This window comes from Humulus lupulus, chromosome 5 (assembly GCF_963169125.1).
Source record: "Humulus lupulus chromosome 5, drHumLupu1.1, whole genome shotgun sequence".
Classification (NCBI taxonomy): domain Eukaryota; kingdom Viridiplantae; phylum Streptophyta; class Magnoliopsida; order Rosales; family Cannabaceae; genus Humulus; species Humulus lupulus.
In genome coordinates this window covers 163,246,573-163,318,661 of record NC_084797.1, presented here as the reverse complement: position 1 = coordinate 163,318,661, position 72,089 = coordinate 163,246,573, and the positions used below count along the sequence as shown (strand labels likewise).

The following is a 72,089-nucleotide window of genomic DNA, read 5'->3' as shown; positions in this document are numbered from 1 at the left end:
AAGTTTATTATCTTAATCTCAATCCTCCCATACCAATATGAGATTAAGATCACATAGATAGACTTTGGAATAGTATGATATTCACTTAATATTATCATATAATATCAGACGTAGTATATATATAATAATTAAATTCAATTATTTATTTCATTTAAAATATTAGTCAACAACAATTGCTTTAAGGACATTATTCCCAACACTTGAACTCCCTTCAATGGTCAGCGAGTGCTTGCATCCTCCTGACGCAAGGCTTGTAAAAATATTTTCCCGAAGACTATAAGAATTGTGTTCAAATTACAACATATATTCACTCATGAATGTGGTATAGACTCACCACAAAACTAAACACTCATTTTACTACAAGAACACATGAATATAATGATCTTGAATACAAACTATGAACCCCACAAATATTACAATTCACTCGCATAACTATACACCGAGGAGTTCACTTTTTCTCAAGGCCCTAGTTGCCTATTTATAAAGACCATTTCGTGCTCAGAAAGGCTAAGAAAGAATCTCCTAATAAAAGCAAGAATATTTGAAGATATTCTTGATTAATGAAGATTTTCCATTTTTAGATTATTCTGATCCGAAAGACACAGATTTTGCGGGGCAACTAATACCTGCGTTAGATCAAATTTCTCAAGATAGAAGTAACAATTAATTCATTCAAAGATTGTATTTCCTGAAGTTTATTATCTGGAGCAGTACGAAAATCAAAAGACAAATATTCCAGAAATGAATTTGAGTAAGCACATAATATTTTCTTTATAAAACCAAGATACAAATTCCTTTTATAAACATATTGTGATAATATCAAACTAAATAATAAATTATTTGTAAACCTTACAAATTAATTCAAGATATTTACTTCCGAAAATCACAATAAAAGGCATTTAAAATCATCTTTTAAATACAAAGATATTTCTATAAAATTTTCTTTATTACACAAAGTTTCCTTTTTCAAAAAAGGAAACTACATTTTTTGAATTTTTATTTTCACAACCAGCCATTACCACGAAATTTTTCAATAAAAAATATCACAAAATATTCTTTAATCAGTTGACAAAAAATCTCAAAGTCTAGAAAATGAAAAGTATATTTTATTTAAAGAAAAATCTTCTTATAAATAAAATAATTTTTCCTCAGTAAATATCAACATATTCGGATGAAATATCAACATATATGGACGAAATTTCTTGTCAAAAAATTGCCATAAACATATATAATGATTTATAGAATATTAAGACTTAAGAAAACAGATTTGGAAAAACACAAGTTGTAGCGACCCGAAATTGCTAATAGGGCTTAGTGCTTTGATTAGCGTGCCAGGAGGGCATAATTGGTTATATATGTGTTTGATTGGTTAAATGTGTGACTACATGGCATGTATGATTAATATGATTATTTGAATATATTATATGCATGTTTATGAGTATTATATATGCATGTACGCCCTATATAGCTCATAATGGCATAATTGTAATTTTGGCCCGTTAAGGGCATAAATGTGATTTTATGTGATATATAGTTGAGACCACATTATTACGTAGTTATAGTTGTGGCATATGGCTCGAGATGGTCCTAGTGAGCGGATTAGCGAAATAGTCACAACGGGGTATAAAATACCCGGCTTGGGGGAGCCTGGGGGTATTTTCGGGAATTTAAAGGATATTCTGGGCACTTATTAGATATTGAATAAGTATTTGGTAATTAATTGGACACGATGCGATTAATTGGTTAATAGTAGAAACACTTAAGGAATTGGCGGGAACCGGGAGCGGAATGACCATTTTACCCCTAGAGATAATTAGAGGACTAATAGGCTTAAATGGGCAAATCAGTCTTTTGTTGGGTTAGGATATACTCAGAAGAACTTAGGAAATAAACTATAATTCTCTCCCCCACCTCCTACCCGTTCTCTCTCTCACTCTCTCTAGAACTTGGATGAAACTTGGAGAATTGAAGGACACTAAGCTGGGAAATTGAGCTGGGATTTTGGAGGAAACTAAGCTGGAATTGGTCAGAGTATTGCTGAGGGTCTAAGCTGCAATTGAGGTAAGAAATTCGTAACGAGCATGTTGAAATTCTGTTGAACCATGTTAAGATTTGAGTTTGAATGAGGCTTAGTTTTGTTGGCTGGTTTTGGGTTGAATTCGAGTGTTGAATAAGAGTAAGAATTGGTTATGAGTTGGGTATAATGTTTAGACCAAAGGGATGGGAATTCTGGGCTTAAATTCTGGTTTGGCTGCTAGATTGAGATGAAAAATTGGGGTTGGACTCGTGGGAAAATGCTAAGAAAAGGTAATTTTTATGGGTTTAGGGGCTTGGGTCACGGCCCTGTTTTTTAGGCGTTGCGACCCGCATGAATTTTGAGGCTGGGAGCCTCTGTTTCGCCAGGCGCACCGCGACTTGGAGGAGGGCAAGTCGCAGCCCGTGTCCCCCCATCAGTGATGACTGAGCCTCTGTCTAAGGGGCGGGCCACGACCCTCAAGGGAAAGTTGCGGCCCTAAATGGGGAATTAAGGGGAAATGGGGTTTAAGGCTCGGGGAGGCCCAGGGATTCGAACGTAAGTGATCAAGACGATTTCTACTACCCGGTTTAGTAAAAATCGAGGTCCCGGAGGCTAGCTATTATTTACTAAGTATTTATTTGGATTTAGAATTGATGATTCCCATTGATGTTGTGACTAGGTTTATCGCCAAAGCTCGGGGCTGAGGATCGTGCTCGAGACCGTTCTGTATTCTTCACTCAGGTTTCGAGGTAAGAAGACAGGATTGTGGTTCCCAATAATTGAATACATGTGCTATGTGATTGTACTATTGATATGACATCTAAGAATGAACAGCCTAAAGGTGTCGGGGCTAATGATAAGCGTACTGAACGCAGCTCGGCCTAAGCGAGCCGGGGTCAGCCAGATAAACAAAGGGCTCGACCTAGGCGTGCCAACCCTAAGCGTTTGCATAATTGACTTTGATATGTATTTGAGATGAAATGTTTACCAATGTTTGGTTTTATATTTGAATTATGTTAATTGATTGAACTGTTTGAGTTAAAATTGATTATATTTAACTGTTGCTTTATGTGCTTGTTGTATGGTTTTCTTGCTGGGCGTTGGCTCATGGGTGCTACGTGGTGCAAGTAAAGACAAAGGGAAGCTGGACCAGCCATGAGTTGGAGAGCTCTAGGGGCGAGGTGTACATTGTCAGCTGCTCGTCTGTCACGGTCGAGGGAAAGTACAGGGACAGAGCCTTAAAGTTTGTATTTTGCCATTAGAGTGGCTTTTGGATGTATAAAACTTTTGAGAGTTGTAAATTATCACTTATACCATGTTTTTGGGATCCCATGTATTAAACATCCGTTCTGATGAAAATTAACCGTTTATGTTAAAAATATTTTAACCCTAACCTAATGGTTGACCTTAGGATCACATTTTTATTCAAATAACTTGATTAGCAAGTCTTGCACTATTTCAAATACACAGTATAACGGTCTTGGTTATCTAGGGTGTTACACAAGTTGTCGTGACAAATCATAAACCTGTCAGGACAATTGCTTCAACCTTGTCAAAAAATACTTTTGAGTTATAAAATACATTGTATATTTAAGATAGCCAATTTAGGGTTTTACATATAAAATAATTATTTAGAAAAACAATCAACATGAATACCCAAAATAATTCGAAACAAAAACAAATCCTACAAATCGGTGAAATCTCACCAATTATGGGAACATGTGAGCTCTTCACTTTAAAAAGAAATAACAAAAGTAGGAGCTTTGTATTTTCCATTAAGATTTTTAAGTTGTTTTTGGTTAACTTTTAAACTACTTTGGACATGACTTATTGTTTAGATTACGTTATGTTAATTTTTTTTAATTATAGTTACTACTGTGTCATGATTATTTCAGTTCTATTTTAAAACGTGACTTAATATATATAGGGAGTGAGTGCATCCATATTTTTGGTAATACTGATGCATTATTTTCTATTTTCAATACATGAATAATTATAAATGATATATTTTTTTATATGACAATGTATATTATAGTTATTTAGAAATTTATGCAAATTTAAAAAAAAAAAATTCAAATAATTTATAAGGTTAAAAATAGGTTCAAACATGTGTGTGTATATATATATATATTTATGAGTTAATAATCAATGGTTACATCAAATATATACTAATTGATGGTTACATTAAAAATATTGAATAATTGTGATTAATTCAATAGTTGACTAAAAGTATTTAATTAGTATTAATTAGTGACCTACCTGATCCTAATATAGTCATATAATATTTATTTAAATGTTTTATTTTTTTAGAAAAACATTAATCAAGATTTATTTTATTTAAAAATAAATTTTATTACAATCACAAATTAGTTTCTTAAAATTAAGTTTTTTAATCAAAATTTTGGATAGGGGAAGCAATTAAAATTCATAATTGGTTCTATTCTTTCTACTTAAGTCCCTAATCCAAAAATTTTAGCATTTAAATTCTTGTGCAAGATTTTATTTATAATAAGAGAAGAAAAAAAATCAGTGATAAAATATGCATACCATTTCTTTTTTAAAATAATCTTTTATTAACTTTTATTAACTTTTTTTTTTTAGAAAAAAAGAATTCTTTTATTAACTTAAGTAGAATTATTTATATTTGGGAATGTTCATAATTTCCCATTCATTTAGTTTTTTTTTTAAAATATTTGAATATCCATATTTTAATTAGTAGAAATCAACATTAATTAATTTAATCATTTCATTTTTTATTTAAATTGTGTATACAAGTTCTTAAAAAGAAAAAGCACTAGACAAATATTCTATGTTCTTAGAGACACGTATTCATCTTAAGTTTTTTTTTTCTTTTTATCAAGGGCACTTCTTTAGTCCCTCACTTCATTTTGAGGGACTAAGTTCATCACAAATTATTAACTCTTGGATAATTGGAGATTCTCTTTTAATGGTGAGATGAATATTTTTGTATGAAAGAGCATCAATATGTTTTTTTACCCTTAGCAACTTGTTACCTGTTACTTTTATTTCCAAAATGTAACTTTCTCTTCAAAAGTTGTTATACCTCCCTCTCTCTCTCTCTCTCTATATTAGACTTACCCAAATATTTAACCAACTTATTTTTTTCTATCTAAAGTTGGGTACTAAAGAATTATAGAAACACTTAAAAGTAGTGTAGTTACATGTAAATATATAACATATTTTTGTATAAATCTGTAAAAAATAAATTTGATATGTTTCTTCTTGATTTGCTTATGCTATGTATTTGGAGTTCAAGAAAAAAAATATTTTTTATTTTTCATAAATGTATATCTTGTTTTATTTTGTTTATTTTTGGTATGACAAATTTGTATTTAATAACTTTGTTTATATTTTTTAATTGAATATGTTAAGATATAATATAATTTTACTATATTTCTATAGTACTTAAATTCATGATTTTGTAATTATTTGAAATACATAAATTTATTTAATATAAGTTAGGAGTGTGTGCACTGAATTAGATAATTAGGAAAGAAAAACAATTTCTTACGTTTAAATATTTAATAAATATATTTTGCTAATGATTTCTAAATATAAGGTTTACATCCAAAAATAATCTTGAATAAAAATAAATAATGTATGTATTTAATAATCATACCACTAATTTAAATAACACTAAAATAAATAAATAAATTTATTTTATCTTTTGTTGATCAAGATTATTAATCATAGTACTAAAATATTAAATAGTTTATTTTTATGGTCCAACAGTAACTTTATCACTACTCGAACACCAATTTTATAGTTCATCACGATCTTGCATAAAATGCCTATATTAGAGACAAAAATAATTGTACCAATAAAATCTCGAAAATGCTAACTTTTAAGGGTCAAGAGGTGAAATTTGTGACTTTAGTCACTAATCGAATATCAATTTGCTATTTTTTCATGATACCAAATAAAATAGACACATTACATTACTACAAAATAGACGTGGGATGACAATTGTTCAAAACTTGACAATTGGAAAATTAATTGGGTGCTACCATAATTTTGTAAGTTCAAAGCTTAGATTACACAACTGTGATTGGGGATGTTCTACTATAACACATATTCGTACAATCGACACATCCCAATTACTTGACCCCATCTTCCATGCAATCAATAACAAATTATTAATTTCCTCGTCAACTAAGCTGCTAATGTGGTTTGCAATTTAAACCTATGTACTTCACCGTACAAGTCAAATGAAGTTACAAAAGTATAGTATGAATGATTCATCAATTGATCATCTTTTTATATTGTATGAGATTAAATTTTTAGTCTCCATTTATGATAGAAATATTTTAATCACACTTTTTTTAACGAAGTAGTGACTCCTAATCGAGCAACCATACAAATATTATAACTTAAATATGGTACGTTTAGTGGTATTATTATTATTATACTCTAATTGTGTTACACATCAGGAGATTATAAAATAACTTATGCAAAGGGAAAGTCTTACATACCAAATACCATATAATGGCCAAAATTCATTCTAAATTAACTATACAACCTAAAGCTACATAATCAATGGTAATTCATTCTTCTAACCATTAAACAAGTCAAACAAAACTGAGATATTCACTAAGACAATTCATTTGTTACTCACAAAAAAACAAACAATAATTACTTTCGGTTTTTTTACTTTCAACTATTATGTTATTACTAACCACTCTATTTAATATTACTTACTGACATCAAAATGTTACTTATATGCAGATGAGTTACTGGAAATTCATTACTTTTACATGCAACATTATTCCTGACTACTCCTTTAAAAATTACTAAGTGACTCTTAAACATTACTTTCTCAATTTCGTAAATATGTTTGAACACAATACTAATTTTACCTTATTGCCCTCCACTGTAGACTTTTTTTACCTGTACATTACTATTTTGCCCATACTTTTCAGACCATGATTCAATTTTTTTTTACAACCGGTTTACATCACCGGCTCATCAAGTAAAATCATGTAATAATAAAAACATCAAATAATTCAATAGCTTGACACTTGGCAATTTTTTGGGTCCCACTTGTTGGACTAAGTCTGGTGAGGGACTTAAGAACTTGCCTTTTATCAAAAGAAGATGTTATTTATTTTTTAAAATTTTTACAAAAAAAAACTTTCTAAATTTGGTTGAGTTTTGTCAGATTTCAAAGTTTGGAAATACAATTATTGTTTTAGAAAATTATTAAAAATATTTTCTTCAAATATTTTATTAGGACTTTTTTCCGATTATTAGGACTTTTTCTAGTTACTCGTATTAATTATTATTCAATCATTATTAAAATGTCCCATATTTTTTATTTTAGTGTTTATATAAAACAAAGTAATACTCCAGTAAAAAATTCTTATAAAAATCAAGCACACTAAATTTTAAAATCTTTTACATTTTTTTTGTCCAAGTAAACAAATAATTTCTTAAAGAGCATCTAGAATTCTTTCATTTATGATTCATAGATAGTAGAGACCCATCATTCTTCTAGTGATTTTTCAACGTATGATATATCATAAGAAACAGGAATCAAGTGAAGACAAGGCCAAATGGTTCATCCATATAATGAGCTAAAAAAAACCAAGCGGCTCGTAGAATGGCGTAAATAGCAAGAACTCAATGGCATAAGAGCACTTTTAGTGGATGTTCTACTCCATCTTTTAAAATACTTCTCCAAAACATATTTTTTTCTATTTTACCTTTAAGTTGTACATTATATCATACATCTCTATATATTTCTCTACATCATTTAAATATTATATCTTTAAATATATTTTATTAATTAAAGTAAAATAAAATAATTAAAAAAGAAAAATAATAATAAATATATATACTAAATGAAAGAGAGAGTTTATAAAGAAAAATAATAATATTAAAATATTATATAAATGATATGTAAATGTAAATATGGATTAATTGGAGTTTGTACATAGCTATTAGAAATATATGTATAAATGAGTTGATGGAAGATGTTTTATGAGTTTTAACTAAATATTATAGAGAAAGTGTATTATAAAATACACCACCATACACATATTTTTTTTTATAATTTACCTCAAACTTTTACTTTATACCATATATCAACTTCTCTATTTTTTTTCTATATCATTTAAATATTATATTTTAAAATTTTTTATTTATTTATTTTAAGAAATAAAATAATTAAATATAATAGTATCACACTCATATATATATATATATACAAAAGTTTATAAAAAAATAATAAAATATTTATAGCTTGACGAATAGTATTTCACTATATATAGAGAAATACTATTCATTTAGGTAAAAAAACATAACTTTACATCACTCATTGGAAGATAATTTAACAAATTTTTTCTCTATATTATAAAGAATTAGATATTTTTTCTCCTCCATAGAGATTGCTCTGAAAATCAAATGCAGCCCAAAAATCACAAAATACCCCCATCAAACCAGCTCTATTACTCTTCCATACGGAGCTCTCTTCTTCCATCTTGACGAGAAAGTGTTTGATAGTTCGACCATTCTCCAAGGTTCAGTTGTTTCACGATTGATCTTCTTCCAAATTTCCACTTCAAAGGAGAAAGTGAAACCAAAATATAAGTAATAATAAGAATAGTGAGAAAACATATAATAGTTAAAGAATAGATTAAGCTGAATTTGGTCACAAATATAATTAAAAATAAGTTAGTATTTAGTTTAAGTGTAAGAATTAATTATCTTAAAATTAAATATTAAAAATTTAAATAAAGTTAAAATATTAAATATAAAACCATTTAAAGATCTTACAAATCAACAATTATTAATTGTCTAAATTATAATTATATAATTATTATATTTATAAATAATTAATTCAATTCTTAAAATAGAAATTTTTATATGATGACTTGTTAAACCTACTATAGCATGTGATTAAAAATATAACCATCATGGTTATATAACCATTTAAAACACTTCCATATTTATATATATATATATATATATAGACAGACACTTGTGTAATAAAAAAATGATGCACCAGTATTAAAAAAAAAAATTGAATGCACTATAATAGTCCTATATATATATCTTCTTACTTATATAAGAAGGATTGATATTTCAGAGTGACATCTGTCTTTTTGTGTCTATTTTGTCTTTTTTTTTTTAATTCAATTTTTTTTTTTTTTTGGATATATGTATGAACCAACATATATATATGGAGTTGTAGAAATAATTTAAATTATTAGTTAGTGTTTTACAACTCATTAGTTAGTGTTTTATAACTAAGGTATAATTAATGTAAATTAGTTTATTCCTAGAATATTCATTTTGTACTCAGCCTATTTAAAGACTATTCTTTTAGAAATGAAAATAACAATTAAGAGCTCAAAAAATTAGGATTTTTTTCATTTTTTTTCTCAACCCTTTCTTAAAAAAGATTAGGGTTTGGTACTCTTGAAGTTCAAATCTTATAAAACTATTTTGGAGTAGTTTTCTATTCTCACCTTCGACCTAGGGAGTTTGCCCAGCCTTCGATCGTCGCAACCCCAAAATCCGGTGCCCAATAGAGCTGCGCATGAGCTCCACGTGCCGACGCGTGTTGGCGCGTGCAGCCTCCGAAGGCCATTTTTTCGGCGTCCTCTTCCTTGGCTTCCTTCATTTGTGGTTCTCCTACTCACCTCAGCATGTTTTTGTCCTTGCTGTCCTTTTATGGTTTGTTCAGTTTTTTTTTTATTTGGACCATTGAAAATCAACTGTGGTCACTTCTTGAGCTGATCCTAGCACCATTTGGTATGCTATGATGGGTGCTCAACGTGACACATTCCCTTTCACCACAGATCAGATTGCTCAACTCCATAGGTTGCTCAAGTCGACCTTCGCACCAGATCTGCACTCTCCAGAATTTTTCTCCACTCCAAACACTTTTGCTGCATTTAATGCTCAAACTTCGCCATGCATCACTGACTCCGGCGCAACTGACCACATGACTGGTCAATCTCATTAGTTCATTACTTATAGTCCTTGTCCATGTACTAATAAAATAAAAATTGCTGATTGCTCTCTATCAACTGTGGCTGGTAAGTGTTCCATTTATCCATCCCCTCTGCTTACTCTTAAAGATGTCCTCCATGTGCCAAATCTATCTTGTAACCTCCTTTCCATTAGAAAACTTACCCTTGATCAAGGTTGTATTGCAAAATTCTCACCTTTACATTGTGATTTCCAAGAATTGTCCTCGAGGAAGATGATTGGAAGTGTGAGAGAATGTAGCGGACTGTACTACTTCGATGTTGACCCTTCATTTGCTCAAGGTAATAAAAGGTTGCATTCTGGTTGTACTGCTTCTAATATTGATATTATGAGATGGCATTACCAATTAGGACATCCTAGTTTTTCCTATCTGAAACACCTGTTTCCTAGTCTGTATAAAAACAAACACTTGAACATGTTCAAATGTGAAGTGTGTCAATTTGCAAAACACACTCGAAGTGTTTTTTGTTATCGCCCCTATAAGGCATCTGATCCTTTCACTCTCATTCATAGTGACATGTGGGGGCCATTCCGCGTTACAAATATCTCTAATGCCCACTGGTTTATATCCTTTATAAATGATCATACTCGTTTAACTTGGGTATTTCTTTTAAAAGACAAATCTGATTTCGCTGCCACCTTCAAAAAATTTCATTCAATGATTAAAAATCGATTTCAAGCTAATCTCCAAGTTCTGCACACTGATAATGGTACATAATGTTTTAATTCAATCTTAGGTGATTATCTTATCTTCAATGGCATTGTCCATCAGAGTTCATGTGTTCATACTCCCTAACAAAATGGGATTGCTGAAAGGAAAAATCGACATCAGTTAGAAGTTGCTAGGGCTCTCAAGTTTACTACTTTTGTTCCTAAGATTTTTTGGGGAGAAGTTGTTTTGATAGCAGCTTATTTAATCAATAAAATACATTCTCGTGTCTTACAATATCAAACTCCAATTTCTTATCTTCTTAAGATTTATCCTCAGACACACCTACTCTCAGATATTCCACTAAAAACGTTTGGTTGTACAACCTATGTTCATGTTTTAGGACCTAATCATTGTTGGTAATAGTGCCCTTAAAGATATTGTAGGTGACAAATGTTTTAAATGAAATAAATAATTGAATTGAATTATTATATATATAGACTATGCTCGATATTATATTGACAATATTAAGTGAATATTAGACAATTCTAAAGTTTATCTATGTGGTCTTAATCTTATATTGGTATGAGAGAATCGAGATTAAGATAGTAAACTTAAAACAATTCGCAGTCAAATAAAGTTATGAAATCTTTAGATTAATTACTGCTAGTACGATTCACTAGTATTAAGAATACATCCGGGTCACTAGTGTAGTACACTTTAGTGAATGTGCTTTATATATAGTGATATATAGAACTAGACCAGATGTGATTTGTTAATACTTGTTTAAACACCGTTTCGTAATATTAATCAAACACATCAAACAATGATCATATACACAATGATCTTAATCCTGAGGTTGCTATGAACTCCTATATATTTCATCTGATCCTTTGGTTCATGCATTAAGGTTTGTCAAAATGATCAGGCTAAGAACAATTATTTTGGGGACTCAATGATATATATGGTTGGGGACGTAGTTTAACAGATATGGAATCTATACATTCTTATAGATTGAATAATGGTTCCCTATAGGGTTGACATTTGGAACTGAAAAGGTTATGAGCGTTCACGTCGCAAACTTGTTGTGACACAACCTTCACTAGTAAAGTCAATGGTACTCTAGGAACAAGATATAGCTAAAAGGGTAAAACAATAATTTTATTCCCTTTTAATTGTGAACCATTAATAGAGGATTAACACTGTATGTAATGATTATATCAATGGACACCTTATTCTTTAAGAAAGTACTCAGTAAATATATGTCTATAATTATCAAGAGTTCAATCTCATATTTATAGTGGAGTAATCATGAGATTAATAAATATGATTATTTAATAAAAGAGCTTTGATTAATAATCTAATATTTATTGCAGCTTGATATTATAGGTCCATAGGTCCCTAGGATGGCTCTATTAACTCCATATCAAGGTAAGAGTTGATTCAAGGGTAAAACTGTAATTTGGAAATTTGAGAAGAATTTTATTCTTCGGGTCAAGTATACAATTATATGATAACTGAGGTTGATTAATTAATTTAGAATTAATTATTAATTTTTGAAAATATATTTATTAATTTAAATAAGTAAATTTCGAATTTCATATATATAAATAAATGAATTAATTTTTGAAATTAATTATTTTATTTGAGTGGGAGAAAATAAAATTGGTAAGTCAAAAATAGTTTTTTGATTTATTGAATTTTAATAGAAGATGATAATGATGATCATCAATTTGAATTTTGAAATATTGTTGTCATTTTTTCCTTAAAAAGATTAACACCTTATTTTGTGGGAGATTGCTTTTAATTAAATAAACAAATAAAAGAAAAATACAATATTCCTAAAAAAGGATATAGAGTACACGCATGACACAGTCCAAGGACTGTGCCATGCATGTATCAATATACTGATATTTTATGAGTATTATTTTTATTTTATTTATTTAATTAATTAATAATTTGAATATAGTTTTTTCAAATTTGGTAAGTTAGATATTTACCAAAATAGTGAGTGTGAGAGAGAGTTATGACAATAAGTCCCATGGTCTCCATTATTGGTTGAACACCGAGAGGCATAGGAAGAGCCTCGCGTCGCTTCCTTTCGCTGCCTCCTTAAGGAAAGGCTTCCGAATATGTTTATTTTATCTCAAGGTTGACTTCTCTTATGAGAATATAATTAGTGATGTATTTCAATTTTGACTAACCCTAAGGCACACTCTTGAGTTAAGTCATTGATTGAAAATAATGGGTAACACTCCAAATGTGTATCTAGGCTTTCGAGCACGACTAGTGCATCTTGCCCAAACTAGCAGTAGTTCATAAGTCAAAAGAGAAAAATGCGTTTTTAAGTTTTCATATATGAAATTGAGATTTGTCTCAAATTAATTTGGGGTTAGTCTGACCTACCCTAAGGCGGTTCATTAACTTTTCAAATTAATTTATTGTGGATTAGTATATTTTTTATGTGTTTTTATATGTGCATTCGTGCATCATATTTACTTTTCTAAATAAAATCTGATATTTATTATATGTTTTAATTCATTTTATTTTATTTTATTTATTTATTTCCAGCAACAATAGTTAATTCTCTTAATCTTGATCAAGAACCTCAAAATGAGAAAGAACCAGTTAATCCTCGTGATGGCTTCCTAAGTATTTTTCATTTAGACTTCAACAATCTAGATGTTTGGTACATAAACATACACATAATTATAGATGAACTAAATGTGTATGATGCAATCATTGATGTGCCTCCAGATGAGCCTTCAACTTTATCTGATTATGATAGTCATAAAAAATATGTGAATTGGATGAGATCTGATTATTTGGCACGTCATTGCATACTAAAGACTATGCCAGACGATCTTAAATTGAGATACGTGAACCTCAGATCTACATATGAGATATGAGAAATGATCAAAAGAGATTCTTTTGATCACTTAAGAAGTGTGCAAGAAGAAAGGATAAATATGATTTGCTCATCTCTTTTTTAATATATTTGAATAGTTGATTCAAATTTTTATGCCACCATATTTTTGTCTTGTTTTCAGGAACGCATTATTCAAGGAAAGAAAAGAATGAGAAAGAAAAACAAGAAAAAGATTGCAGATTGGTAGACCAAGAGATAACTGACATGGAAATTAGTTTTTCATTTTCAACTTTGTATTAAGTTCCTTTTTCTTTAAAGTAGTTCAAGAATTCTTTCTAGAAACTATGTTTTTAGATTCCTTATTTGATGAATGAACAAGTTTAGTATTTCTTTTGAATAATAAATTCAGTTGTTATTTTTTTTTTTGAAATATACTTGTTCCACCTATTTCATCAATGAGTATAAATGATAATTATGAATTATTCATTATTGTGCAAATCATAGATTTAATAAGATATTTTTATTCCAACCCCAATTAAGTGAAACATATATGTAAATTATTTTTGAACTTGTAATTAATTTGACACATAAAACACATAAAAGAAAATATTTTATTGCAACCATTCAATGGTTCTGTCCCTGTTTTTATAGTCTATTAATGAAAGTTATGTTGGAAAAACTTATACAAGATCTTTATTTATTTTCATGTAGATCTAATATTAAACAAGTTAATATGAGATAACCTAGAACATGTTTCTAAAATTAAATTCAAAGAGAAACAAAGATAAGAATACTTACAGTATACGCAACAGAATGAAAGAGTCATTCCTTCAGTTTCTCTAACTCTTGTATCCTTTCTGTCGCAGAGTATTATCAAGAAACTGAACTGTTCTTCTAATTTCTTCACAGCCTTCCAATGTATCCTTAGAATCACCTAGACTAGAGTGGGCAATTCTCAACACATGAGATAGATACAAAGAGATGAAGAGAAAATAATCGAAGAGGCTTAGAAGAGGACTTGTGTTTAGAGAGAATCTAAAACCTATCAGAAAATCTGACTTGTGACTTGTCAAACTTGTGTTTTGATTTATCTCTAAGCACTCCTTTTATAGACTCAATTAGGCCATTTAATTTAATTAAAAAATCAATAAAATAATAACCAATTTGAAGCCCTAGGTCGAAATTATCATGGGCTTTAGGCCTGTGGAATTTCCCATTTGATTATAAGCCCATTGGACTTAAAATCAAGGCCTGCATTATTTTCTATTGATTTAATTAATTAAATAATTATTTAAATCCTTTATCAAATTAATTATTTATAATTTGAACCTTGATTTAAATTTATTTATTAAATTAGATACCAGTTTATCTTAATTAATAAATCTGCCATAATTTCTCTTTTCTTCTCAAAATTACATAACTCTGTGAAACTATCCGAAATTGACATGGTAAACTTTGATAATTCTAATTGATAATTAAATCAATTAATTGAGACTATCTAGATGGTTTTATCCAAGGTACAATGGGGCATATGAAATCAAGCTCCAATAAGTAATCATAAATCTAAGAAATAAATTTAGTAACTTATTAATTCCTCGCGACTCCACTATAGACTCGTAATTGCACTCTTGAATTCATAGAACGCTCTATAACAAATATAGATACGCTATTAATTATTCATTGTTACAACCACAATTGTCACTCAATCCTCTATAGATGGTCTACAATGAGATATGACTAAAATACCGTTTTACCCCTCATTGTATTTTATCTTTAAAACACTTAGTTCCTTGTAAATGATATTTCAGTAAACTAATTTAATTACTGAAATGAGATCTCTATCATTTAACACCTCGAACCAAACTAAAAGGAAACCATCGTTTCACTTTTTCATCAGAAGATATAGATGTTCATATCTATGATTAACACTCCCACTCAATTATACTACCAAGTTCCCAAGATGTAAGTATGGGCTAGTCCGTAGGGTAAGCTAGTAACGAACAAGTCAAAGAACTCAAATAATACAATTAGTTAGAATACTAACCACTTAGAATTGAGATTGAGTTGACCTATGGTCATCTATATGATATGACTAGAATAGATAATCACAGTATGTTTAATTATCTTATCAACTATCAATATCGGTCCAGTCCGATGTAACAAATACATCTGATCTTATCTACTTTGCTAATGTTCTGGAAAGAACATAACACTATGATGTGTAAGTAGATCATATCGTAGATTAGTAAGTCAGTGTAAATCCTGTGCACTGACTAATCTTAGGACTAGCTTATTTTGAATATATAATCATATTTATATTCCACTGTGATTACATCACTATAAATACGATTAGCTATATGTTCGGGATTTAATAGAAGTTTATATTAAACAAATAATCATGAAAATAAAACATTTGAGCAAAGTGATTGACCAAGTAAAAAAATGATTTTTATTATTTTATTGATAATAAATGAGATTACAAAGAATTTGAGTTTTAATTAAGGCATAAAACCCCAACAAGTTAACCAAAAGATCTTTCTCTAATAAAGGCTCAAAAATCATATAACCATTTCGCTAATACATAGAGATGTATGTTGAACTTTTTAATGTTCAAAGCTAAAGGAAATAATAAATAGTAAGTCAATATTGATTGACATCTATTTTAGATATGTTTAACTTTGATCAAATGCAAAGAAAGTTTCTAGAATTTTTTTATGCAACATTCAAAGTAAAGTCACTTAGAGACTTGTTTGATTTGATCATAAGGAAGTCTAAACTCGAATTTGGAATTCAAGTAATTTGCATGTGAACTTGGAATTCAAACCCAACTCACATATAACTAGAATGTCAATCAGAATTAGTATTTTAGAAATGGAATATAATCATATTAGATAAGATTAAATAGATAATGAGTAGTCATCACTGTCTTTATTATTTCTATAATTTTAACACTTGTTATACTTTGTACATGGTTGATTGTACAACATCAAAGACTTAGAAGTTGAGATTCACAATTGGTTATGTGAATAAATTGAAATTTTTCCATGAAGTCATTTAGTGAAGCAGTTTAATAGTCATAAAAGATTACAAAATAGTTTGTATCTTTTTAAATGATACTTTAATGAAGCATGATTATTATAATCACTATATTTTCTAGTTAAGTTGTAATAGAAATAATGACTACAAGTCAAGTAAGCGAGTTACTGATAACTAACAATGATAAAACCAGAGAATATCACAAATTCTGTAAAACATAGTTGTAATGGGAGTGTTAGTTAGTAACTACTCCATTACAAATGTAAAGATAGTTAAATTGTGTTTAACACAATCTAACTATACTTCATTCACATACTAGTATATGAAATGAACAAGTTTTACAGAAAATAATGGTTGAAACACCATGAATCAAGAAATAGAATTTGGAATTCTATGACATGTGGACTCTTGAACATCCAGCTAAAGTTCATTGAACTTCAATTTGAAACAGGATATTCAAGGTGAAGAGGAGAACAATGGAAAATACAAACTTTTCAAAGTTAGGTTAATAGCCAAATGCTATGAACAGAAAGAATAATTTATTATTTGAATAAATGTCTTCTACTGTAACCAAACTTGAATCTTTTTACATAATCTTATCCACACCTTTATGCATGGATTATGAGATTAATTTAAATGAATGTCTAAATAGTATTTACTAGAATGGCTGGCATGACAAAATCATTTGAAGATTTTTACCAGAAAGATTCTGTTGTGATTCTTATTCTTAATATTGACAATGTTCTAATCAATAGGAATGATGTAGAGAAATCGTCAATAGAAAAGAAATGGTTTGCTGAACATTTCTAAATATTGGATTTAGAAAAGCCAAGAATGTTCTGTACATTCAATTCTATAGAGATTGAAAGAACAATCCTTAAGGTCTGTCTCAAGAAACATATATAGATAAGAAGCTTAAATACTTTAGTTTACAAAATCCAAGAAAGACTTTTTGCCTTCTCAGTAAGGAGGATATATTATCTAAATAATAAATGTCCATTTATTCTTTTACTAAAAAAGAGAACATGAGACAACATTCCTACAACTTAGGGATAGACTGTTTAATGTGTTGAATGTTATATTTTTGAATTGACATTTTTAAACGGTGGGAATAGTCAGCAATTATCAATCCATTATGAATTGGGTCATTGAATAATTATAAGAACTTAGTTTTGAGTATCTTAAATATAATAGAGATTATATGTATGTGCATTTAGGCAGAGACCTAAAATCCCAATGGATGATCTGATATTAAGTCTTCAAGATTGATATCAGAACTAGATTCCATAATTGTGGAGGAAACACTAATCTAGAAATGTGTTAGGCATTTCAAATTTATGTGTTTCACCACAAAAGCCGATATACAACAACTACGAGCAGTTAAATAGTCTATTTGATTTAGTTAAGTTCTTTGACATTCTAGAAAGGTTTTCAGACTAGAATAAACAGTTAGCATCTCATTACGAAAGCAATGGAGATACAACTATTCTAGAAGAACTAAAATCACGAGAGGGTAAAGCACATGGAATGAAGTATCATTGAATACAAGACAATTTTACATAATTGATGTAATAATCTTGAAGATAACTTCAAAACAGTTTTTTTATAAAACTGTTACAAAGACTTTGTTAGACAAAATCGGTCAGGAGAATATGATTGACATATTAAAAGAGATGCCTCAATTTGCTTTAGGGCAAGTGGGAGATTGTGGGGGAATAATGCCTTTAAAGTAATTTTAGTTGACAAATATTTTACATGAAATAACTAATTGAATTGAATTATTATATATATAGACTATGTCAAATATTATATGATAATATTAAGTGAATATCAGAAAATTCCAAAGTTTATCTATGTGGTCTTAATCTCATATTGGTATGGGAGGATCGATATTAAAATAATAAACTTAAATAGTTCGCAGTAAAATAAAGTTATGGAATGTTTAGATTAATTACTGCAAGTACGGTCCACTAGTATTATGAATACATGTGACCTAAATCCGGGTTACTAGTGTAGTAGGACACTTTAGCAGAGGTACTTTGCATGCTGAGAGTATGTAAAATTGGACCAGATGTGATTTGTTAATACTTGTTTAAACACAGTTTCATAGTATTAATCAAACACATCAAACAATAATCATATACACGATGATCTTAATCCCGAGGTTACTATGAACTCCTATATATGTCATCTGATCCTTTGATTCAGGCGTTAAGGTTTGTCAGAATAGTCGGGCTAAGAACAATTGTTTTGGGGACTCAATGATGTATATGGCTCGGGACGTAGTTCAACAGATATGGTATGTATACCTTCTTATAGATTGAATAATGATTCACTATTGGGTTGACTTTTGGAATTGAAAATGTTTTGAGTGCTCACGTCACAAACTTGTTGTGACACAACCTTCACTAGTAAAGTCAATGGCACTCTAGGAACAAGATATTGCTAAAAGGGTAAAACAGTAATTTTATTCCCTTTTAATTATGAACCATTAATAGAGGATTAACATTGTATGTAATGATTATAACAATGGACACTTTATTCTTAATAACTTACTCAGTAAATATGTCTATAATTATCAAGAGTTCATTCTCATATTTTTAGTGGAGTAATCATGAGATTAATAAATATGATTAGTTAATCAAAGATCTTTGATTGATAATGTAATATTTATTGGAGCTTGACATTATAGGTCCATAGGTCCCCAGGCTAGCTCTATCAACACCATATCAAGGTAAGAATTTATACAAGGGTATAACTATAATTTGGGAATTTGAGAAGAATTTTATTCTTCGGGTCAAGTGTGCAATTATATGATAATTGAGGTTGAATAATTAATTGAAAATTAATTATTAATTTCAAAAATATATTTATTAATTTAAATATATAAAATTTCAAATTTCATATATATAAATAAATAAATTAATTTTTGAAATTAATTATTTTATTTGAGTGGGAGAAAATAAAATTGGTAAGTAAAAAAATAGTTTCTAATTTATTGAATTATAAAAGCTAATGATAATGATATCATGAAATTTGAATTTTGAAATTTTGAATTTAAATTTTGAAATATGGTTGTCATCTTTTCCTTAAAAAGATTAACACCTTATTTTGTGGGCGATTGATTTTAATTAATTAATTAAATAAAAAAATGCAAAATTCCTGAAAAGGGAATAACAGTACACGCCTGACACAGTCCAAGAACTGTGCCATGTGTGTACCACTATAAATGTATTGTATTTGTGTAGTTTTTTTATTTTTTTTATTTAATAATTTGAAAATGGTTTTGTCAAATATGGTAAGTTAGACATTTACCTAAAATCTAATCTCATCATCATTATTATAATATATTTATATTACTATTATTATTGAGAATAATAAAGTAACATAAATATCTATATATGATATAGAAGAAGAAGAGAAAAATATATCAGATACAACAATATACAATTTAGAATAGTTCTCAGAGGTTTTTGTTAGACAAAAACTCTGTATATTTCTTCTTCTTTATTATAGCCATTCCCAGACCATAATCAAAGTTCTCATGTGTTGAGAAATACTTGTGATTCCTAAAATACAAACCCATGTTCTTTATGTGCCCACACACATCTTGAGGTGTAGAGAATACTCTGGAAGATCGTGGTTTGAGTGCTTAAAGCTTTGGATAGGAAGATCGTTAAAATACAAAAAGACTCAAGGACACTTGATAGGCTTCAAGAGGTAAAAGTTTATGTTCATGATTTTTTTTGTGTTTATATATTCTATACAAATATATTGTATATTTGTATACATATTTGTTGCATGATTAATAGTATTGTATGATGTTTCTGGATTGTTTTCTTAGTCATATAAATTGTTTATATGATCATTAATTTTTTTTGATTGTTGTTCATAAAAAAGAACAGTGGGCCCACCACTCCAATTTCGCTGCGTGCTCTGAATGGTTTTTCCAACACTTTTTATCTCAACACTTCGCTTCAGGGAGAAATTGTTAGAGATACTCACTACTGGGATACTTGTTTACCAATGATAGGATCTGAATTCAGTCCACCCATTGAGTCTAATCTGCCATCTGAGTCTAGTCTGCCAACTGAGTCTAATCCGCCAATTGAGTCTAACTCTGTGCTAAATTCTAAACAAAACACTTCTGAAATGGAAAAAACAACGAATAAATGCAGAAAAAGAGTTGTTGGTTTAAACTGGACGACATGACAAACATCAAGTTATACCGCCAGCTACGGATCTCGTCTCCCATGAGTTAACCAGTGACAAATCCCAATGTAAGTGATTCTTTGAGTCCAATTTCATTTGATTCTAATCATTGTTCGAGTGTGATAGAATCTGATTTGCCCATTGCAAAAAGGAAGGGAGTGAGGAATTGTACTTTACACCCTATATCTAAGTATGTGTGCTACAACAGACTCACACCAAAATTCAGAGCCTTTGTTGCCAAAATTGAGGAGAAAATTATTCCAAAGAATATTGATGAAGCCTTAACCATTCATGAGTGGAAGAAAGCGGTTAAAGAGGAAATAGGGTGTTGAAAAAAATGCTACCTGGAAAATAGTTGCTGAGCCAAAAGACAAGCATGTGGTAGGATGCAAGTGGGTATTCACAGGGAAATACAAAGCTAATGGTACTATAGAAAGATACAAGGCGAGGTTGGTTGCAAAGTGGTTCACTCAAACTTATGGGATGGACTACATAGAGACATTTGCACCAGTGGGAAAACTAAACACAATAAGAATTCTCCTATCAATAGTTGCTAATCTTGATTGGCCATTGCAGCAACATGATATTAAGAACACTTTTCTAAACAAAAATTTAGAGGAAGAGGTCTATATGAAGATTCCTCCTGGTCTCGAAGGAAAATATGGAAAAGAAACAACATCTCACTTAAAGAAATCTCTCTATGGCTTGAAGCAGTCACCACGAGCATGGTTTGAGAGGTTCAATCAAGTGATCAAGAAGTGTAATGACCCAACTATTTCTAAGACCTTGGACCATTAAAACTACTAGACATGGCTACTATTTTGGGAAACATACATAAGAAAGAACATAACTTTATACCCAAAATATTGTACCAATACAAAATAAGGTAAAAATATAAAATAAAATGTGATATGGTATGAGATCCCATTGTTTATAAAACATAAAACATAACTTTAAATATTAATTGCGGAATTACATCAAAAACATAATTTAAAAGACTAAAAATTAACGTCATCCTCGATCAACACGCAGTCTATTGAATCCATTCATCTTAACACACAAGCCAAGTTGCCATGAATCCTTCCGCCTTCCATATTCATTTTCCTGCATCAAGCTAAAAATATAAAGGAGTGAGCCTAATGCCCAGCAAGGAAAATCTACTAAAATATAAATCATAAATCATAAGACTAAATCTTAAACATATACTACAAAATATATGACTATAAAAACATATATCATATAGGACTAAAATATTAATGGTCATTAACTCATTAACATGGCAAGTGATAAACCATCTAGGTCCTCTTTCTACTAATCGAGGTAGGTTAGATCACATGGTAGTATATGATAACCCATCTAGGTCATCTACTAGTTGAGGTATGGTAAATCATAACTCTAAACCATGAAAATGATAAATAATCTTGGGGTTTGCTATCTAAGCAACTATAAGCCCCAGGCGACATAAAATATTGGGGTTTGCTATCTAAGCAACTATAAGCCCCAAATGACTACAAGACATATTCATACATATATATACATATCGTAACATAAAACATATAATAACATAAACATATAAGCACATAAACTCTATCCTATTTTCCTTACCAAAAGCTAGGATATTTGGGAACAAGAACGGGATTAGAACACTCCTATAAACCAACAGTAAAAAAAAAATGGTGAGTATCTCTAAAGAATAAAGATGGAAAGAAAACTAAACCATCAAGAAGAAACTTACCAAGAAGAACCTTAAGTTTCAAGAAACTTAAATACCTAAACAAAAATCATAAACAAGAGTTAGGATATGAGAGAAAGAAAACCAAAGAAAACTATAGAATCATAAAGAACTGAACTTAGGGATAAGAATACCTTGAATGATCTTATGAATTTATCTAAAACTCAATACCAAAATCTCACTATATCTCACTTCCCAAGTGTTTAGAAAAACTTAGAATAATAAAGCTTTAACCCAAAACCCAAGTGTTTCTCTCTATAGTAACACTAGCAACTTGGAGGCTCTGAAGACTGCTTGAAGAATGAAGAAAATGACTGAGTACTAGGTCTTATTTATAGAGTTCAAGGAGTGAAACTAACCCCTTTTAATTTGAATATATAAATGAATATAAAATGAAAAAGATTTAAATTTTTGTTCAATAGACGCCCAAAACTCGGTCAAAATTATTCAAAGGCAGGTCCAAGTGGTTAAGGGTATTTTTAAATTTAAAAATCATCAACATTCAAAAATACATTACCAGGGGCGATATATCGCCTACCCTGGGTGATATATCAGCTCCACCCTAATCCCAAGCCCCGTTCGTGTGTTCGTGCAAAGTCGACGTGTTTTTTGTATCTTCCGTAGGCGATATATTGACCTCTCTAACTGCGATATATCGACATAAGTTGATATATCAAACTGTTATTTGCACTTTTTCATCATATTTTGAATTGATAAAACAACTTTGACTGAGTCATAATACGATCCTAACAATTTTTGGAAGGTTCTAGAGCTTCTAGATCTTTCTTTTATTAAAACTATCCATCAAAAATACTTAATTCCTTAATAATCATGATTATGACAAGTGTCATGCTCTTAATGGTTCTATCTAAACCTTAGGTTATAATAAACAATATATCTAGGACCAACAATATTAATAAAACCTTATGTTATAATTAATATTCTTAAACTATAGTTTAAACTTATAAAATTCATAACTGTTGCTATGAGTTTCCAACTAAGTCCCGGCTTGAACCAAAATCCACAGAATCTATCATACTACAAACTACTACTAACTACTACTACTACTACTACTACTACTACTACTACTACTACTACTACTACTACTACTACTACTACTACTACTACTACTACTACTACTACTACTACTACTACTACTACTACTACTACTACTACTACTACTACTACTACTACTAACTAGTACTACTACTGCTGCTGCTGCTTCTTCTGCTACTGCTGCTGCTGCTGCTGCTACTGCTAACTGCTACTACTGCTACTACTACTACTATTACTGCTACTGCTACTGCTACTGCTGCTGCTAGTGCTGCTGCTAGTGCTAGTGCTACTGCTACTGCTACTACTACTGCTACTACTACTACTACTACTACTAGCTAGCACAGTAAATATTCTGGGATTATACAAGAAGCATGGGTACAAATAAGGTCAGTTGGATCATACTCTATTATTCAAACATTCAAAAGATGGTAAGATTGTAATTCTTATTATCTATGTTGATGATATGATTCGAACTGGAAATGACCTTAATGAAATGGAGGAGCATAAAAGACTACAACCAAGCAGGAGATTTCAGTCTCTCAACATAAGTATGTTATTGATCTACTCAAAGAGACTGGTATGCTTGGATGTAAACTAGTAGCAACACTAGTGGTACCCAAGGGGAAGTACAAGAAGAAAGAAAAGGAGAAACCTGTAGACAAAGGGATGTATCAACGACTAGTGGGAAAATTGATCTATTTGTCTCACACTAGACTTGACATTGCCTTTGTAGTTAGCTTGATTAGTCAGTATATGCGTAACCCTTTAGAAGAACACTTGGAGGAAGTTTACAAGATATTACGGTATCTAAAGAATAGACTTGGAAAAGGTTTGTTGTTCAGAAAAAAATGGAGAAAGAGGGATAGAAGCTTTCACTGATGCAGATTGGGCAAGTTCAATTGAGGATAGAAGATACCAAGGTATGGGGAAACCTTGTAACTTGGAGAAGCAAGAAACAACATGTTGTCGCAAGAAGCAGTGCTAAGCTAAGCTTAAAGCTCTTGCTCAAGGATTATGTGAATTGATCTGGATCAAACGAGTTCTTGAAGAACTACAACTTCAAAGAGCGAATCCTTTGAAACTATACAACGACAATAAATCAGCTATTAATATAGCACACAATATGATTGATCATGATAGAACCAAACATGTGGAGGTGGACCGTCATTTCATAAAAGAAAAAATTGAAGAAAAAGAACTTTGTGTCGTTTATGTGTCAAGAAAACAACAAGCTGCTAATTTTCTAACAAAAGGATTATCACAAGAAAGCTTTGATAAGAAAGTTTGCAAGTTAGGCATGCGTGACTTGTATGCACCAGCTTGAGGGAGGGTGTAGAAATAATCTAAATTATTAGTTAGTGTTTTACAGCTAAGGTGTAAATAATGTAAATTAGTTTATACCTAGAATGTTCCTTTTGTACTCAGCCTAATTAAAGGCTATTCCTTTAGATATGAAAATAACAATCAAGAGTATATTTTTCTACAACAGTCTATTTGTTATTCCTATCATTCTCAAAAACTGACAAATTGATAGCAAAAATATCATGCGCAAGTATACACAATCAATTCAAGTAATATAGATAGTAAATAAGAATCGTTCCCATGGAGACTATCAATCAAGTACCAATAACCAATTCTATTTTTCTATTTAGCTGTCGAAAATAGAGTGATTTTTAACCTAAAACTGAAAATTGAAATAAACTATGCAATTATAAAAATTGGTTTAATAATTAAAAACCTAGGGTATTAACTTCATCAACTTTTCAACTTGTTATTCTTACTAATCAGCGCATACAATTCTTCAATTTCTATCCTAATAGCGGGTTAACTAAAAAAATCCTAATTATTTTTCAAAATAAAAAGATCTCAACCTATATGCAAAATTTCTACATATCTGTGATAAGTTTTAACATATAGCAGACATGATGCATACAAACCCTAAACGTTGCACAAACCCTATAGGCACTATCATCCTATATGAAATTTATGTCTATATGATTATAGAATATTCAACTCTCCCATCTCAGATCAAAATCATAGATCATGTAAATCCACATGCATTAAGCACAAATCATATTGAGAAAGGATAGAAGAAGAAGAAATTATATAAACTTCATAGAAAATTAACAAATATCCAAGTGACTACATTAAACCCTAGAACATATGTTTAGTTCATAACAAATATACCTAAAACAATCAAATAAATATTCAGAAACATTGAATTAAACTACTAAAAATTGAGAGAAAACTGAAGAAAAATAGATCAATAGAGTTAAACAACTGCTAATCCCGTAATCCTAGAACCTCCTCTACAAATGGCCTAAAAATTGTACTTAAACACACAATTTTTTCTTTTTGGTGAGGTGGGTCATGACTTGCCCATTCCTGAGTTGTGACACATGTCTTTTTATGTCAATCCCTTCCTTCTCTGGAAGTTTAGAAGTCGTGACTTGATAAACCAAGTCGCGAACCGCCTCTTTTTGGTCCCCTTTGCTGATTCGTCTCTGTCTTCATGCGCGTCGCGACTTGATAGACCAAGTCGTGACCTTTGAGATCCTTTGTCCTTTCATAGCCTTTTCAACCTTCGTTTAGCACCAGATTCATCCTGAATGTTCCCGGCTCTCCCGAACTCACACAAAATGGCCAAAAGCTCCCCAAAATTCCTGATTTCATCTCTAAATCCGCACCTTTCCTCTCCATTCTCAAATTCATAGCAAAAACCTAAAAACAAAAAAAACACAAGCATAATATCGAACAAAACCCACAATTTGACTTGAAACTAAGACTAAAACACACTCTAAAAATACCCTTAACTAGACTTATCAAATTCCCTCAAACTCAATTTTTACTGGCCATCGAGCAAAGAACACAACAATAAACAGACAAAACTCGGAACCTAAACAACCAACACAACTGAATCAAGATGACTAAAATAATTCAAGCATCAAGCTATGATGACTAACACACTTATATAATCTTCAAGAAAATAAACTTATAATCCAGAATTTCAGTCAAAACATTCTTCCAATTCATTTAAGTCCAAACAAAAATTAAAGCTCATAAAAATCACGATTCATAAATAAAATGCATTCGAATCAATTTATACTCACCAAATTGTTTCATTACAATCAATTAATATCATTATCCCATAAGCTTGCTGTTGACGGTGAAATCTCGTCAACGAAATTAGGTCGGAAAACTTAAAGGTAAATGTGGCGAAGTTTAGATAAGAACTTAGAATTAACTTATGAAAGGATAAACACAGATGAACAATGGAGTGAAAAATGTATATTGCTTAATAGCCTCTGCATACAATGAATTTTCCAACCCCCTTCTCTGTGGAAGTGGGGTTCATTTTATAGTAGGCTCTAATGGCCCTGGGTACATGGTGGTCCAGGGGACCAGATGGTACACGAGTACACTAACAGGAGAGTGGTCCAAGGGGTAGTGGTGTCGGCTCTGGTACAAGGTCAGAGATCATGGGAGCACCTCACCTTCTGTACCTGGTCATGCCTCCACTACCTGCCTGGTACGGGTGTCAGAGGAGTGGCTGGTGAGGACAACAGATGGTACTTTGTTCGTACCTCCATTACTTATCTAACGTGGGTACTATGTCCGTACTCTAACTCCTTTCAGTTCGTCAGTGGACTCCGTACCTCATGAGATCAATGCCATGTGACCCTCATTTGCAAGGCATAGATGCGAGGCGGTAATGACCCATGCACTGGCTGTGCCTTGCAAGGCTCCTAGTGGCGAGGGGCCTAGCTATACTTTTCTCCTTGCGGCATGGATCTAGACTAGTGACGCGATGGTGCAACAGCCTCCTGAGAAGATGGTGGCCCACGGGCCTCGCAGGGGTGCGTGCGCATGAGCGCCTTGCTGGGGGTGCGCGCTTGACGACCTTGTTGGGGGCGTGCGCGCATGAGGGCCTCGCTGGGGGCGTGTCCCTGATGGCCTCGCTAGGAGGCTTGTGTGCCTGATGGCCTTGCTGGGGGCGTGTGCCTGATGGCCTCACTGGGGGCGTGTGCTTGATGGCCTCGCTAGGAGGCTTGTGTGCCTGATGGCCTCACTGGGGGCGTGTGCCTGATGGCCTCGCTAGGAGGCGTGCGTGCCTGATGGCCTCGCTGGGGGCGTGTGCCTGATGGCCTCGCTAGGAGGTGTGCGTGCCTGATGGCCTCACTGGGGGCGTGTGCCTGATGGCCTCACTGGGGGCGTGTGCCTGATGGCCTCGCTAGGAGGCGTGCGTGCCTGATGGCCTCACTGGGGGCGTCTTTGGCAGCATTCACGCATATGAGTGCATCTTGACCCATGAGCATGTCAGCCTTGCGCGGGCACGTCGGACCTCACTATGTGAGGGCCTTGTGCACCTATCCTCTTGCAGTATTCATTGTGGCCCCTTAGCTTAGCAGGGCCAAACCTTGTGGCTCATAATGTGTTGTTTCTCATGAGATGATCTCCTGTATTCAACAAGGCCTACAGGCTCGAGCCCAATAGCATGAATAAGCGACCCTTATCCCTATGTTCCAACTAGGGACTAAAGAGTTTCTTTTTTGTGGATTTTTGGCATCCACACTTGCTATACTTACTAATGTCCACTAATGTAGACAACACATGCTCATAAATCAATAAGACTTTCTCAAAAATGCTGGAGCCAAATACCAAAGATTGGTAAATAGGATGTTCGCTGAGTAGATAGGGAATAACATGAAAGTTTATGTGGATGATATGTTAGTCAAGTCCAAACATAACAATAACCATGTAGACGATCTCGCTGAATGCTTTACTGTGCTTCAAAAATATAATATGAGACTCAACCCACAAAAATGCTCATTTAGAGTATCCTTGGGTAAGTTTCTTGGATTCATAGTGAATGCTCGGGGTATAGAGGCTAATCCCGATAAGATCAAAGCATTAATTGACATGCCATCACCTCAAAAACATAAAGATGTTCAGAGCTTAACAGGACGAATGACGACCTTAAGTAGGTTTATCTCGAAATCTACAGACCGATGTCTTCCATTCATTAATCTTTTGAGAGGGGGAAAGAAGTTTGAATGGTCGGATGAGTGTGAACGCACATTCCAGAACCTTAAGAAACACCTTGCCAAGCCACCGTTCTTGTCTAAACCAATCGCATGGGAAGTCTTATACTTATACCTCTCCACAACTAAGCATGCCATTAGTGCAGCTTATTCGGGATGAAAAGAAAGTACAAAAGATCGTATACTACGCCAATAAGAGGTTATTGGGGGCAGAATCGAGATACCCATTAATGGAGAAACTGGCTTTGAGCCTAACACACACATCTCGAAAGCTTCGACCCTATTTCCAAGCACATCCTATTCGTGTGTTAATTGATCAGCCATTAACACAAGTATTATCCAAGCCCGAAGCATCCCGGAGATTGTTGAAATCGACTGTCAAGCTCGGACAGTTCGAGATCACCTATCATTCTAGAACAACGATCAAAGGACATGCTTTAGCAGATTTCATTATTAAGTGTACAAAGATCTCTAATGAGGAAGTCATAACCCCAACCCGCGAGCTGTGGAGACTTTACGTCGATGGGTCCTCCAATGAAAATGGATCAGGGGTAGGAATCATTCTAATCACCCCGATGGGAAATCGCTCCCACTTGTCGCTAAGGTTTGGCTATGAAGCATTGAACAGCGAGGCTGAGTATGAGGTGTTGTTAGCGGGTCTTCGAATAGCCGCCGAGCTCAAAGCAAAATCCATTCATTGCTATAGCGACTCACAATTGGTTGTTAACCAAGTCTTGGGTGAATATCAGGCTCATAGCATAAAAATTGCAGCGTATCTAGAGAAAGTTAAAGAAAAATTTGGGGGGTTTGAGTTCCATGCTATAAAAAAAGTCCCTCGAGAACAAAATTAGAATGTAGATGCATTGGCCAAGCTCACCATGACCAATGAAGCTGACACACTCAATGTGGTCCCAGTAGAATTTCTAAAGACCCCGAGCATAACCGAGCCTGAGGAAGAGGATGTAAACATGATTGACTCACAATCCACTTGGATGACCTCGATAGTTGACTACCTCGAAAGCGGAAGTCTGCCAGCAGACTGGAACGAGTTTAGAAAGCTTATGTACAAAATACCAAGATACACCATTTTGGAAGGAAAACTGTACAGAAGGGGATACTCTATGCCACTACTTAGCTGTGTAACTCCCCCCGAGGCAAAGAAGATTTTAGAATAAATCCATGAAGGATTTTGCGGAGACCACACTGAGGGGCATAGCTTGTCAAAAAAGGTGATTAGGCAAGGATACTTCTGGCCAACAATGAAGGCAGACTCATTCGAGTACGTCAAACGCTGTGATAAGTGTCAACGATTTTCCTTGATACCGCGAGCTCCACCCACTGAGCTTACCATGATGAGATTTTCATGGCCATTCGTGATATGGGGAATCGACCTCATAGGCTCCTTGCAAACTGGAAAGGGTGGAGTAAAATATGTTGTAGTCGTCGTCGACTATTTCACAAAATGAATCAAAGCTGAATTCTTAGCAACCATCATCTCGAAGAAAGTCCTAGATTTCATAGTGAAAAACATCATCTATAGATATGGGATGCCCAGGAAGATTGTGTTGGATAATGGGACCTATTTCGACAGTGATTTGTTTACACACTTTTACGAAAAGAATGGGATGATAAAAGTTTTTCCTCTGTGGCCCATCCCCAGGAAAATGGCCAGGTTGAAGTAGTGAATAAAACTTTAAAAAGTTCTATGAAGAAAAGGCTAGAAGAAGCAAAGAGGAGATGGCAAGAGGAGCTGCCTCAAGTCCTGTGGGCATATAGAACAACGATGAGAACCTCAATGGGGCATACCCCTTCCTCCCTGACTTATGGGTGTGAGGCCATGTTGCCCATCGAGGTCGAAATCCCAACCATAAGGCGTGACGCATATGACCAAACCTTGAACCAATCCTAGCTCAAATAAAGATTGGACCTCATTGAAGAAAGACGAGACGAAGCCTAGTTGAAAAACAATGCATACCAGCAGAGGGCTATGAGATATTTTTACAAGAAGGTCTGAGATAGGAAATTTGGATTGGGAGACTTGGTGTTAAGGTGCGTATTTCTAGCCACACGAGACCCATCTACTGGGGTCCTTGGGCCTAATTGGGAGGGACCCTATCAGATAAAGTCCGTTATTCAACCTGAAGTTTATAAGCGGCGAGGCTGAATGGAGGACTTGTTTCGCGAGCTTGGAATGGTGAACATCTACGACCTTATTATCAATAATATATGAATGATATTTATTCGTTTTAACCAAGTGTGTATTTGATTTTTACTTTTTGGTTAATAAAGTACTGAATTACATTCAAAAGTTGTATTTTATTGTTATACTTTTTTGCAAACCCTCAAAATTCAATAACCTAAGATCACAATCATATGATATTAAGGGGGCATAAGTGGTATACAATCATACCATAGGCTCAAAAAAATATAACAGACATAAAAATTAGCTCTAATAGCAATGTTTGGATTATTAACCCGACACGAAGAAAACAATAAGTGTATGGATCATTAACCAAACACGAGAACTAAACAAGTCTAGAACAAACCAACAAGACCTAATCGATAGTCAAAAGTTGGGATTCTAGATAAACCAACTAAAAAATATCAGTCGAAACTAGGGCTGAAATTTTTTAGAAATAAGTTTCGACCTTGCAACCTCGAAGCCATACTCAAGGAAGAGGAAAAAGTAACTGGAAAAAAAAAATATAACTAGACTAAGTCGAACCTAGGCATTTCGAATAAACTATGCATGAATGTATTCAAATTCGAACGTAAACCCAACGTATATTTGTATGAATAAACAAGTATAAAAGCTGGTCCTTAATCATAACATGATCGAAATATTTCGACCCAGAAATATGATGCATAGTATTGAGGCAAAAATCTAAAGGTAGACAATGTGCAAAAAGGCTTTCGAGCTAAAAAGTTGAAAGCATAAAAACTACTATTAAAATATAAAGTTATAGGACAATTAAAATAACTCAAAATCGAGCTGTAAATTGTCTTTTCCACAAGGGCACAAAAAATATAATTACAAAAATTATAATGGGTCGCAGCCCACGATTTTGATTTCAAGGTTTAAATGTCTCATCAACTGAAGCCCCGGAAGCCTTTGCCGTCTCCTCAGCCTCGAGCATGGCCTCTTCCTCCTCAAGTCAAGCCTGCCATTTAGCAATGAATTCGGTCTCCAAGCTAGCAAGGAAGTTTGTATCGAGGTCAGGGTTGTTATCCCAAATCCAATACATCGCCATATCTATGGCGCGATCCTTTTTGGTCTTAAACTCCTCAAGAGGATGAGCCTTCTCACCCTCGATAACCTCAAAGGTCACCTTCTTCTCCTCTTCCAGATTGGCGTTTAGTCCCCAAATGTGCTTGATCTCAGAGTCCTTGGCCTCGACCTCCTTCAAGGTTGCTTCCGGCTTTGAATCAAGCTCGGGAATCCTTTGGACATCCTTCAAGGTCGCTTCCAGCTTTGACACAAGCTCAGGAATCCTTTTGGCCTCCACATCCCTTGCAATAATTTCTAGCCGGGCTTTCTTAAGGTCGTCTTCAAGCCTAAATTGGGCATCTCGGGCCTCCTGGGCAAGCGCTTTGCTCGATGTAACCTCGCTATTCAGCGAGAAATTGTGCTGAACAAAGGATGGGAATGCCTACACAAAAAAATAAAATAAAAGGGTAAAGGCCAACAAAACACAATTCAAAGTTAGCACAGAAGAGGGGGGACTAGGAAAAAATGACTAACCAAGGAAAACAACTCGCCACTCTTGTCAAAAAGAGTGTTGGCATCTCGACAGGAGGTCAGAAATTCCCACTGAGGGGCCCCGAGGTTGCTGAAACTTTGACCCACGTGGGTCAAAGCATCAGAACCAAGGTTGACTCTAGGGGTTCCAGCAACACTGTCGACCACGAACTCGGGTACATAAGTTGAGATCGATAGGCAGCGGTCTTGGATGGGAGCTTGGACTCATCTTGCTTGGGCTACAGGGGGAGCCAATATTCGATCCGTTAGGAAAGTATGGATTCCATTATTGTAAGTCATGTTACCAGCCATTCATGATATTGAATCTCGAAAACAAAAGTCATTAGCCTCATTATACTAAGAAACCTTAATGAGTAAATGAAAAGATCCAACAAACACAAACAAGAGTTCATTAATACTCACGATTTAGATTGATCTACAAATGATCATCTATTATGATAAGATTTAAATATTTATGTCAAACGACAATTTTATAAAGATAATTAATTCTCATCAGTCCTGTCATATATAATATGTATTATATACAACACCTTTACCAAGATGTCTTCCACATCAGTAATCCGAATCTAGATCACTCGCATCTCGTATGCTTAGTAAACCACACTAGTAACCATTCATTAAAGATTTCTTACTTTAATATGTTGTTGACTATTTTATTCATTATATATAATCTTAATTCTCTCATACTAATTCAAGATCATATTCTCATGAATGAATAAGGAATATTCTTGATATTATTATATTATTAATTCAAACATTAATTATAACATTCAAATATAATAAAATTGTACTTTTATTTAAATCAGTAAAATATCTTTACATGCTTTTAGGGTATTAATCTTAACAATCTCCCACTTTCCCTCAAAGCAAGTGAGGCATTTTCCTTAATCCCATGTTTCGCACATGACCCACAAACGAATTTACAGAAAGTGTCTTGGTAAATGGGTCTGCCATGTTTTGTTGCGACGTTATCTTCATAGCAGTCACATCATATCTATGCATAATCCAGAAGGGACCCAAGGAGGGTGGGACCTCCCTTTAATGGATCTGGTAGTGGTGGAGGCCCTAGTGACCAGAAGAGGGAGACCCCATACACTATTACAGTTTTAGGCACAGAGAGGTGGCCACGAGGTATACAGGTTGGCCGCCAGGGCGGCAATGAAGGATGGAGGACTTATCCAGAATGTGCCAGATGCAGGAGACGTCATCTTGGAGAGTGTTGGGCGAAGGCTAGTTTTTTATGTGGTATAGTTGGGCACCTTAAGAAAGATTGCCCGAGGGTGAAGAAGGAAGAACCAAAGAAGGTGGATAACTTGGCTCCAGCTCGAGTATTCACATTGACGCAGTCAAAGGCTGAGGCTCATCCTTTAGTAGTGATAGGTCAACTCTCTAGTGCTGGTACTTCTTATACTGTGTTGATTGATTTGGGGCTACACATTCCTTTGTTTCTAGTAGAGTGATTGATAGGTTGTGTAGACCATGTGAGTATTATGTAGTGGGATTTTGAACTTTATTGCCTACTAGGGATTTGGTAGTCTCTAGGAGATGGGTCATATCGTTACCGCTAGAGGTTAACAACAGAGAATTATCAGTGGATTTGATTGAGTTGGTTATGGGTGACTTTGATGTAATTCTACGTATGGATTGGCATGCCAAGTATGGGTCAACCATAGATTGCAAGAAAAAGATTGTAACCTTTGAACCTAAGGGTGAGGACCTGTTCATATTTGTGGGAACTGTGTATGGACCCCGTATTCCTATGATATCAACATTGAGAGCTAGAGACCTATTGCGAGGAGGTTGCATATGACTCTTGGATAGGGTGGTGGATACCACTAGAGTTGTGCCTGTTGGACCTGAGGAGACTAGATTAGTCTGTGAGTTTCTGGATGTATTCCTAGAAGAATTACCAGGGTTGCCGCCACATAGAGAGATATAATTTGTTATTGAATTGACACTAGTGACAAAACCAATGTCTAGAGCACCATACATGATGGCTCTAGTAGAATTGAAAGTACTAAAGGTTCAGTTATAAGAGTTACTGGACTTGGGGTTTATTAGGCCCAGCTTCTCACCATGGGGTGTACCAGTTTTATTTGTGAACTATTTGAAGATGTGTATATGTTATAGAGAGTTGAACAAGTTGGCTATCAAGAAAAAGTATCCACTACCAAGAATTGATGATTTATTTAATCACCTACAAAGCAAGACAATGTTCTCAAAGATTGATCTTCGATCTGGTTATCACCAGCTGAGGATCAAGGAGGAAGATTTACCGAAGACAACCTTTCGTACCAGATATGTGCATTATGAGTTCTTAGTAGTGTCATTTGGATTGACTAATGCCCCAATATCTTTTATGGCTTTAATGAACAGAGTGTTCAAAGATTACCTAGATAGATTCGTAATCGTCTTCATCAATGGCATCCTGGTTTATTCTTAGTCAGAGGTAGAGCATGAGAAGACTCTCCGGTTGGTATTGCAGAGACTGAGAGAGCACATATTGTATGCAAAGTTCAAGAAGAGTGAGTTCTGGTTACCTCAGGTGACATTCCTAGATCACATCGTTAGTAGAGATGGAATTAAGGTGGATCCAGCCAAGATTGAGACAGTCAGGGATTGGCCAAGACCATGGAGTGCTTCAGAGATCAAAAGTTTCCTTGGATTAGCAGGGTATTAGCAGCATTTTGTGGAAGGGTTCTCAAGGATTGCGACACCATCGACAGAGTTGACACACAAGAACATGAAGTTTGTATGGTTAGATAAGTGTGAGAACAACTTCCAAGAGTTGAAGCGGTGGTTGATCACTGCTCCGGTTCGAGTGTTCCTTCAGATCAAGAGAAGTTTGTGGTCTACTGCGATGCATCAAAGCAGGGGTTAGGCTGTGTCCCTATGCAGGCTGGAAAGGTGATTGCCTATGCATCATGATAGTTAAAGGATTATGAACAATGGTACCCTACACATGATCTAGCAGCGATGATCTTTGCATTGAAGGTATGGCGAAACTACCTTTATGGGGAGAAGTGTGAGATATACATCGACCACAAGAGCTTACAAAATATTTTATCCTGAGAGATCTGAACATGATATAGAGGCGTTGGCTGGAGTTGGTGAAAGATTATGCTTGTGAGATTATTTACCACCCAAGGAAAGCCAATGTGGTGGAAAATGCCTTGAGTCAGAGAGGTCCGGGGTAGTTATTCAGTTTGAAACATATATCCAAGGAGTTGGTAGAGGAGATGACTAGAGCAGGGATAGAGTTGGTGGTGGGCCAGTTAGCTAACGCCACCTTGCATTCTATTCTCATAGAAAGGATTAGGGAAAGGCAGATGAATGATCCTTAATTGATGAGGCACATAGAGGACGTCCTAGCTTGAGTGGCTAGGGACTGCACTGTTCCAAGTTTTGGGGAAGCCTGCAGAAGGCTATGGGTACACAAGTGAAGTTTAGTATTGATTATCATCCTTAGACAGATGGAAAATCTGAGAGGATGATACATATATTAGAAGACATGTTGCGAGCATGTGTGCTGGACTTTGAAGCATCCTGGGTTAAGTATTTTCCATTGATTGAGTTTTCCTAAAATAACAGCTACTAGTCGACTATTGGAGTGGCTTCATATGAGATGCTAATAAGGTTTAGTGCCTTGATTAGGGGGTCATGGGGGAATTTTTTGATTATTATATGTTAATATGTGATTTAATTAGATATTTATGTAATTATGTGACGTGAGTTATATTATAATATGACTGATTATGCATGTTTAAGTGTATTAAATGTGCGTAACATGCCCACTTTTATTTAAAGAGGAATATTTGTAATTTTGACCTATTGATGGTGTAATTGTGATTATATGATATTATATGATTGAAATCACATTATTATGTGGATATTTTATGATATATTCAGCAAGAGTCAAGTCTTTTGAGAAAGATCGCGGTTTAGTCACAACAGGGATTTATACCCGGCTCGGGGCGAGCCAATGGGTATTTTGGTAATTCGGTGAGTTATTAGGACTCATTGGAGTATGAGTCCTATTTTGGGAAAAATAGTGATATTCCGGGATTGGCGGAGTTAATTGAGAATTATTAGTGTAAAGTGAGACATAAGTGTAAAATGACGATTTTGCCCTTAGTGGGATTTGAGAGGAAAGTAGGTAAGTGGGGGCATTTTGGTATTTTGGACCATTTGAATGTATAGGCTAGAGGTTGAGTTTATCAACTCAAAAAACAAAATTCTCATTTTCTCTCTCTCTCTCTCTCTCTCTCTCCTCTCACGTTCTCTCTCTCTCTCTCTCTATGTTTTAAGTTTTGATGAGAGTTCTTGAATTCTAAAGTTCAGAAAGAATCTTTGGCGGGAATTGAGTTGCTTTGGGAGAAATTAAAGGACATTAAGCTTACTGAACAACTGGGGATCATCCTTGTTAGAGGTAACTCTATTTTTTTAAGCTTTGGTTTTGAAAGTTTCTAAAGAATTACTTGGATATTGAGTTTCAGTTGAGTTTTAGGGCTTGTTTATTGTGTTTATGACCTGCTGGGACCATTACTTGGATATTGAGTTTCAGTTACGATTGTTGGAATCACTAGTTTTTGAGTTCGTAGGGTCACGCCATGGCATTGTTCTTAGAGCGTCATGGCCCTCATGAACTCAGTGAGACAGGGAGGTGCCTCGAACCGCCTAGGCACTACGACACTAGGCGGGTTGCGCTGTGTCACGGGCTGACATTTTGACAAGGGAAATGCCCGTGCAACACCTTGAATCTTCTGAGCCAGGGTCAGCCTTCCAACCATTCAAATAACAATGGACACATTTTTCGCGCGACCGTATGCTTCTGCACACTTCCGTCTATCGAACAACTCTCGCTGAGTCATGCGCTCAAGCATCTATGAGTGCAATAGTGCATCAAGGCTATCTAGCCAAGACACTCACACTGTCCATAGGTTCTCACTATGGCAAGGCAAATACCAACACCGATACTCACCCATACATTCGCAAGCCAAGGTAGCATGTGTGGCCAAGAGCCAACACCAAGCTGATGTGCCAACACCTCTCATCATGCCCCGTTCGATACTATCTGATTAGCTCATGTCACAGACCAAGGAATTTCATACATCCATGGTCCAATCCTCAAGGTACCATGCCTTCACACATGTTGGCAGGCCCTCGAGACTAGCTGCTAGACTAGTAGCACACACTGGACCTCTGTCCTACTTAAGCATAGTGCACCCTCCAATACTTGCATGCTAACAAGTCCCACGAATGACTTCTCGTGCCATCTCATGTCAAGACTTGTGGCCATGGCGCACCACGACGTCTCTCGAAGGTTTGGGCCACGTTCCATGCAAGCGGCATCCCGACAAGCTAAGGGAACCATACCCCTAAACCTTTGGCAGCACACTTCGACGCACTACCGGGGCGACCCAGTAATGTCCATGAGTACTCCTACTCATGGACCGGCACTCGTGAAAACTGTAGCCTTTATGTAGTATCTAGTGCACCCTTGCACACAAACTTTGGGAAGTAGTCTCTCAGACTTTTGGCCCTCTAGCCTTACTGCATACCCATGGCTTGATGCAAAATGGCCACTCCTAACCATAAGCATAACTGCTCCTCTGAGCTTCTACAATGTGGTTAATGATCTGAAATCATTCGAAACTACACTTCCTTCTAGCTCGTGCTCATGCTGACTCTCAGCATCGTGCCTCAAGTTCCGTACCCAAATCAACCTTGCCTAACTCTAGACGGCCTGTTGAATCTTGACCAACTTGACTGCATTCTACCTCACCCTTGAGGTCTGAAGTTGTCCCAATCCGCTATCTCCCTTCGGCATATGTTCTATGCATCATTCGGCTTGTGTTCCCATAAACACGTGTCCCCATAAAACACTAAGCATGTCCCATAACATGCTGCAAAACCTACCCAATCTCGGTCTCAGTCTAAGCCCATGCATACTGTTTATCTGCAGCTTCACTTGGTGACCAGACCTACTCACATCAGTCATGCATGTCTTTGCATTGTACAACCCATCTGTTGTTGTGTTTCCCCCTAGATTCACACACCAAAACTGAACAAGTACCCTGACCCTTCGAACATATGAATTAGTGGGCTGCCCCACTTCAACTTGGGAATAACTTCCCTTCTCAAGGTGTACCTCTCAAGGTATAGCTCGCAAGCTAACCGCTTTCTCACGTGCAGTTCCTCGTTCCATTTATCACTTTTGAAGATGATGTTGAACTAGTGCCTCGGTCGTTCTGACTCTTTGCCCCTCGACTTCTCTACGTTGCCTTAGTACCTGAGTCCTGCTCACTGTCACCTTAGGCAAATGTTGCACTAATGTTACCTTAGTACCTGAGTCCTGATGACTTTCACCCTAGGTAACTGGCTCAGTCTTTGTCTCTAAGTCTCCATGACTTTACATTCTGAATAACTAATGATCTCCATGATAACTCATCTCGATGCTTTTATAATGGAACATTGGTCTGCTATTTGGATGTTTGAACCGTGAAGGTCTCTCCCCCACTTCAACTGTTGGCGTCCTCGACAACTTGCCCACACGCAAAAATGTCTAACCACCCCAACTCTTCATGCACACAAAAAATCTAGAAGTGAACCCCGTAGGATGTGACTCTCGAGTCAACTACTTCGTGTAGCACCCTTGTCGATTCCCATATGCGTGCACAGTCTACATAGCTATCCATCTGCTCTATACTAGCATATCGCCCCTCCGGGCAGCTTCTCTGGACACTAAGTCCCAATAGCAAGGCCCTCTGGCCTACATTTAGACTCAAGCACCATCTTGGCCTCCCCAAGCTTTCTTGTAGTACTAAGTTTCCTTGACGCAGTCCTCCAGCACTCAAGAACTCTAGTACTATTCTGGCCACCGTGCGCAGTCTACTCGGCCTTGCTGGCCGTTTATGCATATATTCCACAACTATGCATCTCCTACAATGCCTTAGTGTTTCTCACACAAGCTAACATCTCTGTGAGCCAACACGTCCCACTCAATTGTCTCGGTGCCTCCCTTCTTGGGCGAAACAAGATAACATGCAAACACCTTCAAGTACGATGGCCCTGTGACAATCGCGGCTACTGCCACCTTGGTCTCCATGTGATGACATTTGGCACACAAGTAGCAACTGAAGCATTTCATGTTCATCTTTATCTAGTTCCCCAAAGCTATCTACTCTCGACCACTATCGTGACTAACAAGCATTTGACGATCACCATCATGCTTCCACACTCTTGTGTACAAGTTCCCTTTTCAACAACAGCGCTCTGTGCAGCTTACACTGTCACTCAGGTGAACCTGAACTAGTGAACCAAGCATACAACCTTGACCTCTCGATCAAACCTTGTCTCATGTCAATGAGTCCCAGCTCTAATGCAGCACCTCTCCATAATTGTCTATGGATGTTGTCATTCTAGCACCCCTGAACTTTCTGATTCGAAGCAACCATAACTTTTCCCCTCTCTAGGATGTCCAGTATTCCCACGAATAAGAGCAACCAAGTCTCATATCGTCTCAGCCTACTGATCCTTTCTAGGTGACTAAAAGGCTCAATGACATCTGTCCAAGCATCCAGACCTTTCTGGTCCTTTTGCACACCTACATCCCCTTTAGGATGGGCCAACCAGGTTCATCCCTCACTTAAGATGAACCTGACTCTGATACCAACTGTCACGGGCTGACATTTTGACAACGGAAACACCCATGCAGCACTTGACTCTTCTGAGCCAAGGTCAGCTTTCCAACCATTCAAATAACAATGGGCACATTTTTCGCGCGACCGTATGCTTCTGCACACTTTCATCTCTCGAAAAACTCTCGCTAAGTCATGCTCTCAAGTATCTATGAGTACAACCGTGCATCAAGGCTATCTAGCCAAGACACTCACACTATCCATAGGTTCTCACTATGGCAAGATAAAACTCGACACCGATGCTCACCCATACATTCACAAGCCAAGGTAGCATGTGTGGCCAAGAGCCAACACGAAGCTGACGTGCCAACACCTCTCATCATGCCTCATTCGATACTATCTGATTAGCTCATGTCATAGACCAAGGAATTCCATACATCCATGGTCCAATCCTCAAGGCACCATGCCTTCACACATGTTAGCAGGCCCTTGAGACTAGTTTCTAGACTAGTAGCACACACTGGACCTTTGTCCTACTCAAGCATAGTGCACCCTCAAATACTTGGATGCTAACAAGTCCCATGAATGACTTCCCGTGCCATCTCATGTCGAGACTCGTGGCCATTGCGCACCACGACATCTCTCGAAGGTTTGGGCCACGTTCCATGCAAGTAGAATCCCGACAAGCCAAGGGAACTGTACCCCTAAACCTCTGGTAGCACACTTCGACTTACTACTGGGGCGGCCCGGTAATGTCCATGAGTACTCCTACTCATGGAGACATATGATTCCCCTCGTGGTCCTCATATACCCACCCTACTAGCCCTCCCAACAAGTAGTAGCTCACTTGACGCACCTGCGCCAGGGGGTGGTGGAGAGTTGACACCAGGTGCTCTCCCTACAAAGAGCCTTCTGAGCTTTTAGCCTTCTACCAGGAACATATATGATTTTTTCTTGGGAGACATATTTGGCTTCCAACTCGCCAATTCTTTGAACCTCCCAAATTTGATCGTACCATTGCGTTCATTGACCCTTCAATATGGAACCTACCAAGTCCCGTCCATTTCTTGGCAATATTGAAGATATTTACGAAAATGCCACTGCCGTACAAACTAGGCATCAGCATGCTCACCATCCTGCACCCTCGCGTGCGCATCTGACCGAGCGCCATCCTAGCTTGTAACATGCCCTCAAGGTTAGCATGTTACACACTACGATGCGTATATAGTGATTTTGAGCTTGGGGCTCTTTGCCTAGTTGAGCATTGTGGCCTTTAGTGGTGGGCACTGCGACTCAAAATGGAAAAAAGTAAAAAATTGTGTTTTGAGTTGTGGGAACCCAAACCTAAGGGCTTGGGAATGGTTCTACTACCCGGGTTAGTATAATTCAGGGTCCCAGAGGCTAGGACTTGGTCTGGAAACCTTTATTAGCTCGTTTCTTGCAGTTATTCCTTGTTATTATTGTGACTAGGGTGGCCCATTAGGCTCAGGAGGAAATGATCATACCCGGGGTCGTCATACGTTATTCACTTAGGAATTGAGGAAGAAAACTACACCTGGACTGTGGTTAGGGCTCAAGTCCTAGTTATTGAACACGGTTACAACGATGCTTAGTATGTTTTATTAAACATGTTGACTGCACTATGCATACCTGTGCTAAGTAATGACTGTTTATCTGTTATATGTTATTTAAAAGCTCGGCTTATAAGTCGAGGGTTATCTATTATATCTGATTGAAAAGCTCGACTTATAAGTCGAGGGTTATCTGTTATATCTGATTAAAAAGATCAGCTTATAAGTCGAGGGTTATCTGTTATATCTGATTGAAAAGCTCGACTTATAAGTCAAGGGTCATTTTTTATATCTGATTGAAAAGCTTGGCTTATAAGTCGAGGGTCATCTGTTATATTTGATTAAAAAGCTTGACTTATAAGTCGAGAGTTTATCCGTCATACATGATTAAAAAGCTCAGCTTATTAGTTGAGGGTTTATCTATTATATATATGATTGAAAAGCTCGTCTTATGAGTCGAGGGCGGAAATAGTGTGCTGAACTCAGGCCAATGAGGTAAGGCCTACTCAGAAGCATGATATACACTTAAACGACCCTATGGCATTCTGAAATATAAAACGCTAGGTATGCTTGGCTAGCCCTAAGGCTAGTTATACAGGGAATAGGGCAATGGGCCCCGGTGTGGCTCTATAGTCACTTATCTGGATTAAACACATGCACGAGTAGGGTTATTACTGCTAGGCATGATAATTATGATGATTTAATACTTATGAGCATGTTTACATTTCCTTATTGAGCTTTGGATCACAGGTGCTACATGGTGCAGGTAAAGGAAAAGAAAAGCTGAACCAGCCATGAGTAGGAGAGCTTCAGGGGCGAGTTGAATATATGCAGCTTGCTCTACTGTAATGACCCACTAATCTAGACTATTTGGACCATTAACGAAACTATACATAAAACTTACATTTTTGCGGAAATACCATAATTTTACTGAGTAACTTGTTAAAAATAAGAGTTTCTTACAAAATAGAATACTAAGAAGGATATGGGATCCCATTGTCTTTAAAAACAAAAACATGATTTAAATGAAAAGAATTACATAAGAAATGCGGAAAATACATATAAAACCATAAAGAGGTAAAATGAGACTACATCCTCGAATCGAATAACGCTCGGCCCCTTGACTCCATTCACCACCGATACACATCCTCTAAGCGTCACGAATCTTACCGCCTCTAAAGCTATTTTCCTGCACATAAAACAGAAAGAATGAGCCTAATGCCCAGCAAGGAAAATCTAACACATAGTCATACACATAAATTTCATAATAAACGTAAAGACATATCATAACACTTAATACATACACTTATTATAATGGCCATTATTACTTGGGGTCCCATAGACTAAACAAGCTTATGCCCATGAGATTAGTGGGGTCCTACTAGCTAAGTAGGCATATGCCCATAATCTTTTTGGGGTCTTGTTAGTCAAATAGGGCATAAGCCCAAGCCTACAAACATACACATTCATAACATATTCATAACATATCATATTTCATAACATAACACATAAGATAACATAAGCAATGAACATATAGATTCTATCCTATTTTCCTTACCAAAGTTACCGGGATATGATGGACTGAGTTGGGACTTTTGGAACACTCCTAAAACCATATGAGAAAGAGTGAGTCTTATGAAGAAGAAGAAATGAACATGAATAGGAAGACTAAACCATTGAGAAATATGCTTACCGAAACTTATGTGCTTAAGAACTTGGATTCCCTAACCAAAATAAGAATGAGGTTAGGGGACTGAGTAGAAGGCTTTGAGAAAGAAAACAACATGAAGCAAATGAAATAGAGTTTCGGGTTTACCTCAAAGACTTGCAAGACCAATCTAACCACAACCGAAATACTAAAGAACCTTACTTCCCAAAGTGTTTGATAAGCTAAAGATGATTAAGCTTATGACTTTCCCACCCAAGTGTTTAACTCTCACACTCTCCTAGCACTTGCAGCTTCTGAACTTAGAGTAAAAGGTGAATAAATGGCTGGGTACTAGGTCCTATTTATAGAGTTTGGGAATGAAAGTATCTTGATTTTACTTGAATAAAAATAATGGCTTTTTAGGTGAAAAATATTTGAATAATCGTTCAGCAGAGGCTGAAGACTCGTTCAAAGATGCTGGACTTATGAAGGAGTTTGAATGGCTGAAAGGAAAAGAATTCAAAAGTGTTTGAATTTATGCTGGAGGAGGCGATATATCGCCCCCTATAGGCGATATATCGCCTGGACCATTGTTCCCGAGGCGACCATGCATCGATTCGTGTTTTCCGTATCTACGTGCTGCGATATATCGCCCTCTATAGCTGCGATATATCGGCACACGCTGAATATTTAAACTTGAAATTACACATTTTTAGCTAAGTTTGAATGGAGTAAACAGCCTTGACTAAGCCCTTAACGTATTCAAAGCTGCTGACTGACCCTATAACATTCAAACTTTACTCCTTATTAAATTTAATCCTAAAAAATACTTAATCCTTAATCACCATTCATAACATGTGCTTAAAATCCTATTGGTTGATATCTTAACCTTATAGTATAATAAATATAATCCTTAATATCAGTCACATTAATCAAACCTTAGGTTAAACTTAATATTCTTAACTATAGGTTAAACTTAGAAAATCTATAAATACTACTATGAGTGTCCAAATAATTCCCGGCCTGAACCAAAAATTCACAGTTACAAAGATAATACTATACATACTACTAAATAATTAGCTAAGTAACGTTCTTGGACTCTACATCTACTGCCACAGCAGAGGATATCTGTTGAAACTAGGGTTGGACCTTGATTTTTTCGCTTAGGCCGGCCTTTGTATTCATTTTGGATTTGTAATAGTTTTAAACTCTTTTGGGATCCCATATATAAAACTTAAACCCTTTTTAGTAAAATGATTACTGTTTGATCGAAATTTGTAGTGCCAAAAATTGTATTAGTTTCAAATACACGTTTTAAGTCTAAATGATTCGTTTAGTGAGTTAAGCACTGTGAATGCCAAAAATTGACCAGAGCCATAGTCAAGACTCAAGAGAAAAATTGAGGGTTACCCTCATTAACCTCGGGAAAATAAAGCAGCCCAATATCTTGCCCCACGCGAGACCTATGTCTCATAGGAGGCCTTAGCGAAAATGCCCATAAGGACCCAAGGGCCTTGTTATGCGAGGCTTCCCTTCACCCGCGTGCGCCTGCCAAGGCCATAAGGGCCTCACTATGCGAGGCTGCCCTTCCCCCGCACGCGCCTGCCAAGGCCACAAGGGCCTCGCTATGCGAGGCTGCCCTTACCCTGCGCTCGCCTGCCAAGCCACAAGGGCCTCGCTATGCGAGGCTACCTTTCCCTCGCGCTTGCCTGCCAGGCCACAAGGGCCACGCTATGCAAGGCTGCCCTTCCCTCGAGCATGCCTACCAAGGCCACAAGGGCCTCGCTATACGAGGCTGCCCTCACCCGCGTGCCTCGCGACTTAGATGTGCGCCAACGCCTCGCGACTTAGATGTGCGCCAACGCCTCGCACATCGAGACACACCTCACCATGCCCGTGTGCGTCTCGTGAGGTACGACCGTGCTAAGGAGCGTCACGCCACCACCATCTCGTGGCCCTCATGCAACCCCATCGCACCTTTTGAGACCCATCCCCGAGCCTCGTGAATGCCCGGGTCACGCATGGGTACTCACTTAGGCACCAAGGGTCTCACCTTGTGAGACCCATCCCTGAACCTCGTGAATGTCCTGGTCACACATAGGTACTCACTTAGGCACCAAGGGTCTCGCCTTGTGAGACCCATCCCCGAGCCTCGTGAATGCCCAAGTCACGCCTGGATACTCGCTTAGGCATCAAGGGTGTCGCATTGTGAGACCCATCCTCGAGCCTCGTGAATGCCTAGGTCACACATGGGTACTCACTTAGGCACCAAGGGTCTCGCCTTGTGAGACCCATCCCCGAGCCTCGTGAATGCCTGGGTCATACATGGGTACTCACTTAGGCACCAAGGGTCTCGCCTTGTGAGACCCATCCCCGAGCCTCGTGAATGCCCAAGTCACGCCTGGATACTCACTTAGGCATCAAGGATCTCGCCTTGTGAGACCCATCCCCAAGCCTCGTACATGCCTATTTCCAGGCCTCGTACCTGGAGGTAAGGACGAGATAAAAGAAGTATGGATCGACACTTACTAAAATATAAAGAAACCTAGAGAAAATATTTAGGTAAGGGGGACCACTAGGCATGAGATAAATGTACAAGCACGGGATGTACAACCCTGAAAAAGGGCAAAGGCATGACTCTGACATCTGTGTCCTACAAGTAGTGGAGGTACAGATTTGTACAGAGAGTGGAAGCACTACATGCATACCTCTGACTATGTACCAGGCTGGCACCATAACCTTCTGCTCCACCACGACTTGTGCCACTACCCTGACAATGTACCTATGTACAATCTTGTCCCCTGGGTCCACAATGTATGGGGAGCCATTAGAGCTCCAGTATAAATAGATCATCACCCCTCCAGAAAAGGGGTTGGAAAATTCATTGTATGCTGAGGCTGTTAAGAAATATACAAATTTTACTCCATTATAGTTCTGCATATTTACTCTTTCAAGTTCTCTCAATCTTCTTCGAAGATGTCTTAGGAAATACAGTCTCAGTTTTCTAACCTTATATCGTTGACGAGATTTCACCGTTAACAAGCACTATTTTAATTACATAGTGTAATGTTCTTGAATTAGTAGGACGTTACGGTAGGCTTGTTAAATCATTTTATGGTTTGAAGCAAGCACAAAAAAAATGGCATGAGAAGTTTGAAAAATCAATAATTTTGAATGGGTTTAGACACAATAATGCGGACAAGTTCTTATACTCTAAGACTTGTGATGGCTATGCCATCTCGGTGTGTCTATATGTTGATGATATGTTGATTTTGAGTATTGAGATGAAAGGGATAATAGAAACGAAGAGGTTTCTATCTTCCATTTTCAAGATGGAAGACCTCGGAGAGGTTGACACCATCCTGGGTATAAAAGTGAGAAGAAATAGTGGGGGTTATGCCTTAATTCAAGAACACTATGTTGAAAAAGTGCATGACAAGTTTAGTCATCTCAAAATCAAAGAGGCAAATACACCATTTGATTCAAGCATAAATCTTTAAAAGAATAATGGTAGAGTGGTGGCTCAACTTGAGTATGGAAGTGCATTAAGGAGTCTAATGTACGCCACTCATTGTACAAGAGCGGATATTGCATTTTTGGTTAGTACAATCAGTAGTTTTACTAGAAATCCAAGTATGGAACATTGGAAAGCGATTGAGAGAATTCTAGGGTACCTTTAAAGGACATGGCAACTAGGCCTCCAATATTCAAAGTTCCCAAAGATACTTGAAGGATATTATGATGTGAGTTGGATATCGAGTGTTGGAGATAATCTCTCCACAAATGGTTGGGTGTTTATGCTTGGAGGAGGAGCGGTTTCTTGGGGTTCCAAGAAACAAACATGTATTTCACACTCAAGAATGGAGGCCAAATTTATAGCTTTAGCAGCAAAAGAGGCCGAGTGGCTCAGAGATCTCTTGTTGGATATCTCAATTTCCACAGATGAGGCATCGATGATCTTGATATTTTGTGATGGTTAAGCCACATTAGCTATAGCTTATAATGACATATACAATGGGATGTCTAGACATATAAGTCTAAGACATGAGTATGTGAGACAATTGATTCGAGGAGGAATCATCAATCTCATATGTTAAGACAAGTGGGAACTTATCAGATCCATTTACAAAACCTCATGCGAAGAAGTTAGTAAGTATCACTTCAAAAGGGATGGAACTAAAACTTCTAGAATAAATATTCACCAATGATGGCAACCCAACTCCAAACTTGTTAACATCAAGGGCAAGAGTTCAATGGGTAATAAAAATTTATTGGGTGAATAGTTTTCAACACTAACAAAGTCACGAGTTCCATCCAAGGATGGTTAGTGTTGGTTGCTACCTAGTGAGGGTTAAGCCTAGGGATATTAATGAAGTTCAGTTGTGTACAACAAGCACCTCTAAAGGTAGCAAAGATGTTGTAAGAACTTCACCTATGTGAACTTAGAGGTGGTGCCGACTCTCATGGGAGTTAAAGTTTCTCCCCGAAAAGTTCAAGACATGGATGAGCACATGGGCATATGAGTGCTAAGCGAGAAAATTGGGAAAATTAATGATCAAGTGGAGGTGTTACCGGTTTTATCATTAAGGAGTACTTGGTTAAATCTTTAAGACACCAATGACTTCGATAAGACTTTGTAGTACTTTCACTAAGGTAAAGTTCAAATCGAAAAATACTTTATTTTATGTACCAAAACTGTTAAGCTAAGAAGAGAGGATGAAAACATGAGATTGTGTAGAAGACATCTGAAAGGGATTTTTGTGGGTCTAAAGTGATACAATGAGGTATCCAAACATACCCAAAATTTTGGTTGCATTTGGAGCAATTTTGGGACAAATGGAGGGGTCCAAAGTCAGAGGGGGTGGTGATGTGTTGCCACCCAAGTGGTGTGGTATTGTCAAAATATGAAGGGCTTCAAAAGCCCTAGCAGGCGATGCATCGCTTGCTAGTGGGCGACATATCACCTGACAGGCGATACATCGCGTGGGCGATCTTTTAGGTTTGTACAGTTTACGTAAAATGCTCCAAATGATGTGTTTTAAATGCTCTAATCCTATTGCTTAGACTAATGATGATGCCTACACTATATATATATGGGTTATTAGAGTTGTAAAGCCTTGATCACACTTTCTAACTCTCTCTCTAACCTCTCTTTCTCTAGTTTTCTAAGACCAAAGTTTTCTCCAAGAAACTCATCAAGATTTGCTTGACTTGCATGAGTTTTAAGGCTTATTCAATCCAAACCTCATTCTACTTAGTTGAAGCTTCAAGCAATAAGGGAAGGCTTGGAATAGAGATTTTGAACAACAATATTCTTATTGTGTATAAGCCTTAGAAGTTCCCCAAGTTTGAAGACTCAAGTTGCTCAATACAAAATATTGTATCTCTCTAACCCTAATCTTGTATTTTGTCATTCTATTATGTTTTCATTGTTAGTATTGATGAGTAAATGTATCTAAGTTCATCTTATCATCATTTAATCATTTAGTTCTTTATATACAATAATAATATTCATATCATGAACATGTTTCTTTGATAATCAAGAATTGAATTCACACTTTGAATTTGGATCTTAATTAACATCTAGGGTTTGGAATATTGCACTATTCCTAATATTCATTGTTGATTTGCAAAGAGTAAAGACATTTATTCCCAACAGTATGTTTTGTGTGACATGCTTACGGTATGGTAATTTGCATGTTTACATTATGATTAATTGCATGCTTGCGCTATGTTTAAATACATGCTTATGTTTTCGTGCTTGGTTGCACACTTGACCAAAATAATACTGGCCTACCGCTGGAGTGATTCTGGTATTGTATGTTATGTTATGTTGGTTATGTTTTGATATGATTATTCTGATTGTGACTATGTCAAGCTATGTTATGTCTTGTTTATGAATAGGTGATGTGTGATTTATTGTTTCCAAGAATAAGAATGTTTTGCTTATAAACTGTTTTAGTCTGGGTTGGAGGTTTGTGTCCTACACAACTCTTTTTATTGGACGTTTGCTCACAGGTACTTTGTGTTGTAGGTAAAGGTAAAGAGTTAGATGTTGAGCAATGAGTTGGAGAGCTCCAGCAGAAGGCATACATGTTTGGGATTTAATGACCTTAGGGGTTGGGCCTATTTGAATTATGTTATTATTTTAGTTTTCTTTTATTATTGTTAAAAGATGTTTTGTTTAGTTTCGTAAGCTTTTTAGTACAAAGATTGAACTATTTGTTTTGTTTTCCTTTTCAATATGAGACTCTGGAGTTTCTTTTGTTTTTGAAGGGTATTAGTTATCAAATTTTTAGCAAATTTTATGCTATTTAATTCAAGACACGTCTTCTTATTTAAATACTTCTTAAAAATGCACACACGTAACATTTTGAGAAATTGGGGCGTTACATTTGGCATCAGAGAAAAGGTTTTGTTTACTGTATTCTTTCTGTTGAAGACAAGCTCGACTCATTGCACTGTAAGTTCTAATTTCGTGTTTCATTTCTTTTACATGACTATTTGTTTGATGGGTTTGGTGCTTTACTTGTATGCATAGAGTAGCTAGTATGGATTTTGTGCTTAGAGTTCCCAAGGTTTGTTTGGATAAGGCGCAACGACGGAAACTAGGAAGGAAGATTAGAAAAATACGAAAGATGAGGATGTGTCGTTTAGTGGAATGGAGTATAGAAGAGTTAGTTGACCATTTTGTGGTAGTCAACCATCGCATTCAAGGCATGATCTGGGAAGGAGGATTACGAAGTTGTAAGAAGAAATATGATGTTCTCAAGAATACGATTTTCTCAAGGAGATTGCAGGAGGATCATGAAGAAGTATGGAAACAAATACATGAAAGGAGTCAAGTACAATCATACCCTCATGGCTTATGCAAAACAACGAGGATTTGAGTTGGCCACCGAATTGTACGATCAAGGAATCACCGAGGAGTTAAAGGACAAACTTAAGGATTCCTACCCCGTTCACAAAATGTGGCTTTAGAAATCGACACAACACGTGATTTCACATAGTTTAGATATTTTGTTGTTTTATTTTGAAACATGGATGATCATTGATGTAGTAAGACATGTTAATTTTTTTAATAAATGGAGTTATTTTTTTATGGAAGTTTGAGGATATATTTACTTATTGTGGTTGTTGGTGAGTTGTACTAAGTTATGTTGTTGGTTCCAGGAGTAAGTTGGAATCATGCCTCCTAGGATATCAGTACGAAGGAATGCGGGCATAAATCACAACATTAACGCTCAACCTGTGACAAGGCCCTCCACAAGGGCAAACAACAACAATGGTAACCCTTTGCCAGCTAAAAGGGGGAATGAGCGCACGACCAATGCCTAAACTAGCTATCAGAGATTGGAAGTGCAGTTTGCTACGATGCAAGAGAACATGAGAAGGTGGGAAGAAGTGTTAAGGAAGTTGAGGTAGCTGAGGCAACAATAGGCGTAGTCGGCACAAGAGTTTAGGGAAGTTCAACAACCCCTTGTACCAATGATAGCCAACCTTATAGATGGGAATCACTTAAAGCCTCTATACGAAAGGTTTAGGAAGCAACATCCTCCGGTGTTTGAAGGAAGCATTGATCAACTAAAGGCTAATTGGTGGATGAGTATGATGGTATCCATTTTGGATTTCAAGCGAGTTGCAGGGAATGATAGAGTGGCCTGTGCAACTCATATGATGAGGGTGTTGTGAATAGTGCCCTTCAAACAATTGTAGTTGACAAATGTTTTAAATGAAATATATAATTGAATTGAATTATTATGTATATATAGAATATGTCTGATATTATGCTGCTAATATTAAGTAAATATTAGAAAATTCTAAAGTTTATTTATGTGGTCTTAATCTCATATTGGTATGAGAGGATTTCGCAATAAAATAAAGTTATGGAATCTTTAGATTAATTACTGCTTGTACGGTTTGCAAATATTATGAATACAAGTGACCTAGATCCGGGTCACTAGTGTAGTAGGACACTGTTGGGGTTTTATGCCCTAATTAAAACCCAATTTCTTTGTAATCTCAATTTATTATCAATAATAGAATAGAAATCATTTTTTGACTTGGTCAATTACTTTGCTCATATGTTTTATTTTCATGATTATTTATTTAATATAAACTTCAATTAAATCCCGAGCATATAGCTAATCATATTCATAGTTTCGTAATCACAGTGGAATATAAATATGATTATATGTTCAAAATAAGTTAGTTCTAAGATTAGTCAGTGCACAGGATTTACACTGACTTGCCAATCTACGATATGATCTACTTACACATCGTAGTGTTATGTTATTGTAGAGTCCAAGAACTTTACTTAGCTAGTTAGATAGTAGTATAATAGTAATAGTAGTATTATTGTTATGACTGTGGATTTATTGGTTCAGACCGGGATTTATTTGGACACTCATAGTAATACTTGTAGATTTTCTAAGTTTAACCTATAGTCTAGGAATATTAATTTTAACCTAAGGTTTGATTAATATGACTGATATTGAGGGTAATATTTATTATATTATAAGGTTTAGATAAGACCCAATAAGATAATAGCACATGTCATGTGTATGTTTAATAATGATTAAGTATTTTGAGGATTAAATTTATTAAGGTTAAAATTTGAATATCCTAGGGTCAGTTAGTAGCTTTAAGAACGTTAGAGGGCTTAGTCAAGGCTGTTTACTCATTTCAAATTAAGCTAAAAATGTGTAATTTCGTGTTTAAATATTCAGCGTATGCCGATATATCGCAGCTATAGGGGGCGATATATCGCAGCACGGAAAAAAAAAATGTCGCACGATTGCCTCGGGCATACTGGCCTAGGCGATATATCGCCTCCTTCAGGGCATTTTGAAACTTTTTGAAAATGTTCTCCATTCAAATCTTCAACCTCTTGATAAGTCCAACATCTTTCTGAACGAGTCTTCAGCCTCTGCTGAACGATAATTCAAATATTTTTCACTTAAAAAGCCATTATTTTTATTCAAGATAAATGAAGATCTTTTCATTCCTAAACTCTATAAATAGGACCTAGTACCCAACCATTTATTCATCTATTAAGCTAAGTTCAGAGGCTACAAGTTGTTAGGTTAGTGTGAGAGTGTAAACACTTGGGTTGGGAATGATAACTCTACAAAATAGAGTTATTTTACCACATTTTATAAGCCAATTGTTGCTTAGTTCTTGAGTTTTAAATTAATTTATCAATTTTTTAAGTAATTTTGAATTTATTAGTTTTATTTTGATTTTATGTATTTTTATTTAATTTTTGTATTTATTTTGTTTAATTATGTTGTTACTAATTTATGTGTGTTTAATTTCTGTATGTAGGTGTATTTGTTGGAGCAAATGAAATGTTGATAAAATGTTGGTATAAAGAAATGAAAAAAGCAAGCCCAAAATGAAAGGCCCAATCCAATTCTTGACAATGCCATGTCATCAATCCATGTGCTTCTTTCTCCACCATTGGATTTGTAACTATAGGAAAAGATGACAATTTTGAGCATGAATCCATGTGCTTTTTTTTAGACCAATAGGAGTGTTATCCTTTACCAAAGAATTTATCTATAAATAGGAGTCTCATTTCACCATTTCAAGCACACCTTCTCTTACACCACTTCTTCCATCTCTCTATTCTCTCCATCTTTTTCTTTTCTTAGATTAGTTTTTATGTATTTTTAGAGGAATAATTTGGAGGTTCCTCCTCCAAATTTTCCTATTTATGTTGTAATTTTTATTTTGTTTTTGATAGTTATGGGTTTCTAATCCACTTAAAATTATTAAGGTGGAGGATGAACCAAGATATAACTATATAGTGTTTATTTTATGTTGACCTCCCAAAATGAGCAATAAAGTTTATGATTTTTCTTCTTCTAAATATTTCTTTCATCTATAATATCATGTATTTTAGATTGTTAGAACATATTTTACTTGGTTCTTAATTGTGGAAAAACATAGTATTCTTTGATTAAGATGTGTCATTAAATTGTTCACATCCAATGCTTAGAACAAAAATACTATATTTTGCTTTAGAAATAACATTATTTGATTTTTTTGTAGTTTCATTAAATTGATTCACAACTAATGCTTTGAAGTTATACTATTGAAGTGAAGGAAAATCTATATTTTTTGAATTAAAGAGAGCTTAAAGGAAGAATAATGTTTTGGAAAAGGTAATTAGATTAATTTCAATTATCACTAAAAATTGGGAAGTCAACATATTAATAAATATTATTATTTATATTTTGTGGATTCTAAAATCTTAATAATTTTATAAATAACTATTAAAAACAAATCTTTTTAGTTTATTTATTTTAATTTTTTTTAGTATTTTCTTTCTTTATTTTAAAACAAAACACATTAATCTTTGGAACTAGGTTAGAAATTTATTTCACTTTGGTAAAAATAGTTTTCTCTTTTGATTTAAGTCAACTCCTTTGGGTTCGACCTCGTGCTTACACGAAAACTATTCTATAAATACGATTCGTGCGCTTGCGAGTATAAATATTTAAACATACCCGTTTTGGGTCCATCAAGTTTTTGGCGCCGTTGCCGGGGAGTTGCAAATAAGAGAAACAATTTGTGTCAAGGTGAGTAAAATTCTTCTACTAGTTATTTTATTTTTTATTGTCAAAAAAAAAAACAAAAATCTAAGTATGCTCTGTGGTTGCGGTTTCGACTGATCTTCCACATCAGAAAATGTTTCTTGTCTTTGTCATTTAATTTTATTTTTCATTTATGTTTGCTAATTTTGTTTTGTTATTTAATTGTGTTTATTTCTTGTAATTTTAATTTGCAAAAAAAAAAAAAAATTTAAATCTCTTGAAATTCTAATTATGCTCTATGGTTGCAATTCCAATTGACCTTCCATATCAGAAAAGGTTTCTTGAGATTTTCACAAAAAAATTGTCATTGAGTTATTGCCATGTTTCCTATTGGTAGCATAGGTTACATGAGCCAAAATGGATGCCCTTGGAATAGTACTAGGAATTTTGACAATGCATATCATCCTAGGGAAAGAGAAGACATCAACGCTCAAATAGAAAATTTGTCTAGAACACTAGATGTCTTACAAGCTAGGCAAACTCAAGATGACCATAGGGAGATAAATAGTGCATTTCACTCTCATCACCATGAGAATTGTAGTCATCCATTGGAAAATCCCATTGATTTTAGTTGGAAGCCTGAGTACAACTATTATGCATCATCGCACTTTGATTATAATGAAACCAATGATGTGCATGCTTATGAGAATTCCTCAGAAATCCCATTTGATCCCACCTATAATCCAAATTCTACATGGAGTCAAAACATGTCTCCAATCAACCATGTGCATCAATTCAACACGCCTAATCTGGGTTATGCCCAACCCGATCTGTCATATCCTCCTCAACCAAAAATTAATCCATCTCTAGAGGATACCCTACAACAGTTCATGCAGTCGACCCAACAAATTTTGCATCATCAATCTCAATCCCTTTTGAAAATTGAGACACAAATGAGTCAACTTGCAACTATTATGATCGAGTCAGAAAAACAAGTTCTTCCTAGTCAACCCATTCACGACCCATTAAGTCAAAATGAGAGTGAAAAAATGAATGAAATTGTAGGAGAACCGTTGATAAGCATCCAACCAATTCTTGAAACTAAGAAGTTGGATGAAATGATTGTTGTGGCTCATGATGAAAAAGAAAAAGATATTGTTGTATTTCATGAGCCAATAGTTGAACCAATTTACATATTCACTCAAAGTCCAAAGGAGAATAAAAAAGATGTGCAATTTTCTTACTTCATTGAAATACCACCAAAATTGCATGTCTCTAATTACTTCGTAGGTGTGATGCTTTCAATTCTTATTTATGGCATTTGCATCAACATTATAGTTCACCCTACAAATGAAATTCTACACCATCGATTGGGTGTAGGATAAAAAAAAATAAAAAAAAATAGTCGGGCTAAAGACTATAAACTAAAGCGCTTTGTGGGAGGCAACCCATAAGTTTCAAGTTCCATTTTGTATTTCCTTTTGTATTTCACGTTTGTTGTGTGTTTGTTTCATGTTTTTCAAGTTCAAATAAGTTTGAAGGAAACTTCTAGCCCAAAAACGAAGGAGCCAAATCATGGAAGCATACATTCAAGGGAGTTTTCTTAACTTTTTCAAATTTATTGCTCATTGAGGACAATGTTTTGTTTAAGTTTGGGGGTAGTGTTGTGTGTTTTTTTTTTATATAAAATGTTCAAAAATTTTTTTGGTGATTTTTCATTTTTAGATGATAAATTGAATTTGAATTTAGTTCTTAGAAAAATGTGAATATTTCTTAAGCTCTATTTTTAATCTTTGGGTTAGTCTTGCTTAAATATAGATTTTTCATAAAAGAACACTTTCTATCTTTCTAAGAATTTTTGTGTAATTTAGATTAATTTATATAAGCATAAAATTTTGTAAATCTCACAAGTCCTAGAATTCGATTAATTATCTCTTGAGGCGAAATCCTAGAAAAGCACATCATTAGGGAAATGATTTAGGCTATCTTTGGAACGTTTGAGCCTTTTTACTTAATCACCGTTACGCACATTATTCCCTAGTTTACCCCATTTGAGCCAAACACGAGCCTTGTTATTGTTTTACCTATATGTGAAATCTAAAACTTCTTCATAAATTTCATTCTTTACACATGAGAAAATATCATAGAGCTATGCATCTTGATTTGTTACCAAAGTGAAAATAGGAAAGAAATTCGGAAAGCCACATCTTAAAAAATATATATATATATTGTGGCAAGCTAAAAAAAAAAAATTGAAGATTCCAAATGGGTGGAAAGAATTACTATGGAAATGTTATGGCGTATACTTGAAATATTGTGATGTCTAGTGAAAAGTTCGGAAATACTCATGTGTTAGGAAAAAGTGATCTAAGCTTAAATTCAATATCATTTTTCTCACCTTTTTCTTTACCCGCACATTACAAGCCTATAAAGTCCTATTGATCCTTGATTTTGTGTTGTTTTACATTAGTGGAGAGAGATAAGAAAAACGAACCTATGGGACTTTGTTACGAAAAAAAAATTAATTCATCATTCCTTGAGATTTAATTATTTTATCTTTGCATAAATTTTTCCAAAATTCCACATGATTACTTGGTAAATAGTTTTGTGTTTCCATATTGAAAATTAGTTGTTGAAAGCAAGATTGACTATTGGATTAATTACATGAGCTTAATGTCTCTTCATAATTTTCTTTGAGCTACTTTCATTATGCAATTTTTGAGGAAAACATTTGATATCTCCAATTAAAAAAAAAAAAATGTGTGTTTTTAATTTTTCTTTTGCTTGAGGACTAGCAAAACATTAAGTATGGGGGTGTGATAACTCTACAAAATAGAGTTATTTTACCACATTTTATAAGCCAATTGTTGCTTAGTTCTTGAGTTTTAAATTAATTTATCAATTTTTTAAGTAATTTTGAATTTATTAGTTTTATTTTGATTTTATGTATTTTTATTTAATTTTTGTATTTATTTTGTTTAATTATGTTGTTACTAATTTATGTGTGTTTAATTTCTGTATGTAGGTGTATTTGTTGGAGCAAATGAAATGTTGATAAAATGTTGGTATAAAGAAATGAAAAAAGCAAGCCCAAAATGAAAGGCCCAATCCAATTCTTGACAATGCCATGTCATCAATCCATGTGCTTCTTTCTCCACCATTGGATTTGTAACTATAGGAAAAGATGACAATTTTGAGCATGAATCCATGTGCTTTTTTTTAGACCAATATGAGTGTTATCCTTTACCAAAGAATTTATCTATAAATAGGAGTCTCATTTCACCATTTCAAGCACACCTTCTCTTACACCACTTCTTCCATCTCTCTATTCTCTCCATCTTTTTCTTTTCTTAGATTAGTTTTTATGTATTTTTAGAGGAATAATTTGGAGGTTCCTCCTCCAAATTTTCCTATTTATGTTGTAATTTTTATTTTGTTTTTGATAGTTATGGGTTTCTAATCCACTTAAAATTATTAAGGTGGAGGATGAACCAAGATATAACTATATAGTGTTTATTTTATGTTGACCTCCCAAAATGAGCAATAAAGTTTATGATTTTTCTTCTTCTAAATATTTCTTTCATCTATAATATCATGTATTTTAGATTGTTAGAACATATTTTACTTGGTTCTTAATTGTGGAAAAACATAGTATTCTTTGATTAAGATGTGTCATTAAATTGTTCACATCCAATGCTTAGAACAAAAATACTATATTTTGCTTTAGAAATAACATTATTTGATTTTTTTGTAGTTTCATTAAATTGATTCACAACTAATGCTTTGAAGTTATACTATTGAAGTGAAGGAAAATCTATATTTTTTGAATTAAAGAGAGCTTAAAGGAAGAATAATGTTTTGGAAAAGGTAATTAGATTAATTTCAATTATCACTAAAAATTGGGAAGTCAACATATTAATAAATATTATTATTTATATTTTGTGGATTCTAAAATCTTAATAATTTTATAAATAACTATTAAAAACAAATCTTTTTAGTTTATTTATTTTAATTTTTTTTAGTATTTTCTTTCTTTATTTTAAAACAAAACACATTAATCTTTGGAACTAGGTTAGAAATTTATTTCACTTTGGTAAAAATAGTTTTCTCTTTTGATTTAAGTCAACTCCTTTGGGTTCGACCTCGTGCTTACACGAAAACTATTCTATAAATACGATTCGTGCGCTTGCGAGTATAAATATTTAAACATACCCGTTTTGGGTCCATCAGGGAATTATAAGCTTGATCATTATAAGCTTACCAAACACTTGGGAAGTAAGGTTTTATAGCATTTCGGTTCAAGGTTTAGATTGGCTATAGAAGCATTCAAGGTATTCCACACTCTAGTTCATTTGGTATTATTTTCTTTATGTTCTTGTAGTCTTCTACTCAGTATTCTAACCTTATTCCTTATTCTTGGTTAGGAAATCTAAGAACTTGCACATAAGTTTTTGGAGTGTTCCAAAGTCCCAAAATCTGTTCTCATATCCCAGTAATTTGGTAAGGAAAATAGGATAGGATTTATGTGTTATATGATTTTATATGTTATCTTATGATTTTATGTTATGTAATATGCTATGCTAAGTATGTTTGTAGACTTGGGCATATGACCTATACAACTAACAAGCCCCAAATAGATTATGGGCATATGACTTGCTTAGCTAGCAAGCCCCACTAATCTAATGGGCATATGACTTGTTTAGTTTATGGGACCCCAAGTAATAATGACCATTATAGTATGTATGTGACATAAGTGTTATGATATGTTTTATGTTTCTTTATGAAATTTATGTGTATGGTTTATGTGTTAGATTTTCCTTGCTGGGCATTAGGCTCACTCCTTTTTGTTTATATGTGCAGGAAAATAGCTTTAGTGGCAGGAAAGGTTCTTGGTAGTTTTGGGCATGTGTATTGAGGCGGAATGGATTCAAAGAGCCAAGAGTTTCGATTCGAGGATGAAGTCTTTACTTATGTTTTTATGTGCATTTTTCCGCACTTACTTATGTAATCTCTTTTAATTACAATTATGTTATGTTTTGATTTTAAAACAATGGGATCCCATATCCTAACTTAAATTTTATGTAAGTTTAACCTTTATTTTACAAGTTTTTAATAAAGTTATGATCTTTTCACTTGTAAGTTCTATTAAGGATTAGGGTCTATGTGTAGTTTTCATTAATGGTCCAAAGTCTAGAGTAGTTGGGTCATTACAGTTATTTCCAGAACATTAGCAAAGTAGATAAGATTGGATGTATTTGTTACATCAGACTGGACCGATATTGACAGTAGACAGGATAAGTAAACATACCGTTATTATCTATTCTAGTCATATCATATAGTTGACCATAGGTCAATTCAATCTCAATTCTGAGTGGTTAGTATTCTAGTTGATTGTATTAGTTGAGTTTTTTGACTTGTTCATTACCAGCTTACCCTACGGACTAGCCCATACTTACATCTTGGGAACTCAGTAGTATAATTGAGTGAGAGTGTTAATCATAGATATGAACATCTAGAGCTTCTAATGAAGATGTGAAACGATGGTTTCCTTTTAGTTTGGTTCAAGGTGCTAAATGATAGAGATCTCATTTCAGTAATTAATATTAGTTTACTGAAATATCATTTACAAGAAACTAAGTGTTTTAAGGATAAAATACAATGAGGGGTAAAACGATATTTTAGTCCCATCTCATTGTAGACCGTCTACAGAGGATTGAATGAAAATTATGGCTGTAACAATGGATAATTAATAACATATCTATATTGCTTATAAAGCGTTCTATGAATTCAAGAGTGCAATTCCGAGTCTTTAGTGGAGTCATGAGGAATGAATAAGTTAGTAAATTTATTTGTTAGATTTATGATAACTTATTGAAGCTTAATTTCATAGGCCCATGTTCCCCACTGTACCTTGGATAAAATCATCTAGATAGTCTCAATTAATTGATTTAATTATCAAAGTTGACCAGGTCAATCTTGGATAGTTTCACAGAGATATGTAATTTAGAGAAGAAAAGAGAAATTATTGCAGATTTATTAATTAAGGTAAATTGGTGTCTAAATTAATAAATAAGTTTAAATCAAGGTTCAAATTATAAATAATTAATTTTGATAAATGATTTAAATAATTAATCAATATAAACTAATAAAGGCCTTGATTTTAAGTCCAATAGGCTTATAATTAAATGAGAAATTTCAAGGGCCTAAAGCCCATGAGAATTTCGACCTAGGACAGATAATTGGCAATTATTTTATTGATTTTTTAATTAAAATAAATGACCTAATTGAGCCTATAAAAGGAATGCTAAGTGAGAGTCAAAATTATATTTTTTTGAAACACTTGTTTCTGAGAAGATCAAAAGATCTAGTAGGTTTTAGATTCTCTCTACAACATAAGTCCTTTTCTAAGCCTCAATATTATTTTATCTTCTTCTCTATGTATCTATCTCATGTGTTGAGAATCGCCCACCCTATTCTAGGTGATTCTCAAGATACTTTGGAAGGCTGTGAAGAAAATTGAAGAACGGTTTAGTTTTCTTGGTGATACTCTGCGACAGAAAGAATACAAGGGTTAGAGAAACTGAAGGATGGACTCAATCATTCTGCTGCACAATAATGTAAGTGTTCTTAACATTATCTCTGTATGACTTCAATTTTAGAAACATGTTCTAGGTTATCTTATATTAATATGTTTAATATATGATTTACATGAAAATAAACATGATCTTGTATACGTTTTCTCAACAGACACTTTAGTGAAGGTACTTTATACATAGTAATATATAGATCTGGACCAGATGTGATTTGTTAATACTTGTTTAAGTACCGTTTCAAAGTATTAATCAAACACATCAAACGATGATCATATACACAACGATCTTAATCCTAAGGTTACTATGAACTCCTATATATGTCATCTGATCCTTTAATCCATGCGTTAAGGTTTGTCAGAATGATCAGGCTAAGAACAATTATTTTGGGGACTCAATGATATATATAGCTGGAGACATAGTTTAACGGATATGGAATCTATACCTTTTTATAGATTGAATAACGACTCCCTATTAGGTTGACTTTTGGAACTAAAAAGGTTATGAGCTCTCACGTCACAAACTTGTTGTGACACAACCTTCACTAGTAAAGTCAATGGTACACTAGGAACAAGATATAGTTAAAAGGGTAAAACGGTAATTATATTCCCTTTTAATTATGAACCATTAATAGATGATTAACATTGTATGTGATGATTATATCAATGGATACTTTATTCTTTAATAAAGTACTCTGTAAATACATGTCTATAATTAACAAGAGTTCAATCTCATATTTATTGTGGAGTAATCATGAGATTAATAAATATGATTATTGAATCAAAGAGCTTTGATTAATAATCTAATATTTATTGGAGCTTGATATTATAGGTTCATAGGTCCCCAGGGTGGCTCTATCAACACCATATCAAAGTAAGAGTTGATACATGGGTAAAACTGTAATTTGGAAATTTGAGAAGAATTTTATTCTTCAGGTCAAGTATACAATTATGTGATAATTGAGTTTGAATAATTAATTATTAAATTTATAAAAATATGCTTATTAATTTAAATATATAATTTTGAAATATATATATATAAATAAATAAATATTTGGATTAATTAATTTGTTTGAGTGGGAGAAAATAAAATTGGTAAGTCAAAGATTGTTTTTGATCTATTGAATTTTAAAAGATGAGGATAATGATGATCATCAATTTGAATTTAAAATTTAAATTTTGAAATATGGTTATGATCTTTTTCCTTAAAAGGATAATTCCATATTTTATGGAAGGATTGATTTTAGTTAAATAAATAAATAAAAGAAAAATGCAATATCACTGAAAATGGAATACTGCTATTCACGCATGACATAGTCCAGGGACTGTGCCATGTGTGAAACGACCCAAAATTGCTAATAGGGCTTTGCCTTGGTTAGCACGCTGGGCAGACATAATTGGATATATATATGTTTAATTGGTTAAATACGTGACTATATGGCATGCATGATAAATATGATTATATGAATATATTACATGCATGTTTATGAGTATTAGATATGCATGTGGGCCCTTTATGGCTTATAAGGGCATATTTCTAATTTTGGCCTGTTGAGGGCCTAAATGTGATTATATGTGATTAATGGTTGAGACCACATTATTATGTGGATATTTTTGTAGTATATGGATTGAGATGGTCCTAATGAGCGGATTAGCGAAATAGTCACAGCGGCGCTTAAATACTCGGCTCGAGGGAACCTGGGGGTATTTTGTGAATTTAGAGAATATATTTTAGGGTTTATTGGGTAACGAATAAATATTTGGCAATTAATTATACATTATAAGGTTAATTGGTTAACAGTAGGAACATTTGAGGAATTAGAGGGAACCGGGGGGAAAATGACTGTTTTACCCCTTAGAACCCTTAAACAACTAATAAGCTTAGAGGGGCAAAATAGTCTTTTGTTGGGTTAGGATATACTCAGAAGACTTAGGAAATGAACCAAAAACTCATAGAATTCTCTCTCTCACCTCCTACACGTTTCTTCTCTCACTATCTCTAGAACTTAGGTGAAATTTGGAGAATTGAAGGAGACCAAGCTGGGAATTCAGCTGGGAATTTGGAGGAAACTAAGCTGGGATTAGTCAGAGTATTGCTGAAGATCTAAACTGTAATTGAGGTAAGAAATTCATACTGAGCATGTTGAATTTTCTTCTGAAACTATGTTGGAAATTGGAGTTTGCATGAGTCTTAGTTTGCTAGCTAGTTTTGGTTGAATTTGAGTATTTTATAAGAGTAAAAATTGATTATGCGTTGGGTATAATGCTTAGACCAAAGGGATTGGAATTCTGGGGTTAAATTTTGGTTTGGCTGCTGTTTTGGGGTGTGAATTGAGGTTAGGCTCGAGGAGGAATGTTAAGAAAATTGAGGATTTTCTGGGTTTAGGGGCTTGGGACGTGGCCCTGTTCTTCAGGCGTCGCAGTCCGCATGAGTTTTTGAGGCTGGGGGGCCTCTGTTCGTCAGGTGCGTCGTGACTCGGAGGAGGGCAGGTCGCGGCTCGTGTTGCCCATCAGGAAGGTTTGAGCCTCTGTCTAAGGGGCGGGCCGCGGCCCTCTAGGGCAAGTCATGACCCGCAATGGGGAAATTAAGGGGAATAATGTTTAAGGATCGGGAATTCAAACCTAAGTGCTCTTGAAGATTTCTATTACTCAGTTTAGTAGAAATCGATGTCGCGAAAGATATATATTATTTCCTAAGTATTTATTTGGATTAGAAATTGATGGTTACCCATTGACACTTTGACTAGGTTTATTACCAAGGCTCAGAACTGAGGATCGGGCTCGGGACTATTCTGTATTCTTCGTTCGAGATTCAAGGTAAAAAGACTGCACCCTTGTGGTTGTGAACGGGACTGTAGTTCCCAATAATTGAATACACGTACTGTGTGATTGTATGATCGATATGACATCTAAGAATGAACGACCTAAGGGTGCCAGGGCTGGTGATAGCGTACGGAACGCAGTTCGGCCTATGCGAGATGGGGTCAGCCAGATAAATAGTGGGCTCGGCCTAAGCGTGCCAACCCTAAGAATTTGCGTAATTGGCTTTGATATGTATTCAAGATGAAGTGTTTACTACTGTAAGGTTTTATATTTAAGTTCTGTTAACTGATTGAACTGCTTGAGTTAAGATTGATTATATTTACCTGTTGCTATATTTGCTTGCTATTATGGTTTTCTTGCTTAGCCTTGGCTCACAGGTGCTACGTGGTGCATGTAGGCAAAGGGAAGCTGGACCAACCATGAGTTTGTGAGCTTTGGGGGTGAGGTGTACATTGTCAGCTGCTTGACCACCACGACCGAGGGAAAGTACAAGGACAGAGCCTTAAAATTTGTGTTCTGCCATTAAAGTGGCTTTTGGTTGTATAAAACTTTTTTTGAGAGTTGTAAATTGTCTCTTAAACATGTTTTGGGGTTCCTATGTACTAAACATCTATTTGAATGGAAATTAACTGTTTATGATCAAAATATTTTAACCCTAACCCGATAATTGACTTTAGGAACACATTATTCTTCAAACGACTTGATTAGCAAGTCCCGCACTATTTTAAATACAAGTGTAACGGTCTTGGCTATCCAGGGCGTTACAACTTCGTATCAGAGCAGTCTAGGTTTAAGAGTTCCTGAAGACTGGTTGGGCATGTACACTCACCGCTAAAGACAAGCTTGACTTAGGGTTTGGTAACTGTATATATGTAATTACATGCTTAAATGCTTGAATGGAATATAAATGTGTTAATTTGTAAGATTAATAGGGAGCATGGGATATTGATAGGTCCTGGCCCTTGACTGCTGTGTGATTATAAGGAGGCGTGCTTATCAGCATTGCTGGTGCATGTGAATGAATATTTAAATGATTGTTTGCATCATGATTGCATATTGTTGGTTGAGTTTTAATGGTGGACTATAGAAAAACTGTTAACTTGTCAGCATTGCCTGACCGCCGAGTTGTTGGTTGTTGATAAACTTGGATAGCTATGCATCCAAGGTGATCAATACGAGTAGCCAACATAGGGTCCAAGGCTAGAGATGATGACCAGGGCTAGAACCCTCTGCCAGTCAATGAGAACTGGCAATAGATACTTGCTAATATGCAATCTTGATTATAGAGTCAAGAAGAGCAAATCTGCCTCTTGAGACACCAGACTCCATCAGGGAGTGTTGCACCTATTGTGCCACTTGTTGTGGCACCAGTTGTACAATCACCTGAGGTTGGGAGAAGGTGGGAGCCACTATATGAACGATTAAGGAGACAGCATCCTCCAACCTTTGAGGGAGGACTAGATCCACTGAAGGATGAACAGTGGATGAGCATGATCACCTCCATCCTAGATTTCATGAGGGTGGAAAGTAATGACAGGGTGGCCTGTGCCACCTAAATGCTTAGAGAGGATGCCCGTATTTGGTTGGAGGTGGCATCACAGACCATGGATATTTCTACCTTTAGTTGGGATGGGTTCAGAGAACATTTCAACCATAAATATTACAATGTTGCCATTAGGGCAGCATGATAGTTACAGAGTATGCCATGAAGTTCGATAGGCTGGAAAAGTTTGCATCAGACTTAGTGCCTCCAGATGTGGCCAGGCAAGACAGGTTCATTCGAGGACTTAATGCTATGATCGCCCGGGATGTGAGGATTACATCAATACTTGGGCAGACGACTTATGCTCAGGCTGTCGAGAAGGCTCTTACCGCTGAAGAGGCAGAGAATAAGATCTGGAGGGAGAATGCTACGAGACAAGATGTTCATAGGGCAGCGCCTCCATCCATAGGGTCTGGTAGGGGCGGAGGCCCCAGTGATTTGAAGAGGAAGACCCTGACACTTCGACCACTGCTTGTCCTGATAGGAGGGGTCAGGGAGCTCAGGGTGGCCGCCAGGGAGGCAGTGAGACATGGAGGAGTTATCTAGAATGCATGAGATGCAGGAAGCGCCATCTAGGCGAATGTCGGGCAAAGGCTTGTTATCTGTGCGGGGTGGTGGAACACCTCAAGAAGGATTAGCCAACAACAAAGAAAGAGAAACTAAGGAAGGTGGACAGCTTGACTCCAGCTTGAGTGTTCACCTTGACGCAGGCAGAGGCCGAGGCTAGTCCTTCAGTAGTGACATGTCAAATTTCTAGAATTGGCTCTTCATATACTTTATTGATTGACTCTGGTGCTACGCATTCGTTTGTTTCTAGTAAGGTAATTCATAGATTGTGTAGACCTAGTGAGTATTATACTGCGGGATTTGGGACTATACTGCCTACATGGGAACTGGTAGTTTCTGGGATATGGATTAGAGCACTGCCAGTGATGGTGGATAGTAGGGAACTATCAATAGATTTGATCGAGTTGAGTATGTATGACTTTGATATGATTCTAGGGATGGATTGGTTGGTTAGATACAGGGCTACTATAGATTGCAGGAAGAAGATGGTGACTTTTGAGCTTGAGGGTGAGGATCCCTTTGTTTTCGTGGGTGCTGGGTATGGACCCTGCATACCCATGATATCAACATTGAGGGCTAGGGACCTATTACAGGGAGGTTGTATAGGTTTTCTAGCTTGGTGGATGCCACTAGAGTTGTGTCAACAGGCCAGGAGAGACCAGATTGGTATGCGAGTTCTTGGATGTATTTCCTAAGGATTTACTAGGACTGCCGCTGCACAGGGAAATTCAGTTTTTCATCAAGTTAGCATCGGATACAGAGCCAGTACTGAAGGCGCCATATAGGATGGCTCCGGTGGAACTGAAGGAGTTGAAAATACAGTTGTAAGAGCTTCTTGATTTAGGGTTTATTAGACCTAGTTTCTCACCATTGGGTGCTCCAGTTTTGTTTGTGAAGAAGAAGGATGGGACTCTGAGAATGTGTATAGACTACAGGGAATTAAACAAGTTGACCATCAAGAACAAATACCCCTTACCAAGGTTCGATGACCTGTTCGATCAGCTACAGGGAAAGACGGAATTCTCGAAGATTGATCTTCGATCTAGTTATCACCAGTTCAGGATCAAGGATGAGATATACTGAAGATGCCTTCCGAATGAAGTATTGGCATTATGAGTTCTTGGTCACATCGTTTGGTTGGACCAATGCCCCAGCAGCATTCATGGACTTGATGAACATGTTGTTCAAGGACTTCATGGATCAATTTGTGATTGTCTTAATTGACGAGATTTTGGTTTACTCCAGTTCAGAGGCAGAGCATGAGTAGCATCTCCGATAGGTATTGCAGAGATTGAGAGAGCATCGGTTGTATGCCAAGTTTAAGAAGTGCGAGTTCTGGCTACCAGAAGTGACATTCCTTGGACACATTGTTTGTGAAGATGGGATTAAGGTGGATCCAGTTAAGGTAGAGGCAGTGAGGGATTGGTTGAGGCCAAGGAACGCCTCTGAGGTTAGGACCTTCCTTGGATTAGCAAGACATTACAGATGGTTCGTGGAAGGGTTCTCAAAGATTGCTGCACCGATGACAGAATTGACACGAAAGAATTTGAAGTTCATATGGTCAGACAAGCGTGAGAATAACTTCCAGTAACTGAAGTGACGACTGATTACTGCTCCTGTGTCGAGTCTTCCTTCGGAGGAAGGAGAGTTTATGGTATTCAGTGAAGCATCGAGATTGGGACTGGGATGCGTGTTGATGCAGAATGAGAAGGTGATTGCTTATGCGTCATGGCAGTTGAAGGAATATGAGCAGTGGTACCTTACCAATGATTTGGAGTTAGCAGCGGTGATATTCGCACTAAAGGTTTGTTGACATTACTTGAATGGAGAGAATTGTGAGATATACACTGACAGAAGAGCTTGCAGTATTTCTTCACCCAGAAGGACTTAAATATGAGGCAGAGACATTGGCTGAAGTTGGTGAAGGACTATGATTGTGATATCCTTTACCACCCAGGGAAAGACAATGTAGTGGTAGACGTATTGAGCCGGAGGGGCCCGAGATAGTTATTCAGCTCTACACAGATATCAAAGGAGTTGGTAGAGGAGATGGCTAGAGCGAGGATAAAGCTGTTTGTGGGCCGGTTGGCCAATACTACCTTATAGTCGACCCTTCTGGAGAGGATAAGAGAGGGTAAGATGGATGATATACAGTTGTAGGAGGTTAGAGGGAATGTCCTAGCTGGAGTGGCTAAGGACTATTCCATTCCAGACACTTATTTGTTACGGTATAAGGATCGGATTTGTGTCCCAACAGATGTGGTTATTAGATGAGAGATACTTGATGAATCCCATACAACACCATACTCACTCCATCCAGGCACCACGAAGATGTATCAGGATCTACGGATGTTATATTGGTGGCCTGGGATGAAGAAGGACGCAGTCGAGTACATGGCCAAGTGTGAATTGAGGTTAGGATCGAGGAGGAATGTTAAAAAAATGGAGGGTTTAGGGGATCGGGTCGCAGCCCGCATGAGTTTTTGAGGCTGGGGGGCCTCCGTTTGTCAGGCGCGCCGCGACTCGGAGGGGGGCAGGTCATGGGCCGTGTCCCCCATCAGGAAGGTTTGAGCCTCTGTCTAAGGGGCGGGCTGCAGCCCTCAAGGGAAAGTCGTGGCCCACAATGGTGAAATTAAGGGGAATAAGGTATAAGGCTCGGGGAGGATCGAGAATTCAAACCTAAGCGCTTGGGACGATTTCTACTACCCGGTTTAGTAGAAATCAAGGTCCCAAAAGCTAGCTATTATTTCCTACATATTTATTTGGGATAGAAATTGATGGTTACCCATTGACACTGTGATTAGGTTTATCGCCAAGGTTTAGGATTGAGGAACGTGCTCGGGACCGTTCTGTATTCTTCTCTCGGGATTCGAGGTAAGAAGACTACACCTTTGTGGTTATGAATGGGACTGCGATTCCCAATAATTGAATACATGTACTATGTGTTTGTACGATTGATATGACATTTGAGAATGAATGGCCTAAGGGTGCTGGGGCTGGTGATAGTGCACCGAACGTAGTTTGGCCTAAGCGAGTCGGGGTCATCCAGATAAACAGAGGGCTCGGCCTAAGCGTGCCAACCCTAAGCATTTGGGTAATTGACTTTGATATGTATTTAATATGAAGTGTTTACCAATGCTAGGTTTTATATTTAAGTTTTGTTAATCGATTGAGCTGCATGAGTTAAGATTGATTATATTTAAATGTTGCTATATGTGCTTGCTGTTCTGGTTTTCTTGCTTGGCCTTGGCTCACAGGTGCTACGGTGCAGGTAAAGGCAAAGGGAAGCTAGACCAACCATGAGTTGGAGAGCTTTGGGGGTGAGGTGTACATTGTCAGCTACTTGACCGCCACGGTTGAGGGAAAGTATAGGGACAAAGCCTTAAAATTTGTGTGTTGCCATTAGAGTGGATTTTGGTTGTATAAAACTTTTTTTGATAGTTATAAATTGTCTCTTAAACCCTGTTTTTGGGATCCCATGTACCAAACATCTATTTTAATGGAAATTAACCGTTTATGATAAAAATCTTTTAACCCTAACTCGGTAGTTGACTTTAGGAACACATTATTGTTCAAACGACTTGATTAGCAACTCCTGCAATATTTTAAATACACAGTGTAACGTGTTAGGAAACTTTATACATGTTCTTTATTTATTTTCATGTAGATCTAATATTAAACAAATTAATATGAGAAGACTTAGAACATGTTTCCAAAATTGAATTCAAAGAGAAACAATGATAAGAATACTTACAATATACGCAGCGGAATGAATGAGTCCTTCCTTCAGTTTCTCTAACCCTTATATCCTTTATGTCGCAAAGTATTATCAAGAAACTGAACCGATCTTCTATTATCTTCACAGTCTTCCAAAGTATCCTTAGAATCACCTAGACTAGAGTGGGCAATTCTCAACACATGAGATAGATACAGAGAGAAGAAGAGAAAATAACAAAGAGGCTTAGAAAATGACGTCAATTAGAAAAACTATCAGAAAATCTGACTTGTGAACTTATGTTTAGACTTGTGTTTTCAACTCTCTCTAAGCACTCCTTTTATAGACTCAATTAGGCCATTTAATTTAATAAAAAAATCAATAAAATAATAGCCAATTTGAAGCCCTAGGTCGAAATTATCATGGGCTTTAGGCCCGTAAAATTTCCAATTCGATTATAAGCCCATTGGACATAAAATCAAGGTCTGTATTATTTTCTATTGATTTAATTAATTAAATAATTATTTAAATCCTTTATCAAATTAATTATTTATAATTTGAACCTTGATTTAAACTTATTTGTTAATTTAGATATCAATTCACCTTAATTAATAAATATGCCCTAATTTCTCTTTTAATCTCAAAATTACATAACTTTGTACAACTATCAAAAATTGGTCTGGTCAACTTTGACAATTCTAATTGATAATTAAATCAATTAATTGAGACTATCTAGATGATTTTATCCAAGGTACAATGGGGACCATGGACCTATGAAATCAAGCTCCAATAAGTTATCATAAATCTAACAAATAAATTTACTAACTTATTAATTCCTCGTGACTCCACTAATGACTCGGAATTGCACTCGTGAATTCAGAGAACGCTCTATAACAAATATAGATATGTTATTAATTATCCATTGTCACTCAATACTCCATAGACGGTCTACAATGAGATGGGACTAAAATACCGTTTTACCCCTCATTGTATTTTATCCTTAAAACACTTAGTCCATTGTAAATGATATTTTAGTAAACTAATTTGATTACTGACATGAGATATCTATCATTTAACACCTTGAACCAAACTAAAAGGAAACCATCGTTTCACTTATTCATCAGAAGCTATAGATGTTCATATCTATGATTAACAGTCCCACTCAATTATACTACCAAGTTCCCAAGATGTAAGTATGGGCTAGTCCGTAGGGTAAGCTGGTAACGAACAAGTCAAAGAACTCATATAATACAATCAGTTAGAATACTAACCACTCAGAATTGAGATTGAATTAACCTATGGTCAACTATTTGATATGACTAGAATAGATAATAACTGTATGTTTACTTATCTTATCAACTGTCAATATCGGTCCTGTCCAATGTAAAAAGAACATCCGATCTTATCTACTTTGCTATTGTTCTGGAAAGAACATAACACCACAATGTGTAAGTAGATCATATCGTAGATTGGCAAGTCAGTGTAAATCCTGTGCACTGAATAATCTTAGGACTAACTTATTTTGAAGATATAATCATATTTATATTCCACTGTGATTACGTCACTGCAAATACGATTAGCTATGTGCTCGAGATTTAATAGAAGTTTATATTAAACAAATAATCATGAAAATAAAAAATGTGAGCAAAGTGATTGACCAAGTCAAAAAATGATTTCTATTCTTTTATTGATAATAAAATGAGATTACAAAGAATTTGGGTTTTAATTAGAACTCCCAATTGCACTAATTGAAACTAATGCCTTAATTCTACTAATCCCATTTCCTTGATATGCTTATCAAATGTAGCTTTTGGTGGTGTCTTTCTAAACAGATTTGCAAGATTGTCTTCAGTTGCAATCTTCATAACCTTCACATCTCCCCTGGCCACATATTCTTGAATAATGTGATACTTCCTCTCTATATGCTTACTCGTCTTGTGACTACGAGGTTCTTTCAAGTTGGCTATCGCTCATGAATTGTCACAAAAAACAAAAGTGGTTTATCCATTTCTGGAATAACACCAAGATCCGAATATAACTTTTTTAGCCAGACTATTTCCTTAGCTGCTTCTGTCGCGGCTATGTACTCATCCTCCAGGGTGGAATATGAGATTGCAGAGTGCTTTACACTTCTCCATATCACAGCTCCACCCCCAAGAGAAAACACCATTCCAGAAGTAGACTTCCTGTCATCGACATCAGTCTGAAAATCTGAATCGGTGTAGCCTACAGGGTTCAAAACACCACCCTTCAATTGCATGTCCCCAGTACGAAGTTGGTAGAGTTGAGTAACTAAGCATGCATCTAATCATTTCCAATAAAGTTCTGTTCCGGCATTCCGCTAAACCATTTTTTTTGTGGAGTACCTGGGGCAGTAAGTTGTGATAAAATCCCAGGTTCAGTTAAATGATCTTGGAGCTGCATATCTAAATATTCTCCACCCGTATCAGATCACAAGATCATTAACATTTTATCTAATTGGTTATGAGCCATCGATAGGAATTCCTGAAACTTTGAAAATGTTTCTGATTTCCTATCCATTATGTAAAGACATGAGCATCTAGAGTAATCGTCAATGCAAGTGACGAAACACTCAAAACCACCCCTGGCTTGTATATTCAAAGTTCCACAAACATCTGAATGCACAAGTCCAAGTGGTTCTTTGGCCTTATAACCCTTTGCATAGAATGGACGCTTAGTCAGTTTGCCTTCTTGACAAGATTCACAGACAGGTAATTCACCTAAGGTGAGTTCCCTCAAAGGTCCGTCCTTTGTAAGTCTTTGAATCCTATCATAACAAATGTGACGAAGTCTCAAGTGCCATAAATACAGCATATTATCGTTATCGGTCTTTTGACGTTTATTGGTCCTAGGTTTAGCTACTTTAAATAAATCATTGTTAAGAGCGAGGAGTTTGATCTATGAAAATTAACACGCAAGTATACGTGGTCGAATCAAGTAATATATGATAAATAGAGTATCAATCCCACGAGGACTGATTTCCAAATACCACTAATTGATCTTTAACGTTCTATTTGGTGAGTTAAAATTATGATGAAAAGA

The 72,089-nt window shown here is 35.5% G+C and overlaps 1 long non-coding RNA gene across 1 annotated transcript; it reads left to right on the top strand.

The window, feature by feature from the left end:
• Positions 1-52,373: 52,373 nt before the first annotated feature.
• LOC133777807 (uncharacterized) lies at positions 52,374-58,920 on the top strand. The gene is made up of 4 exons (XR_009868839.1): positions 52,374-53,834; positions 56,815-58,120; positions 58,214-58,289; positions 58,650-58,920. It is a non-coding gene; the product is annotated as an uncharacterized LOC133777807 (long non-coding RNA).
• Positions 58,921-72,089: the final 13,169 nt, after the last annotated feature.